Source organism: Choloepus didactylus, chromosome 12 (assembly GCF_015220235.1).
Source record: "Choloepus didactylus isolate mChoDid1 chromosome 12, mChoDid1.pri, whole genome shotgun sequence".
NCBI lineage: Eukaryota > Metazoa > Chordata > Mammalia > Pilosa > Megalonychidae > Choloepus > Choloepus didactylus.
Genome location: NC_051318.1, coordinates 85,499,809 through 85,571,897, shown reverse-complemented (window position 1 = coordinate 85,571,897; position 72,089 = coordinate 85,499,809). Strand labels below are relative to the sequence as shown.

General features: G+C 36.0%; 1 long non-coding RNA gene across 1 annotated transcript; it reads right to left on the bottom strand.

The window, feature by feature from the left end:
* Nucleotides 1-14,565: 14,565 nt before the first annotated feature.
* Nucleotides 14,566-33,070, bottom strand: LOC119507095. Its single transcript, XR_005211132.1, has 5 exons — nt 32,906-33,070; nt 26,659-26,872; nt 16,301-16,423; nt 15,902-16,153; nt 14,566-15,805 (listed from the first exon to the last, which is right to left on the bottom strand). It is a non-coding gene; the product is annotated as an uncharacterized LOC119507095 (long non-coding RNA).
* Nucleotides 33,071-72,089: the final 39,019 nt, after the last annotated feature.

Sequence of the window (72,089 nt, the reverse complement as noted above, 5' to 3'; positions counted from 1 at the left end):
GAGTGATGTACCTATTTTCGGTTGATGAGGAGCCAGAATGTTGTAACCTTTCTGGAGGTCACTGTGGTGGCTCCACAAGAAACTAAGTATGTGGGACCGAAGCTCCTACAACCTCATTATGGGATATGTGTTTGGAAGATCTGAGAGCAGAGATATGAATGGACACTTGCACACTGGTGTTCACGGAGGCAGTATTCATGATTTGCAATGGGTGGAGGTGGCCTAAGGGTACACTGACTGAGGAACAGAATGGTGAACTGTGGTATATGCATACAATGGAATATTGAGCAACTATGAGGAGTGAAGCTGTGAGACACACAACCAGGTGAATGGATCCTGTAGACAGCATGTTGAGTGAAGTATGCCAGAAACCAAGGCAAACACTATAATGCCTCACCCATATGGACTAACTACCATGTGTAAACTCAGAATTGAATCTTACAGCACAGCCTAACAGGGAAATGATTATTGTAATGGTCCTTAGATTGTAAGCTCTTACAGCATTCAAATCCATTTCTGAATTGTAATGGCTATCTCAAAACTCTGAGATGATGATTACTTAATGTATAATCTGATTGGTCTCTGGAACATTGGGTATCTGTGTTACACCTGAAACTCAGAGCTAGAGCTCAGCAGATATGAATGTCAGTATTAACACATACAGCAACTGTTAAAAAAAAAAAAAAAAAAAAGCTGAAATAGAGCCCAGACTTCAGTTAGAGATATGAATAAAGCAGGTCTGGTTAAGACTAGAGAAAATTGGGCCAAAAGATAAAGGTTGAAACTGACTGTGTTCAAACTTCAACTTACATGTGAGACTAAGGGAAGAGATGTTTATTTGGTGTAGGATCTATATTTTCTAAACAATATAACTTCTACAGTAAGTTTGGTCAAACACTACAATTACATGGAATTTTAATAGGAAGTGAGCTATGGTAGGTCTGTATAGATTAGATTGAAACAGCAATAAATCCTAAAGTAATTTGGGTGGAGAATAAAAATATATATTTGGGGCCCCCCTGAAGAGCTGGGAGAGGATGCAGAGGTGTTGGACTTCCTCACCTGGACTGTTGCTGATGTTCTCACAAACATTGGCGACTGATGGTTTGATGTATTGAGCCCTCTGTGTTGGGGCTGGCCCCTACAAAGCTTGTTGCTACAAGGAGAGGCTAAACCTGCTTATAATTGTTCCTAAGAGTCTTCCCCTGAGTGCCTCTTTGTTGTTCAGATGTAGCCTTCTCTCTCTAACTAAGCCACTTTTGCAGGTTGATCTTGCTGCCCTCCCTCTTAAGTGGGACCTGACTCCCAGGGGTGTAAATCTCCCTGGCAATGTAGGATATGACTCCCAGGGATGAATCTGGACCTGGCATCGTGGGATTGAGAACATCTTGCTGACCAAAAGGGGGATGCGAAATGAAATGAAATAAAGCTTCAGTGGCTGAGAGATTTCAAATGGAATCAAGAGGTCACTCTAGCGGACATTCTTAGGCACTATATAGATAACACTTTTTAGGTTTTAATATATTGGAATAGCTAGAAGCAAATGCCTAAAACTACCAAACTCCAACCCAGTAACCTTGACTGTTTAAGACAATTATATAACAATGTAGCTTACAAGGGGTGACAGTGTAATTGTAAAAACCCTGTGGATCACACTTCTTTTTATCCAGTGTATGGATATATGAGTAGAAAAATGGGGACAAAGCCTAAATGAAAAATAGGGTGGGATAGGGGGGTGGTGATTTGGGTGTTCTTTTTTTATTTTTATTTTTTATTCTTATTCTGATTCTTTCTGGTGTAAGGAAAATGTTCAAAAATAGATTGGAGTGATGAATACAAAACCATAAGATAATGCTGTGAACAATATTTTACACCATGGATGATTGTATGGTATGTGAATATATCTCAATAAAACTGAATTTAAAAAAAGTAAATTTCTTAATTTGATAAAGGTTATCTACCAAAGCATGACAGCAGACATAATTGCAAATAATTTAGACACATTTCTTCTATGTCAAGAATGTTCAGTATCATACTGCTATTTAAAAGGATAGTGGAATCTCAGGGCAAAAAGAAAAAAAAGAAAAAAATGTAAGGATTAGAAAAGAAGAAAAGAAGTCATTATTTGTATATGATATAAGTTTCTACATAGGACTATTCAGAGATTCTGCCATAAATGATTAGAACTTTGACATATAATTTGGATATAAAACCTACATTAAAAAATAATAGCTTGCAAATGGAGTCGAGAGGTCACTCAGGTGGACATTCATAGGCACTATACAGATAACACTTTATAGGTTTTAATGTATTCAAATAGCTGGAAATAAATACCTGAGACTATCAAACTCCAACCCAGTAGCCTTGACTCTTGAAGACAATTGTATAACAATGTAGGTTACAAGGGGTGACAGTGTGATTGTGAAAACCCTGTGCATCACACTTTATCCAGTGTATGGATGGATGAACAGAAAAATGGGGACAAAAACTAAATGAAAAATAGGGTGGGATGGGGGGGATTATTTGGGTGTTCTTTTTTATTTTTATTTTTTATTCTTATTCTGTTTCTTTCTGGTGTAAGGAAAATGTTCAAAAATAGATTGGGGTGATGAATGCACAATTATATGACGGTACTGTGAACAGTTGATTGTACACCATGGATGACTGTATGGTATGTGAATATATTTCAATAAAACTGAACTAAAAAAAAAAATAGCCTGTTTGGCAGGTAGAATAGTGGTCCCCAAAGATGTTTGCATCCTAATCCCTAGAACCTGTGAATGTGTTCCTTTACATGGATCAAGGAATACTGCAGATGTGATTAAGATTTAGGACCTTAAAATGAGATTTTTCTGGATTATCCCCCCAGGGAGTGTGCTCCACCCTCTTTGAACTCCAGGGCAAAAATCACCCTCTCCACATGCATGGGTAGATCTGCTCTCCTGGCCTGAGGTGTCTTAGCTTCAGACCTTGGTTTTCATAGTTCTGCCTTGGAAGTAATTTTTCCTTCAATCTTCCTCTCTTCTGTCCTTTTTAGTCCAGACTGGCAGTGGTTCTGTTCATACAGATCTTACAAAAAATTGTTGGTTTGACATGCAGCATGAGTCAAAACCATCAGACAATAGAACTTTCCACAAATCCTTTCTGGATAGCTGCATTTCCAATCCTGTCTTGTCCTGCAATGACAAGTTCCATGTTTTATTAAATCCTCACATGGGGCTCCATTCTCTGGGACCTCTTTTCCAGAGGTTCAGAATTTTCCAATTAGTTTCAGGTTTCTTTGAACCCAAGAGTTCAGTTCTCAGCTTATCCCTTTCCTCTTTCATTTTACTATAAGCTGCAAGAGGAAGCCAGGCTGCAATTCCCACATTTAATTTGCAATCTCTTCAGCTAAGTCTCCCAGTTCATTGCTTTCAAATTCTCGCTTCCATCTAACACCAGGACTCAATTTTGTCAAATTCTCTGCCACTTTAAAACAAGGTTGACCTTCTTCCAGTTTGCATCAACACATTCATCATTTCTGTCTAAGTTCTCATTGGAAGTATCTTTAGAGTTCATATTTCTACCAACAGTCTCTTCAAAGCACTCTAGGCCTTTTCTATCAAGCTCCTCACAGTTCCTCTGGAATCTTCCCCCTACCCATTTATAAAGCCATTCCACCATTTTTGGTATTTGCAAGTTGCAGCACCCCACTTCTGGTACCAAAATCTGTTTCAATTTGCTAAAGCTGCCAAAATGCAATATAGCAGAAATGGATTGGCTTTTACAATGGGGGATTATTAGTTCACAAATTTACAGCTCTAAGGCCATAAAAATGTCCCAATTAAGGCATCAACAGGGAAATAACTTCTCTGAAGAAAGGTCAATGGGAAGGCATATGGCTGAAGTCTTCTGGTCCTCTCTTGGGTTTAGCTTCTGATTTCTATGGTTTGCTCCAAAATGTTTCTGGGCTTCTCTCTTAGCTTCTCTCTTAGCTTCTCCTGGCAGCAAACTATGGATTACATATCTTAGCTTCTCGGAGCTCTCTCCAAAATGTCTTTGCCTTTTATCCTCTCATAGAGGGCTCCAGCAAGGGGATTAGTACCTACCTTTAATGGGCAGTATCACATCTCCATGAAAACAACCTAATCAAAAGTTCCCACCCACAATAGGTCTGCCCCTACAAGATTGGATTAAATGAACATTGTCTTTTCTGGGATACATAACAGATTCAAACCAACACATCAACCTAATCATATGACTTGTTAAAAGCAGAGAACCCTACTGGCTTCAGTGAACCAAAAAGACGGTGATGTGAGAAGGGCTCAGTTCACTGCTAATGGCTTTGGAGATGGAAGATGTGGCCATGAACCAAGGAATGTGGGTGGCCTTTAGAGTCTGGAAAGGCAAAGAACCAATTCTCTCCTAGAACCTCCAGGAAGGAATGCTGCCCTGCCCAGATCTTCCTTGAATTTATCCCAATGAGACCTATATAGTACTTCTAAACTATACAGTACTTCAGAACTGTAGCAAAATAAAATTGTATTGTTTTAAGCCTCTTAAGTGTGTGGTAATTTGTTACAACAGTAATGGGAATCTAATACAGTGTTCCTAAACAAAAGTAAATACTAAGTGTTTCAATATATTTTCACCACCACCACCAACAAAAACATGTACACAATTAGAAAATGTAATTTAAAATGAAGCTATCACTTACAATCATGCCAGGAAATGCAAAGTAGAAAGGAATAGATTTGAAAGAAATGTCAAAGTCCTTATAAAAACTATAGATCTTTATTGGAGGACATAAAAAAAATACTAAATAAATAGATATAGCACTTTACAGCATGGAATCAATGTGAAAAATTCTTCTCAAATTAATCTGTAAAAGAAATGCAAATTTCATCAAAATCCAAATGACACTAATTACGGAACTTCAAAAGCTCATCCTAAAATCAATAGAGAGCTAAAAAGCCAAGAATAGCTTTGAAGGTATTGATGAAGTAGAAAAACAAATGTGCCAGGCTCACCTTATAATAAGGTGAAAGATGGCTTATCACTTGAGAGTATCTGAGAAAGGATGGCATTGGGAAAGGAATAAATGACATCAAAAAAAGTTAATGGATTTGAATAGAGAGCTCCAAATTGCAACTACACATACATGAAAATTTGTTTTATGGGAGAGGTGTTATTATAAATCAGAGGGGACATGAGATAGTAGTCAATGAATGGTAAAAGACAAAGTATTCTTTATGTAGCAAAAATAATAACATCCATATATCAAACCTTATTTAATAAACTATATTCCAAGCAGTTTAAAGATATAAATGCAAACAGCAAAAAAATTTACAAAATCTTAAGGAATAGTTAGGATAGTATTTTTCATAATGCAAGGATAGGGAGTATTTCTTTAAAAAAAAAACTCACAAAAAATGATTATTCTTATTAAGTTAAAATTTAAAATTTCTTCATTGAAAAAAAAAAAGGGTAAGCCAAATCCACAGAGAATCTACTTACTGGAAATAGATTTCTCAAAGCATAAGGTCAAAATCAATTCATATTCAGATATAATTTTAAAGAGTCTGCTTCTAACAGCCATCTTCAAAATGTCTCTCATCTGCAGCTCCTGTGCTTTCTTCAAAGTGTCCTTCTTGGCTGTAGCAAGCTTGCTCCTTCTGTCTGAGCTTGTATACTGCTCCAGTAATTTAATCCAGACCCACCCTGAATGGGCGGACCAACACCTCCATGGAAATTATCCAATCAGAGTCATCACCACTGTTGGGTGGGGCACATCTCCATTGAAACACTCAGAGAATTACAATCTAATTAATACTGATAGATCTGCCCACAGAAGATTACATCAAAGATAATGGCATTTGGGGGGACATAATACATTCAAACTGGTACATATTTATTTTTATATTCTCTTATATAAAAAGAGAAACATTAGTTCTCATTCACAGTACCTACTATTACTACTACTCTATTGGTCCCACTAGATTACCAACCCAAAATTTCTGAGGTGGAATCATATTTGTGTAATATAGCCGGGACTTTGAACACAATATGGTGCATAGTTGGGCCTCTATAAATATGGAATATTTGAATGAGTGTATGAAATGAGTTTCTTTTTCTGTTCAGAGCTTCTGGATGAGTAAGTGAGGGATGTCATATAATCCCTAGTCATGCTGCATTGGCATAGTCTGTTTTGTGGCTATATCCATTCTGTGACATGAGTTTTTTAGAGTGCAATCCCTGGGGCATATGTTAATAAATATAATTGTATAATGGACATTAATGAAACCAAAATCAACAAATCAATGTCTACAACAGCTTTTGTTTACTTAAAAACAAACAAAATAATAGATGGCAAATTTTGCCTTAGGTGTTCTATTATTTGTAACCCTATTTTCATCAGTCATGACTCATTTTGTTTTCCTTTATATTATAAAGTTGCTGGTAAGGAGTCTGAGCTGAAATGTCTACTACACGAGGATAGGACTACATTTTAATAAAAACAGCAGAAGTGTGTCTTGGTGCATTTTTTTTTCCATAATTCAGGCCTAGTTGGAGCATTATAAATGATCCTTGTCCTTGATTATTATGCTACTTGAGCAGTGATATGCCATTCATGTCTTCCTATTGTTCCTTTGGAAATGCCATAGGGTAGCAATTGTATAATAAATATACCACTCAATTAAATTTATATTTTCAAAGTCAATGTATTAGAAAAAGAATAAGAATAGCAAACACAGCTGAGAATATCAGAGTAAAAAAAGATTGTATTGACTACCTTAACCTCCACTGCTCATTTTATCATTCAGAAAGAAAAATCCAGAAGTGTTGAATGTTTTTCCCAAGGTGAAAAAACACTTATTATCAGGTCTGTAATAAGAATATGAGAGTTTCATTTATATGTTCATGCCACAAGCATTTATTGAGTGGCTACAATGACCTAAGCATGATGGTAAGTTCATATTAAGACTAAAAAACAAACTGCTCTAAATGTCTTCTGATTTAATGGGGGTGATTGATAGCTTAGTGATAATTACAGAGCAGAATAAATGAGAAGAGCTCCAAGAGAGATTATGTACAAAGTCCAATGGGGACATAGAAGACACAAATTTAAATCATCCTACATTTTCTGTTTAGAAACACATTTCCCAGTGAAGCATGGAGGTGGAATTGGAGCAGGAAGAGACTGAAAACAGAACAGCCATTAAGAAGCTTTTGCAGATACAGAGGCAAGAATTGATGCGGAGCTGGGAATGTAAGGGAGATGATTTATATGGTAAATGTTTAGATAGTGGATAAGTTTAAGCATATGGAAAGTACTGAAAAGGAATGATCAGAATTTGTTCCCTGATTGTTGGCTTTGAAATTGAATGAACAGTGAGGACTTCTGGTTAGAATTCCAGTTTTGTGTTAAACCTATTCTACCAGCTCTTCACTAACCCCAATGTGGATGTCCCCAAGGGACAGAGAAGAAGCACCTTTAGGATAAATACTATGCTTCTGGCTAGACCAGAAGTGTTATTTGGGTTTAAATAGTTTAAAGTATTATTTTTAGGCTCACATAAGCCCATATATGTATGAAATACAACGCCCTATACTTTAAGGCATGAAACTTCAAATAATTTTGTAATTTGAGGTAGTTGACTTAAAGTAATGAATCAATCCAAGTATTTAGAGTTGTTGAAATTTCTCTGCTATTCAGGTTATTTAGTAGAAGAGTATGAGAAAGCTTAAAATGTGCTACTTTCTTCATCCTGATTGCTGAGAAATTTGGTTGACTTGGGGATTTGTTGTGGTTTTTAACACTATTTGCAACTTTAGAGAAAGTTATGTATCTGCTCTGTCTTCTAATGAGAAAAGGCCTTTGTGTAGGGTTGCCAGAAAAAAATATAGGAGATCCAACTGAACAATAATTAGTAGTACTAGTAGTAATGTAATGTATGTCCAAAAAAAACAAATTAAAGTTTAACTGGGCATGCTCTATTTTTATACGCTAAACCTGTCAACACTGTCTTTGCGGGCCACTGGATTAAAACCAATGAATTTGCAACTGGGTCATAACAAAAAATGCAAAGTGAGCTCTCCTGTGTATGAAATCGTGTCTTATTTTTCCAAGTTTGAAAAGATCAGTTGTTCTTGATGGTCATTTCCTATTTCATACTATTACATTTTGTGGTATTTTGAAACATTTTTTGTTGAAACCACAGCTACCATCATTTTTATTTCTCATTTTAATGAACTTCTTTTTGAAATAAGTTTTAAAATTTATTATCTGTTTCATAGTAGTCACTGGTACACCACAGTTTTTTAAACCTGAGAGTTTACATATCTTTTAACCTCCCAAATTATGGTGACTCTGTACCTCCAATTTTGCATGAATTGAGAAAACCCAATTTTCATTTCATTAATGAAATTTTCATTTCATTAATTATTAAACCATATTCTCACTTAGGAATCTCCAAGGAAACCACATGGTCCTCACACTCTACCTTGATGATCTGGGTTCTTGAAACTAATTTCTACTCCACTCCTCTAACAAGCCACTCATTTGCTTCTTGTTAACTCCAGGAGTTCTTAGATCCATAAACATTCTCAAAATCCAAATGCCCTTTCATAATCACTTTATCCCAATGGTAGGCAAAATACTTATACTTTAAAATACTGCCAGATTAAGTTTGTAGTCACTTTCATTGTCTGAAGAGAACTGCATATAGCATCAATAAATATAATAGTGGATTGTCTTAATTCTAAAATATTAGCCATTTTATGTTAACACCTTAGGTTTAAAAGTCCCATCTTAAAAAGAAAACATGCCTACATTACAAACACACACATTATTGTAAGACATACTTTGATTTAGGAATATAAAATCTGAAATAAAATGTGGGTTTTAAAATTGAAAATGTAAAACAACATTTACACAAAATATTCCACTTAATAGTAGTCAATGAATGATTTGTGTTGAACTGATGAATAAACAAAGCAGAATGATTTGGATGAGGAATGTTTTGGGAAGGAGAGAATCCACAGTTTTCACCTTAGTTCTTTAGTCTTCCTCTATCTGGGTATCATCTCCCCTACCTTAATCCCCCTCCCCAGGGATTGGTTGCTAATCTAAATGATCTCATTCAAGGAGGTTCATGCACCATGATTCCTAGTGGATCTCTGTTTTACATTCTTTTCTCTTGTATTTTTTTTCTCTCATAACATAATAAGATAGATATGTTGAGTTGGGGACCCTTAGAGTTCTATTGGTTTTCTCTCCTTATTGTTGATTCCATGTAATAAAAGGGTAAATGAGCTCAAATTCTTTTCTAAAGTATGATTTCCACTCCATTTTGCTTTATAGAAATACCTGAACATATTGGTAAAATTAATAAAATTTGGGACCAGCATAGGGGAGTAGGACAATTTATTTATTACTGAAGCTTGATTGAAATACTTAAACTTAGTCTTTTACAAGAAGTCTCCATCTGAGATCTTCTATAGCTATTAATAAACTTGTAATTTGATTCTAACTGAAGTACTCTCTGAAGAGGCAGCAGTGGCTGGTGGGGTAGGATGCAGGCATACATGGGTTTCTGGCTTAATAACATCCAATAGTACCTAAATCCTCCTCACCCTTAACTTTAACAAGAGCTGGAGCTTCTCGTACTTTTAAGTTCTTGTACCAGAATAATTGTTTTCAATAATTAAAAAGCCATGGAAGCAGAAAGTGAAAATAACAACAATAATAATAACGATAATAACTGAGTGTCTATAATATCCAAATTATGCTGCTAGATACTATGGGGAATACAATGAAAAATAAAATACACTGCCCACGTGAAGTTGATGATTGTGATAAAGAGATAGCATGAGCAAATATGAACTCAAAGTCTTTTACCCTGAGTTAATATATATGAATACTATAATAATTGGTCACTACAGGAATAAATTGGAATTCAAAGATTCAAAATGGTCAATGTGATCTGTGATGGACATGGAAGATTCATAAAGAGGTTGAAGAATATGGAGGTTTTGGTAGGCAGAGGAGAAAAAGGACCGACAAGTTACTGGGCATAGAATAGCATAAAGCCACAAGAATTTGAGTAGACTCAGTTTTTTGTCAAGAACAGGAGAAAGAAGGACCATATCATGGAACCATAAATCCACCAAAAGAATTTAATATTATATTTTGTAGGCTCAAGGACCAGGCAACTGGGGCATTGTAGCAGAGTTTCTCAATTTGGTGACAACAGAGTAGCATGATTGTTTATTATTAGTATTATTCAAGATGGATTGGAAGGGTTTGGATTAGGCATCAGGGAAAGGATGAAGTTCAGAAGCAGAGATCTCTTTGGAAAACTACTGTAACAGTTTAATGATGCAGTAGCAATTATGGTTTTGGCAATGAAAATAGAGAGGAATAAGTGAGACTAAACTCCATGAAATGATGAAATTGTGACAATTGATTGGCTGTAGGAGAGTGTTCTGGTTTGCTAATGCTGCTGGAATGCAAAACACCAGAAATGGACTGGCTTTTATAAAAGGGGGTTTATTTGGTTACACAGTTGCAGTCTTAAGGCCATAAAGTATCCATCAACAAAGGGTACTTTTACTGGAGAAAAGCCATTGGCATCCAGAAAACCTCTGTTAGCTGGGAAGGCACATGGCTGGCATCGGCTTGCTCCCAGGTTGCGTTTCAAAATGGCATTCTGAAAAATGTCTGCATCAGCTTCCAACGGCTGTCTTCAAAATGTCCGTCTCAGCTGCCACAGTGAGCTCCTTATGTCTGAGCTTATGTAAGTCTCTAGTAAATTAATGAAGACACTCACTGAATGGGCATGGTCACACCTCTATGGAAATACTGAACCAATAGGTTCCAACCTAATCCACACTAATACGTCTACTACCACAAGATTGCATTGAAGAATATGGCTTTTTCTGGGGGACATAACATATGTGAAACAGCACAAAGATACACAGAAAGAAAGGTAATTCTGAGGTTTTGTGTATGAGTGACTGAGAGAATGATGATGCATTAACAGACATAGGCAGGCCATGATATAAACTGAATGTAGCTTTAAACAGTCTGTATGGAGGGGCAGGGGCCATGGTAATGTAAAAGTAAGTGGTTTGAAATGTAAGATTGTTTAAAAGAAAAAGTGATGTAAACCTATGCAGAATATACAAGTTTAGAAAATATTTGTAGTGAGGTAGGTGAAAATTAGATGCCTGAGAGTAATTCAGATTCATCTTCTCTTCTCATTGACTTAGGAAAATTTTGACCAGATCCTCTCAAGGTGAAGATTTCATCTTCATTTATATGGGTGAATAATAGGGCAATATCTTAGGAAGCTTCCCTTACTCTAAATGCCATTATACCAAACATCAAGGTGTTTTCCAAAAGACAAGAGAATACTGTGTTATTTTAAAATTTTTCTTTCCCCCAAAATGCCAGTCCCTTCACGGCCATAAATGATCTGTTACAAAAGTATTGTGCTAGAATATCCCTCAGATCCATTTTAGCTATTTCACTATTTCATTATATGGTGATGCTCATATAAACATAGCTGTCCTTATTTCTTTCTGCGATTCTTTATTTCAGAAACTTGTGGTACTTGTAGTTAGTGATGGACTTGAAAAACTAATTTTTCTAGTGACAAAATTTGCTTTAATTTAAAATCCATCACTTCAGTAATGTACTTACTTTGTGTCTATTGAGGATAGCTTTTGCTCTCAATAAAGTTATGTATGTAGGCCCAGTTGTCCTCTAGTCATTATAACATGATTTCCTTAATGAGAAGATTTTACTTTCACTTCAAAATGAAATAAAAGATATTTTACTGGCCTTTCCTTGGCTCCATTCAAATTATGAAAAGCATAATGCTTATTAATGACAAATAAAGGAAGGAATGGTTGATATTCTGTCATACTTCCTGTCTGCTTATTAAAATGGTAATTACAATTTTAATTTGAAGACTAGAGATATTTTTAAAATGCTCACCATCGGATATTTCTAGGTCAAAGGTGCATACTTATTTTTCATTAGGCATCATACAAGAGCTACACTTTGAATTAAATTTTTCAATCTAAAAACATTTATATCATCACTATTGATTTAAACATTAAAAGTTTCAAAATGCGGTCTTTCCCAGCTGGTGGTATTTATGATATACACTTACAGAAGTTTAATGGCACCATTTTGGAGGAGATTACTGTTATTACAAATACTTAAAAGAGTCTGGCTATTTTCCCATAAGCAAATGTTATACCAATGAAGCCCCTGAAGAATCATCTGTTTTCATGGGGAATTTTTGTTCAAGTCAAAGATTAGATTTTATTGACTGGTGTAAATATACCACATAGAAACAAAAACAATGGAAATGGGTAGCCAAAACAATGAAAATAAAGTAGCATTTTATTCATGTAAAGTCTATTTAGCTGTAAATGCCTTCCATTTCATGTTGGCTTTCCAACCATTTTGGTAAAAATATGTGGTTATTAACAAGCTATTTCGATTGGTATATTATCTTTTGGATATTGTTTTCAAAATTCATACATATTCAGTGAAAGAGAGGGCTTGATATAACAAAGTTGCAGCAAAAGCAAACTGTAAAGACTTAATTAAGGCATGGAAGTGTGGTCTATCCATTCACACCAGTGTTCTGCAACCTTTGTATAATTTTACGTGTCTTTCCAAGGCCTTTTTGCTTCCTCCAAGAATTCCTAGTTCACATGTATTTGCTTTGGAATGTCTTACTAGCAGCCTCTTTTACTTATGGTTTCAGAAAACTTCTTATAGAAGGTAGTCTATAAAGACATACCATGTATCCTAAAACTTATATTGAATAGGACATTCACCAGATGATAAAAAAGTTTTCAATTATTTCTAAAGTTTTATCTATTAAAGGAATGGTGCCTCTTCATTAGCTTTCTTTTTGTTTGTTCACTTACATTTGTTTTCATTGGTTTTAAATTGCCTTCATTTATTTTTTTAATTTTCATTTTGAAAAAATATCAAACTTACAAGAAAGTTGCAAAATTAATATATAAAGAATATATAGAATGCCAGTACACCCCTTGTGGTGATTTGGAGCTGTATGTACCCCAGAAAAACATGTTCTTAAACTTAATCCATTCCTGTGGGTATGAACCAATTTTACTAGGAACCTCTGATGAGGTTAATTCCATTAAGGTGTGACCCACCTCAATCAGGATGGGTCTTAACCCAATTATTGGAGTCCTTTATAAAAAGAGAATGAAATTCAGGCAGATAGAAAGCCACAGAGAGAACAGCCAGAAGCTGAACATAAATGGAACCCAGAAGAGAAGGGAGAGAACAGGAGACACCATCATTTGATTTATATGTGACAAGCTAAGGATCAAGGATGACTGACAGCCAGCCCCAGAATTCCAAACTTCAGAAAGAAAGCATTGGCTTGATGACATCTGGGTTTGAACTTTTTCCTAGCTTCAAAACTGTTAGTTAATAAAATCCCATTGTTTAATCCAGCCCATTGTATGGTATTTACTTGAGCAGCCAAAGAAATGAATACAACCCTTCACCCAGATACCCAGATTTACCAACTTTTAGCCTTTTGCAACATTTATTTTTCCTTCCTTTCTTCCTTCCTTCCTTCCTTCCTTCCTTCCTTCCTTCCTTCCTTCCTTCCTCTTTTTCTTTCTTTTGTTCTATCATCTACCTACCTATCAATCAATCATTCCATCATGTATCTATCTAATCAATGTATCTACCTACCTACCTATCTGCCTATTTATCACTAAACATTCAAGAGTAGGTTGCATACATCATGCTTCTCTAATACTTAACACTTCCAGGTATATTTCCTGAGAACAAGGACACTCACTGTGTAACCACCTTAAGTAGAGCCACCGTGTTCAAGAAATTTAACATTGTGATGAAGCATACAGTCCATATTCCCTGTTTTCAGTTGTCCTGATAATGTGCTTTTTTTTTTTTTTTGCCTTTATGCATTTTGTTTCCCTGAGTTGTAGATCCTAGATTTCTAGGTTGACACTGGGTTTTGCCTTATGACTTGTATTGAAATAAAGATCAGTTGTGGAAAGAAAATATTTCTGATGATGATGATATTTCTTACTTTAAAAAAGTCTGTAAATTCATATATCTGGTTTCTGAACATATGCATTAATAGCTGTTGGTCCTCACAAATCCCACTTTTAGAAGTAGAAGTTATTTTCATTTAATGTTTGTGAATCATTGAAATGGAATGATTAGTTACCAAACTAGCTTTCTGGAAAACCAACTCCATGTCTGTCTAGAAAACAGGTCTTCTAAAACCATCTAAGGGGTGTTCTCATCAGTTTAATATTCCTTGGATTTTATGAACAATTTCCCAAATGGAATTCCTATGAACACTATTTATATTTCAGAATATTGAAGGAGGATGTTTGAAGTCATTCTATTTTACCTTGTTCTATTTCCCCTCTCATTTGAGATGACCTTGGAAAAACTTAGTCATTACCTTCTTACTTTAGTACACATGGTCTAACAGTGTCTGAGATTTACACCATGATCCACAGATTGAGGTAATGAGAATATATAGCTGATGTTACAATGCAGGTTTATTTTCAGTTGGGGTGATCCATTAACCTATGACTGATAATTAACAGGAATGAATTTTTTAGATTAATGCAATTAACCTAGCAGAGAAAAGAATGCCCAATTGAGAAATTGGACAAAGAGAGAAGTTCCATTTTGAAGACGGTGCTATCCTAAAAACTAAAACATGTGTTACCTGGTTGAACACAAAGTGAGGCTACTTGTGACACTGTAGTGGTGAAGGGTGGATATGCTAAATGTCTACAGGATATCCTGAGAATTCTGGGTGACCCAGGGTTATGAAAGAGTAAAAATATGTGGAGCACCAAAGAAAAATCCTAGGTTTTCTAGGTTTTATTTAAATCCTAGTTTAGATATAACTGACATAATCAACTTTAAATATCCTCCCATATCATATAAGACTCTGCTATTTATTTGTAAAATTGTGTAACTAAGATCATGCAACAACATCCTACTTTCAATCATTTTGACCATAAGGTTGTGTTTATTTGCTTATTTGAAGATTATACATACACCCAACCTTTGAAATAGGGTTAACAGATTTTGTAAGCTGTAGGAGATTGCTTTTATCCATTGTACCCTGCCATTGTCTAATTTGCTCTCCCATATGTTTATTTACACTGCAATGCACTTTTGCATTTTACCTAAGGGTACTCCAGGAGTGTCTAGAAATGTTAACTAACATCTCTAACGTTTTTTGACATTGTATGATCCCTGAGGAAACTATGGTCATGTACTCTAATTCTTCATTAATTATGACTTCTACTTATGCAAATTTGATAATTCATTGGAGAGTGGAAGTGATGAGTGAGTTGACTGTAAGTCCTCTCTAGTTAATTGATACTTCATTTGTTATCCTGCATTAAGGAGAATTACACTAGCAATATACTTTCCTCAACCAGAGTTTTATGCCTTTGATATTTTGCCTCATGGAATCTGTCTCTTGCTTTCTTTAATGATTCAGTGACTTCTTACCATTTCGCTTTTTCATCCTCTAACCTAAACTAATTAGTTTTTGTCACTAAAATAACTATTTCTACCATTTCTCTTCAGAGTGATACAAGTATAATGAACAGTTCCTTGAATTGTATTTTAACTGTTAAGTACATAGAAATGTGAAATTTTGAGAAGTGAGTCAAACTTATATTATGCATGCAATGTAACATCACTAATCTGTTTCTCATCTTAAAGCTCTTTAGATCTTCGTAGGACAATGACTTCAACCTGTAAAATGATATTTTAAGGAGAGCAGACATTTCAGTGATTCTAAATTTAAAGTTCAAAGATTATCTCTAAGGTTGATCTATTGGAATTACTTACCTGAGCCAAAGTAATTCAAGTAATGCAGGTGCAGTGAAACCCTACTAATTTTAAATTCAGAAGCACTGAGGAGTGAGTTGGATTATTGGAGGTAGCACTCAGTTGATCTTCTTTCCCTCTCTTCCTTGTCTTTTAAAGCTTGGGCTTTTAAAAAGATGCTTCAGAAATCCATTTGCTCACAAGCATTTGATTCATTAATTCTGAAAGACTATTACAAAGGTCTTTAGTGAGAAGTTCAGAGATACCGAAAACCTAAGAGAGAATATACACAATTAAAAGAAAGAACACTATAAAAATGTCAGTGAATTAGAAGCTCCGAAGTGAATCTTGGGCAGAAGGGAGAGCATATTCTAACAGGTGAGTCATAACATTTATTTTTAAAAAAGCCTGAATACTCACTCAGTGGGTCGTTGGAGTTGGAGATAGGCAGAAGAATACATCATTTCGCTTTTGGCCCTGTTATACGTATTCTCAGTGTGTATACTGGAAACCCTTTATATTTATTATTCTTTAGCAAGTGCTCTAAAGGAATAAAGAGAATATAGATGTTGTAAGTATCAAATTATCTCTAATTAGAATAGGTAACTAATTTTTACTTGGAGGCCTAGGGATAAACTAAATTTACCTACATGAGATAAACTAAATTAATTGTCAAGAATATTCTTCTTTCATCATTTTGAAATAAATCATGTCATTTATAAGAGTAGGATGACATTGTTGTCATTATTAAAATATTTTATCCAATACTACCTATGAGGTGTATGTATATGTGTGTGTGTAAAATGTAAGTATAAATAGGTACACACAGATATATATGTATAATATATAATATATAGTTTTATGGTAGGGAAAATACTGCATAAAATACTGTTTCATTGTTTCATATTAAGGGACTGTTTATAAACTGAGCTTTTGATGCTTACTGAATTGTATGCCAGCATCAACGCAAGCTATGTTCAACCATGAAATAATAATGGGTTTTATATTTTTATCTATTATGAAAAAATTTATTTACCTAATGTCATCTTCCATTTATGTGAAGTTTGTAGTTTGCTCATTACTGTACTGATACAGTGAAAGTAAAAAGTTGCATCTTACACTGTTTTGAAATTAAATAATTTACAGTTTAGCTGGGAGAAAGAAGCATGAAGTACTACTGGATCTGTGTGTTGAGGCAGAATTAGAATTATAGAGAAAGGAGATGGGGAAAAGAAAGGGCCTTCAAGATTGGGGAATGTTCGGAAACAGAGAAGGGAAAGGGATGGCTAAGATGTGTTAGCAGGCAGAGAAGGGAGCTCTGCTGTGCGGACATGGGGCTTCAGATATGGTGGGAAATATGCTGGAGCCCTGCCCTGGAGAGCCTGAACAGTCAAGCTAAATGGTAGGTTACTTAGTGAAGAATAAATATGGTTCACAGAAAAAGGAAAAGAATAAATAAAGAGTGAGAGAGGACTAATGTTGAAAAAAAAAAAAAAAAAATAGTTGCCCGCTCTCAGGAAACAAGAAAAGAGACAGACCAAAACAAACAAATAAATGCAAAAAGGTCTCATGAAGGACAGCTCAGGCAAGACTTTGGTCCCAGCAGGTCCTCAGGTCCTCTTCTACCATTTGTTGCACACATGACAGAAGCAATCATGACATTTTTCCCTCCAGAGCACAGACTTGATCAGCACCAGAATTATTCACTAGCTAGTACTCCAAGCACTCTCTCTCAATAGCCATGGGGCCAGGAGTTGGAGCCTATTTGCCATCTTAGAGTGACTCCTTAAGAGTTAAAGAAGCACGTGGTTTGAATTCACTAATGTTATTTTTACTTGCAATGAAGGTATACAAGGCATTTCATTTTTTGGTGGTACAGTAATAGGAGACTGCCTACCTAAACAGAGTTTTAAGGCTATGTTTCATAAACAATGGTCTGAAGACAACCTCCAGCACAATCTCCAGATGTCAGAATCTTCTGGAGACTTCTGCTTAGGCATGTTGAATGAGAATCCTTGGCAGGGGACAAACAGGTAAGGTTTTAAGCAAGCCCCTTGGATGAATCTGTTACACAGTGGAGTTGGAAATAAATGCTTGTATAAGGAGCGCTCAGAAGGGTAAACTTTCTGAGTATCAGCACTGCAACAGCAAAAGCTGATAGAGCCAAGCTGGTTCAGATACTTTTCTTCATAAAACCTGGACAATTTATTTTAATTCTCAACTCTAAAAGATATCATATATATTAGCTAAATTAAGATTAAATTGTGTAACTATCTTTGCTAAATGATAATACAAAAAACACACAAATAAATGCATGTGCATATACACATTATACTGAAAGGATATATTGATATAGCTATATTGTTCCTGATACTGAGTACTGTGATGGCTACTTTTATGTCTCCATTTAGCTAGGCTATCATACCCAGTTATTTAATCAAACATGAGTCTAAATGTTGCTGTGAAGATATTTTATAGATGTGGTTAACATCTGCAATCAGTTGACTTTAGGTAGAGGAGATGACCCTCAATGATGTGGGTGAGCTAGATTCATTCAATCAGTTGAAGGCTGTTAGAGCAAAAACTGAGTTTTTCCAGAGAAGAAATTCTGCCTCAAAACTACAGCATCAACTCTGTCCTAGTTTTCCAGCCTACAGGTTTGCCAGCCTGCTCTACAGATTTCAGATTTGCCAGTCCCAACAACCACATAAGACAATACCTTAAAATAAGTTTCATATGTGTATCCTATTGGTTCTGTTTCTTTGCAGAGCCCTGACTGAAACCCTTACCAATGCTTTAGACTATGTGTTGGCGTGAACTTGGCTAGGAATAAGCAGGCTGTCCCTCCTGACTGAATCCACTTTCTCTTTTAGTCTGCTGGTGCTGTATCATGTGTTATCCTTTCTCCTTCTGCTATGTGTTCTGTAACCCTGATAGAGTGCTGCCAATAGTCAGTTCCTAATAAAGATGTGTTAAATTGAATTGTGCTTGATTTTCCCATCTGGCTCTCTGAAACAAAGTAACATGCCATCCAGAGCTGTGGAGGAAGGAAAGCTTTCTTAGCTTTTCATAGGTGGACAGATTTAAGCCATATCACATTTAGTATGATATTCGGATTCATTACCAGCAATCAAGCAAAGTCTTCTTTGAAATAATAACATTTAAAGCCAGATTCCTTGCTACATTCCTTCACTTTCCCCCATATGTGCTTTTTAACATTTGTGCATTTCCTCATTTTGCCTAAAATATCTTTCTTCCCCATATATTCTATCCCTTCCCTACCTCTGCTCCTGATTCTATCCTTCTTTGATCTCCCCAGTAAGAATGCATATTTTCATCCTGAGACTATTCTTAATATACTTCTCTTATGACTCATGAATGTATCTTATTTTGCTTAGTATTATGGGCAGTATAATCCCTTGCTTATTTATAAATACTTCAAAGGGCAGATTCTGTGTGTTTCCCAAGAACCTAGGTCTCTAGATTAGGTATATACCACGGGTGTTCAATTACGTTTGCTGAAATGAATGAATGAATACATGATTAAGGAAGCTGGCTTTGGGAGGATTGTGTAAAGACAGATTCCTTTTTGTCTCATTGTCACTATAAAGTGCCCTTGCTTAAAAAAAAAAAAAAAAAAAAGTTGCCCTGATCTGTACACAGAGCCACTCTATCACTATTGAAAAATAACTGTCTTATATTTGTAAAACATCAATGGATATTTTTGAGGTCTTCATTTGTGTATAGTACCATATCTCCCAGGTGAAGAAAATACAATGGGTATAGAAGCAATTTAATTATTTATTTATGATGAATTGACATTCCACCTGAGTAAACACTCGTGCATTTATTTTAATTATTATTTCTAGAAGATTTAGAGATAGTTAAGGAAAATGTGCTATAATGCCTGAAAGTCTATAAATTAAAAAAAATTAACAATGGACTCACAGATTTTATGATGAGAGGAAAGTGAGATGGGGAGAACATGCTATATGTTTAAATTTATTTGAATTCATTGTAAGAGGGACAGATCATATGAGGTATGTATAGTCTATTGAAATGCATAAAAATGAGTCTGAGATTGATGTTCAGTGAAGCTCATTCAAGTAATCCAAATGACTTTGAAAATAAATGTTCAGAACTTTAAAAACTCCTTCTGAAAACATAAATTTGGAAAAAGAATACTTTTCTTAGAATATTTCAATCTTAATTTCAATATATTACCACAAAGAGCAGTCTAGTCTTTCATCAAAGTGCCAAAGACTAAATAGTAATTTATTCTTGGAGACAGTGGGTGATAATGGTTTGTAGGATGGGAGTAAAAACCACCAAAGATAAAATAGAGTTGCTTTACTAGATTTTTTAATCAGGATTTTCTGTATTATACATAACTCTATCCTCCTATTTCAGACTATGACACTGAAAAATACCAGAATTATCAAATTTAGCTATGGGTTAATTCATTTCCCTAGGAACGCTAACATTGCAGAAAGTAAAATTATTTTTCACTTTTGGGTTTAGATTATTAAGTTTTTTTAAAAAGGTTATGCAAAATTTTCTGATCAAGTGTCTACAGACGATTCTCATAAAGATATAGTTAAGACACTATAAAAAAAAGTATTTATCAAATGTCTTTGGGCAAATTTTGAAACGAAGGCGATAGACTCATTCTTCCATTCTTCCTCTCCCCAAATAATGGGAAAAGATAACCAAACAAAAATTTTATCTTATATGAATGTAGCCTCAGTTTTTTATTTCAGCACATTTTACTGAAATATGCAAAACATTTGAAACTTTGAAAGCATGTAAAAAATGAATACAGCAAAATGCAAGCTATCCCTCAATGTCATCATTTGGAAAGGAAATTAGGAAGCCATTATACATATTTTCTCTGAATTTGCTTTGAAATATGCATAGATTCACATGACATTTTGGTAAATGTATTTCCCTAAGAAGCAGCCATGCATTCAGGAAGTGTATGATTCGGCAATTACTAAAGAAATTATTCATTTTTTGTGTATAAAAAATAAATAGTTATATTAAATACATATAGCCTGTCAGAATGTGACTCGTGGTTGCCTCCGGCAATAGCAACATATGAGCTCTGCTCATTCAATTTAATAATACATTTTCAATAATAAATAAATTAGGCAATAAATTTGTATTATATAATGAAAACTAGAAATAACTCTCTCTCTCTTTCTCTCTCTCTCCTTCTCTCCCTCATCTCTAACTCTCTTTGTATCTTCTCTCTCTATCTTTTTTTAATGCTCAAACTCCACTGAAGTCAACATCTTTGAAAAATAAAACAAACACTGTGCCATGAGAAAAATAAACCATACAAAAGAAGAAAAGGACAATAATCAGCATGATTAATAAGTCTTAAGAACTATTCCTTATAATTTTATTGCTCTTTTATATTTCAGACTTGTTTACATGTCTAATATTATTTTGTCTTTATAAAACCCTGCTAGGTCTATAATGTTATTATGACAATTAAGCATCAGCAGAAAGCAAGGTCATTTGAAATTGGGTGATTGACAGCTCACATAGGAAGTAGTAATTCAGCAGCATCTTTAGTTTGAGAGTACTGGTTTCTTTTCTTAGGTCCAGATTCTTTCTACAGAACAAAAAAGTTGGCACTATTGGTATATTAATTCTGCCAGTTCCATGGCTTGTCCTTTTTGTTGCTGTTTTTATTAGGGGAGTTGTAGGTTTACAGAAAAGCTGGCTTGTCCTTTATTCATACCTAAGAATGTTAAATTCTCCTTCTTTTCCTATGCCCTAAAACAGAAACATAAGCCATTGCAAGGGATTTTCCTGCTTTGATCTCAATGATGAAGGCACAGTTACCAGTCTATTGGGCTGAACTGGACCTGTTATTAAATACTGAAATGACTTTGAAATACAGAATGATGGGAAATCAGCATTAGGCATTAAGACAAGATAACTGAACTAAAGCAGACAATATATTGGAATTATTACCAGTTTTTAATTCATGAGACTTTCAGCATTAGATATTAAGAAAAGATAGATGAATTACAGCAGACAATATATTGGAATTATTATTAGTTGTTTAATTGATGAGACTGAACAGTCAAAATACATACAAATCCTGAGCCATACAATGTGGCTTTTAGGGTGAAGAGAGCTGAGATTTTTGTAAGTTAGAGCTGAAACCTGACATTTGCTCAAATTCAAAAGGATGGACTGTGGAAGTCTAGTGGTGGTGGTGGTGGGGGGGCGGTATCCTGGTATTTCCAGTGTTTTCCAGTGAGTGTCAATATGTTCTAATGTGAAGTCATCATCGATGAGGTCTGAGGATATGTATGTATCCATTTGTGAAGGAAGTCTCTGGGATTGTGTAAGATACATGATTGCTTACATGGGGCATTGCGCAGTAAAAGCAGGATGGGTGTAGAATTAGACAAGTATGAGTCTTAATCCAAGTTAAAACATTCAGCAACTATGTGTACTTAGAAAGCTGAGGTTCATGTTTTCTACTAGCAAAATGATGAGGAGTTGTAATAGTTAAATATTTAAATAAAATATGGCATGTGGATGCTCTCTAAATATTTATATGGGATTCTCTCATCTTACTCCCTGTAGATCCAATCTTGCCCTCCTCCATCTTGCTCTTTATGGACAGTACCAACAGTTGCAGTCTCTTCTGGCTCCATCTTGGGTTCAGCCAACAGATGGCATCAATAGGATAATGGAGAATGGGGAAAGAAATAAGACTAGGTATTTATTTCCACAGAGAAGTGTGCTGTGTGTTTTCCAACTCGACATGGATTGAATCGTTATTATGATAATCATTCTCATTATTATAATTATTAAAGTTTGCTCTCATTCAATGCCATGTCAGGTGCTATGATAACATTACCATCAGGAGATTCATAGGAGGTGCCTTGAGACTGGGAGAGCTTTCAAGGCGGACATGAAAGAATAGTCAATATTTCAGGCTTTGGAGAATTATCTAAACTGTTGGAGGTCATTAAGAGTCTCAAAAGTGTTAATATCCATCAAAAATGTACTAATTTACTAAGTATTTGTATGTATATGTACATATACATGCACACACATATGTATACTTAATAGGGAATTGTGGAAAATGTGCATCTACGATATTTATATTTGGTTATATAGATATTTGTGAATGTAGAAATAAGGGAAATGACTTTTATCTTTTTCATTTTTGAGAATCATGAAAAAATATGTTATATATGTCTTCCTGGGAGTGGCTAAGACAGGAGTTGTTGGGAGAGGGAGAAAGACGCCTCTGCCTTCAACCCTGAGAAACCAGGCCCTGTGATCCCAGCTGGGAGCAAGCCCATCCTGGCTGAGTCACTGTGGGGACTGGCTCCATGCTTTCAGAGACAAGCAACAGTAAGCAAAGTCTACTCAGCTGCGAGGCAAAAAATGGAAGATGCCGAAAGTTACACTTAATGAATAAAACATTTTGGCAAAATATAAGAAATAGAATGAGACCTAAATATGTTATTTGAGGAGGCTAAAAAGCACATCAGTTAAATAATTTAAGTAGTCTGACTTTTAAACATTACACCCTGGCGGATATTTTCCAATGACTTTCTCTGAAGCAGTTTAATGCATTTCAGAGAAAATCAGCCGATTTACTTTTACAAAGCCAGAGCGAAATAAATTAAGACAAGAGTATCCTCTTAGTAATTGTTGAGAGCATTCCTTTTCTTGACATTGCCTATCAGCGAGATTTCCAATAACTCATAGTTTCAGGCAGTTGCTCCTTCTGCCTCATTTGATTGGCCCAGGCATTGGGATTGATTGCTACAGGTTTAATATAGCTACACCTAACGGCTTGCAGATTGTTTTATAATCAAGGCTTGCTTGAAATGTCTATTAAAGTTTGCCCTGGGATTCAGAATGCCAAAGTTCCTGGGACAAATGACTTTCTCCATCCAAGTCAGGTTTGAAAACACTTCCTAACAAGATAGCATAGTAATTGTTTACTCCTGAACTTATGAAGATTAATAACAACAAATCAAAAATTACAAGTCAAAATAACTTCCAAGTACTTTTAGAGGTAGATAAGATTTTTGCAGGCCTCTAGGAGAAGGAATTTATCATTTCAGCCTATTGGTGACAAAAAGGGTAACAAAATCCTGATGTGTGATGTTATTTTTGCTTGGAGTGTTGGCTGTCAATATACAGAGACGACAGGATAAGATCTGATAGCCATTGGTTTCCTTGAAACTGGGGCATTTTTAGATCATTTGAACTCTGGTTTCCCAAGGATAAGCCTATGTGTATTTAAATATCAGTGGGAAGGACAATAAGTTGACTCATCCCCCAAATCTGGTCTGACTTATTGTGGAACCAGAATCGGTTGTCTCTGATGATGTTTTAAAAGGATTCCCTGTGTGATGTGTCTATAACTGTTTAATTTCTTAGAACCCCTGCAGAGTTAATTAACTTCAAAATGTCTAAAATTTCAGTCATTTTCCAAGATATCAGTGGAATATGTCTTAATATGCATAGTAAAAGCAATGATGTAAATGAAGCCTCTGTACATTTTAAAGTGATACAAGCTAAAAGAAGACCAAAAGGCCTCAAACTGGCTCTTTAAGAATAAGTTGACAGAACAGGAAGATGAAGATAAGTATGAGAAATATAATTGTGAAAAGATTCTACAAATAGAGCTTAATGGATGTGGTTGTTATGGAGGCTGAGGGTGCACTAATCTGGTTTAATTGACATCAGACCAATTTTAACATGCTCACTCTTACCAACAGAAAGTGATGACAGATTTCCATCTTTGTTCACAGAGTCTGAAACAAACTTTTCTTAAGTTTAATTCAGTAAGTATATTTAATATATGCAAGATAATTGAATATTTCTAAATGTATTTGTTTATAAATATAATACATACAAGTTTATCTTCTTGGATTTTGATATATCTGAGAGTATTTGAAAAAATTTCAGGGTGACTATAATTAAAACCTAAGAAATAATGACATCACTAGGGGACTAAGATGAAAATGTTGGACCCTATCTTTCCTGGTTTAACATCTTATATCAAAATATTTCTCCTCAATGATTCTGGTGCTTTGACTAGTGCATTGAAAGTTAGTTTGCATAAATTTTCAAGAGATACAAGGGTGAGAATTTCTTTACTTCTATAAATGTCCTACTTACTCTTATGGGAGGATTAAGTTTCTGTATTAAACTCAAACTAAGAATAGTTCAAAGAAAGAAGGAAAAAAATTCATCAAGTTTTCAAGATAATTTGGAAATGGGATGTGTATGAAGCCATAAAAGGAGGTGAAATCTACCAACTTCCAAGGGGACAGGGAGGTGGTTGTGAAGCTAGTTGCATTAATTATAAATTACAATATAGCCCTATTCCTGTGACTGCAAAATAATATTTTTCCTTAAGATATATAAAATAACGTAATAGAACGTTAAACTAACAGCTTGTCATTCTGCTTCAATCATACCTTTTCTACCCAATTGCATTTGTGCTTTGATTTGACGTTTCAACATGCACAATAATTTGTATCTCTTCATACATATATTTCTTGTCATCTTTTTGACATTTGTTATTTTGGCCATGGTTGGTTGAAGGTAATGTGAGATTAAAATTAGTTTTTGGTGATTTGCCATCTGTGATTATTTGAAATCAATGTGAAAATAAAGGTGTGGAAATTTTTTTTGTTTTGTTTTTATTGTTGGTTTTTATTTAGCCCCTGGTGATGTATCAGTGTCTCTTTTTGGGGGAAATTGGAACTGGAGAGAGTAGAACCAGAAAAAAAATGTAATATGAGCACTATATAATTAACAAATGTCTGCACAGATCAAAATTCACTTGTTTAGTTTAAACAATATAAAATTACATTATTAGTAATGTAATTTCATTTGCTTACAAATTATCATATTTGGTATATTTTTGTATAAGCACATGGTATAATGCTGGAAATAGGTTTTGTATAAATGTTTTGAATTGCTCTTCTGATAGTTGGATAGGAGCAAATTAAAAGCCATTAGAAAAAAAAAATCCTCTTTTCAAATTTTCTGGATCTTCACATTTCTTATTTGAGGTGCCTTTTATTTTCTGAGGACTAAGAAGTCTCTTTGACAGGCTTTACCATTTAAATTTTACCCAAGGTAGGTCTATTCTGAAGAGCATCAAAAATCGATAAATTCATCAGAAAGTCAAAATTCATACCCTTTTTATAAAAAAGTTTTATGCAATATTTTATGGTGGATGTAGATGAGCCATCTTTGAGTAGTTCTCGAAAAGATTCTATACTTTAAAATGTATAAAACTAATTAATGCTTTTTCTATTTAAATATTCATACTAATGTGTAGAAACTTTGGTTTTAGGAAAAACACTTAGCCAGAAATATAATTAAAGAATTTAGAAAAACACTATTATTTATAATCCACTGTAGTTTAAAGGTTAAAAGTTCTGAAACCAATTTTATTAGTTGTTTATATTTAGCATTTAAAGTAAGTAATAAAGAAAATGTAAATAAAATGAAGTTCGTATATCATGCCCTTTATGACAGATACAATATTTGTGGCTGGCTTGCTGCTTGGAATTAAACATTAAAGAAAGGAAAAAGAAGCATAAATCAGTATTTACATTGGCAAATAAATGTATCTTCAGTTGATTAGAGTAACTATGGTGTTTTCAGACAATGTGGATTCTGTGGCAGTGATTTTAAATTCTGTACCCAAAAAACAAAGGGATCCCAATTTAAAACCAAACTGAACCAAATTCAGGTGGTATACATACCTGGATTCTGTTTTGTTTATTTGCCTAATAAATGAGTTGTAATACTCAGTCACTGATTAATAACGAGAAGATGAGGCTGGGAAGAACCAGGCTGTCTGATCTTGGCAAGTCTCCCAGAATCATCATGCATTGGAAGGATAGCTTTGGTTTCAAAAAAATACCTCAATGATGAAGATGAAGAATCGCTTGTTTCATGACGTCCCAAGCAGCAACTCTACAAATAAAAACAACACAGACAGTATAAGGCTTTTTACTTTGGGGAAACATTCGGCAAGCTTACACTTATGGTAACCTATATATATTTTATAGAAATGATGGAATTTATACTGTGGCCTATTTGGCCAATTTTGAATTAGAGCCATCAATACAAATTCTTTACGTTGTAAATTGCGTGAGTAAACTCATGTTTAGTAATGAAGATGATAAATTAAAGAATACATGTGATTTATCACTTCTTCCTGGAGAGCACTTTTAGCCATAGCAAATGTAAATTAAGGTGACACTACAAAACAGATTAGAAAAGGATAGTATGCAAAATTCCAGAGATTAACAGTGAGGAGAGGAGGCATTTTACAAAAGCACTGAAGAAACTTAAGTGCCTGCTAGTATCTGAAAGAATCAGCATTATTTAAATAATCCTTTTCATCCAAGAATCCCAGGACACTTACAATTATTTCAAATTGACTTTCGCATGCTAAAGTGTCCATATTGTAACTGAAATCCTACAGATCAAAACGAAAATCTGAGTGCCTCAACTTTATTAAAAACTTTACAAAACAGAAAGAAAGCTATAACGGATCCCTCTTGGTAAATTATTCACAAATAAGGCACGTGTGTGGGGAAGATGAACAGAAAACTTTGTGCTTTGCTAATACTGTGTGGTGGGATAATTTATTGCAATATTCATTTCTATTTTATTTTCTCTGCCAAGGAAGAATCAGAAAGACTGGGAGTTCACTGTGTTTTGTGCTCTGCATTTTTTCTTCTGTTATGAGAAGGGCTTTGTGTTTCTTTGCTTCAGGGGTCTTGCAGGGTCCAAAGCAGAAGGTGCTTGAAAATAACCTCTTTTTCTGGCTTTTGTGAAAGTACAAACCAGGGGTCACAGATTCAAACACCAAAAGAGCCAGGCAAGCTCCTAAATTCAAAAAGCAGTCTGGATTTAATTTTTCCCACAGAGGCTCAATTTGGTTGCATACATGTCTATGCAGGAAGAGTCTTGACTTTCACCAACAATTGTGCTTTCTCTGATTTTTCTTCAAATATTTAGATTTTTCTGATCTATCTTTCTTTTTCCTTGTTTTGATAGGGACATGGCTATAGAGAAATGTTTCTCTTGTACAAGGAAGACAGTAGTGCAAATGTGACGGCAAGCTGTGATGACCATTGGGTTAGTGTCCATGGAGACTCCAGTGATGATGGTTAAGGAGTGTGAAGGGAGTAGACATGCTCTGCTCCAGTCCCTGTCCTCAAGACGGATTGCAGGCCCAGTTTTGCCAGATTTTAAATCTAGGCAATTAATTTAAAATTTCTCGTCATTTTAATACTAGTAAAAGACTTATCTGGCCAGCAAAACACTCATCCCCTTCTTTCTTCAAGTATGCTAGGGTGCAGAGAAATTTATGTGAGGGCAACAGCCTCATAAGTGTCCACTAAAATGTGATTTTCTGGTCCTGTATCTTGGGAATCAAAATTAGAGGCAGTATTGAGTTTAGGTTAAAACCATAGATACTGGGATAATGTTGTGGAGTTCATAGTTCAGTTTTGTCACTTAATAAATGTGTGACACTGGAAAACATATTTAAACTTTCTGAGTCTTGATTTTCATCTGTAAAAGGGATAATAATGGTACCTAACCTATAGTTGCAAGAGGATTCAATGATTTAATACAAGTCATGGTATACGGCAAGCTCTACACAAATATCTATTTCTACTTTCTAGGACTTAAGCTGTCTGAGTGGTGGTTGGTCCCATTGAACTGATATCCCTCAGGTTGTTGCCATTGCCTCTGGTAAGGGAGATCCCCCAACACAGTGCCCTCTTCACCCAAACCTAGAGCTATCCTGGTCAATATCTTCTTAACTCTATCAGAAGTTCTTACCTACATTCTCCTTGCCATTGTTGCCAGTGAGTTTCACATGTGTGCCAGTTTGAATGTATTATGTCCCCCCAAACGCCATTATCTTTGATGTAATCTTGTGTGGGCAGATGTTATCAGTGTTGATTAGATTGTAATTCTTTGAGTGTTTCTTTGGAATGCACCCCACCCAGCTATGGGTGATGACTCTGATTGGATAATTTCCCTAGAGGTGTTGCGCTGCCCATTTGGGGTGGGTCTAAGTTGAGTCACTGGATAATAAATGAGCTGATGGGCAGAGGGAACTCAGTGCAGCTGTGAGTCACATTTTGAAGAGGAGCTACAGCCAAGAGGGACACTTCGAAGAAAGCACAGGAGCTGCAGATGAGAGACAGTTTGAAGACGGCCGTTGAAAGCAGACTCTTGCTCCAGAGAAGCTGAGAGAGGACAAATATCCCAAGTGCAACCAAGAGGGACATTTTTGAGGAACTGAAGCCTAGAGAGGAACATCCTGGGAGAAAGCCATTTTGAAACCAGAACTTTGGAGCAGATGCCAGCCACATTCCTTCGCAGCTAACAGAGGTTTTCCGGACACCATTGGCCATTCTCCAAAGGTACTCGATTGCTGATGTGTTACCTTGGACACTTTATGGCCTTAAGACTATAACTGTGTAACCAAATAAACCCCCCTTTTTTAAAAGCCAATCCATCTCTGGTGTTTTGCATTCCGGCAGCATTTAGCAAACTAGAACAACATGTAAAAGATCCTCTAGGTTTGATTAATTCTATATTCAGGAAGAAATGAATATAGGCAATGGGAACTTGCAATCTATAGGTCAGAAACAATTGCTAAGAGAATTCTGCAAATGTATTCAATCTTTTGTCATTTCATCTCAACCAATATTCATTGAGCACTTAGTATATGCATGGCAGCAGATTACTCAGGCTGGGTATGTGGGGAGGCTAACAAATTACAAAAGCATAGTTCCCATATTTTAAGAGTTGGATTTATAATCCAGTAGCAGAACAAATATGTTCAATTGCATAGTACAGGACACAAGGCAAATACATTTTGGCTCACAAGAGCATATAAATACATCCTGTATAGCAACACAAAATATGAAGTTATGACTTCACACTGAGTAATGCTTCTAAGAAGAGGCAGAAGTATTTGATCTTAAAGAATCTGTAGAGATTCAATTGGGAGAAAGAGAAAAAGCACAATTAAAATAGGGGAAACATTAGGGAAGATTTGAGGATACTTTTCCCTTCCTCAGAATTCTGAATTTGAGATGTGTAAGGGGGATGGAACTATAGACAAAGATTGGATGGTCAGAGCCATGAGTCCCAGAAGATAAAATCCTGATTTTGCTCTCTAAGCAATAAAGAACCTTCTGAGGTGCATAAAAAGAACATGAAAAGACCCAGATTTGTGCTTAAAAAAAATATTCTGGTAATAACATGTAGGGTAAATATGAGAGAAGAACAGTCAGGTACATGTGGACTAAATACTCTCACTTTCACATTTCTTCCTTATGAGTTTTTTTTTGTTTTGTTTTGTTTTTTGAGAGGTGGGGTAGATTCAATATCTATTTCTTTATTATGATTTGTAGGAGATTTGTGGGAAGAAAAAGGTGCATGGGTACTAACCTGGTAGCTTTGGCCAAGTGTTAAATCTTTTCATGTCCACAACTTGCCTAAAGCAACATAAGTGAATTGAACTAAATTAAAAAGGTAAAGGAAGACTAAAGGAAATGAAGACAATTATCTCCATTATTTAGATATAAAAGAGGCACAAATGACAAGGCCTTAGCTAATTGTCACAAAACAAGCAAACCTGAGTTTTGATAAAGAGCACTAGGCTCATGTGTGCAGTTGGACAGAACGTCAATAACATGAATTAGAAGAACATAAACACTCATTTGTCAAGAGTCCATCTTTGCAGAAGGTCATGGTGGTCATTCTGTTTAATATTGTTTTAGTAAAAGATAATCTGTTGGTTCTAGAAAATTTTTTTATTGTAAAAGAGTTTCATAGGTACAAATTCAACTCTGCAGGAAATTCTCTTCCTTTATTAATATTTTAGTGCGGAGGGTTGAGTTGAGTATATTATTCAGTTCTGGTCTGTGCTCATTTTATTTTATTTTTTTCCTTTTATAATTGACTGCCCACCCCTTCCCTACCTACTGGCAAGTTTTCTATGTGTTCTCGTAAAATGTGTATTGCTGTTTTGTGTACATAATTTTTAATGTGCATAAATTGATTATGCCATAGATCTCTTTTTCTTGCTGTTTTCCACTAAGCATTACACTTTTAAAGTCTCTCCGTGTTTCTATATGTAGCTCTATTCCATTGTTTCTCACTTCCACATTGAATTCCATAATGTACATTGACTGCATGTTACTTATCTACCTGACAGTGGTCACCTTGATCAAGTCATTTCAACACTCACAATAATGCTTGTGATGAATACTCTTATTTATTTCCACTAGAAATCTCCATGATAATCTCCTAGGAATGGCATTGCTAGGTCACAAGTAGTACTTTTTCATACAGTTATAAACAACTGGTTCTCCAAAATGGATGCACCAGCCTCTATTCTCACCAGTAGTACATGGACATTCCTACACCCCCACACTCTAATTTATACTTGCGATAATCTGGCTTCCTAAGGTTTTGCCAAACTGATGCATGCAAAATGATACCTTATTAGAGTAAAGAATTTTCAAGTCTTTTATTACTAGTGGGTTTGATTATGTCTGCAATATGCATGCTTGCCTTTTTGTTTTCATCTTCTGTCAATTACATGTTCAGATCTTTTAACCATTTTTCCCAATATGATTTACATCTTTTCCTTGTTGAAATAGAGATTCATGATTTATTCTGCATATAAGTTATAGAGACCTTGCAGAACTAGCTTTTCAATCTGTAATCTGTTATCTTTGTCCCTAGTAATTTTTCACTGAGCATAAATGTTTAATTTCATTGTAATCAAATGTGTCCTTGTTTTAACATTATTTATTATGATGATGATTTTGTTTCGCTGATTTTGGTATCAGAAGTCCTTCCCTACCTAAGGTAACAATGGTCACTACATTACCTCAAATTAATTTTAAAATTTACCATTCACATTTTAATTATTTCTAAGTTTCAGGTTGAAGCAGCTGTCTCCATGTTATCTCACAGATCTAATCTTATTTGCCCTTTAAAACAGAGGAATGTCAAGATAAGAAGAAGAAAGGATAAAGATATATCATAAACCAAAAAATAAAGAAATTGAGTCCTATGGTAGGGGAGAATACAAAGAGGAGTATATCTGCAGGATTAAATCACATAAAAGTTGCCAAATAGTGCATTATCATGGATGAGGAACTTTAGATTGAGTCTTCAGAAAACATTCTTGCCACTAAATACTTAAGGATTACAAAACAATTACCCCAGATAAATGACGACAATCACATGCCCTGGAAAGATTTATAGCTTCTAAATTGTAAATGCTAAAATATCGTGTACACAAACTGGTGCTTAACAGATGTGGGAGTGGATTTTTAGCTCATTTCTAGTTATAATTTGCATATTAGATTAACTATTATTCATTGTTTACCTGGCTATGCTGGCTTAAGAAGAAATGTTGTGCAGGCTCAGAACATATAATGGAGCAGAAACAAAATGCAGTCGTACATAAACAAAAGTAGCTATTAGCTTAATTTACCTTAAATAACAATTTTAAACAAGTGCGGGTCCACTCTGCTTAAAGGAAGTGTTTGTTTATTCTTTAAGCAAACATAAATTGAACAATGACTCCTGTTTTCCAGTTCCCTCGATTCTCTATTTTCCACCTAAAATAAGTAGCTTCTTTTTATTGGAATAACGGTGACGGCCATCATTACGCATATAAAGGTAAGGCATATTCCCACTTGTTACCAAATACTTTGACAGCGGAAACTTAAAGTTCAAAGCTGGTATCGCTCAAGTGAGCTCTCGCTCTACGCTCTATGCGCACAAAAGCCAGTAATTCCGTGTCACCAAGATTTCAAGAAAGGAAAGAGTGTTAGCAAAGGCTAGCCCAGCGGAGACAGGACAAAAATCCTCAGATCTGTCTGCCCCAGCTGGAGAGGTGGTGGATTTTTAAAGCTTGATTTAGGATACGAGTCCGCAGCACCGCATATTTACCTAAGGCGTGTCTGGCGCTGATCGGTTCCTGATTTGCAGGAGTGAGTTGTGTTGCCGGAACTCGCCCTTTTCTTTAAGGTCCGATGCTTCTCCTTCCTGTTGTTTCTGCTTAACTTTGGTTCCGCCGGGAGGTACTTTATGTTCTGGAGTAATTTTAAGTTCAGATTTCTCCACTCTGCCCATACTGGCATGGTTAGGACTGGTTTTAACCGGTTCTGTGAGGGGGATAGGAAAACAGGAACTTACCCTGCAGTGAGAAAAGTCCCTCATAATATGCATGAGGAGGTGGGTTTAACAAAAAGCGGAAGTAAGTGGAAACTTGAACAGTTAGTAAGGAAGAGCCTACTTTAGGACAGAGTTAGTGAAACGTGGTTTAAAAACTATGTTTTGTTGTGTGTGTGTGTCTGTGTGTTTTTCCCCTCTTAAACAGACCTCTTTCAACCTTTAGAAATCCTGTTGGTCTGAGATAGGTTTCTTAAGGTATTCAGTGCTTTGATGCTCACCAGAGTAAGGGCTATATGCAACTGTCAATAAATACACATGAGGAGAAAAAGCATTATGAAATCACTCAAGATAAAATTTATTGGTGAGAACTGGGGCCATTATCATCAGTCAAATGTCTCCTTCCATTTCACCTGGGTATATTGCTTTTAATTTTGTTTTTAACTCTCCAGGGAGCATATTGCAGAAGCTAGAGGACTGGTAAGGATTCACTCACTGATTTATAGAATGCACAAGCCTCCTGGCCTTAAGGGGACTGACGTTTACCTGAGTAATTCTTCTGCATGTAGATGATGACACCTTCTTAGAACGGTGATAAAACACCAAGTCTGTCCAACGTTAAACCAGCCAGGCAGAGAGGACAGCTACCTTCTCTCATCCTCATTCCTACTGATAAGATTATATATCACTGGGATAATGGCATGTCTAATTTGAGATATGAAATGCCTCTTTGTTCTCTCACCTAGAGTGAGGAAAAAGCATTCTGAAGTTTGTCAGCTCTCTAGGACTGATGGCACCAAGTTGATTCTCAGTGGTGGCTGCCATTTTACTCAACCCTAGGAGAATGTGTGCCCTGTAAACCAATTTGAAATTCATTCAGATGATTTCGCCTTGAGTATCTTCACAGAATAGGGTCAACAGCTGGGAGCAAGGATTATGACAAAGTATATGAAGGTAGTCCCTCTCTCTTCTTCTCTTTCTCTCTTTTTCTCTCCCTTTCCCTCTTCTCCATCCTCACTTTCATTCTTGCTCTCACTCTTACTCTCTCATAGTGGAAGGAGCCAAGCACTTGTGTTTTGTTGACCTGGATTCCATTCCTGATTTGGCGTTTAATACATCTGTGCAAATGTTGGTAAGATATTTAACTTTTCTGAACTTTAATATCTTCATCTGTAAAATGAAGGTCATAACACTTACCCCACAGTATTGTTGTAGGGATTAGTTAGAATTCTGTATTTAAAATGCTCAGATGCTTAGCATAGTGCCTGGCAAATATTTGCCTCTTAATAACTGTTAGTATGATTAAACCCCATACCTCTGTCAGATTTTGAAAAAGACATTTTATAGCTCATGAGGACTACTAATGCAAATTGCAAGAACACCTAAGAAGGGAGCTTAATTTTATTTGAGGTGAAGTACAAACAATGAGAATTAGATTTTTAGACCTCAGAAAGTAATAGTAGCCACTCATTTGAGATGGATCTTGGTATTTGAATGAAATATCATAATGAACAACAAATTAATTCCTACTATATCATTATGGAAGACATTGCACTCATTTATCCTGAATTTTTTTGCCATAAAGTCTGTAATTTGCTTAGTTAACATCATTCTAAACACTCTAATAAGCACTAATGTAATCCTGTACCACTGCAAAAACTGCTTTAGGCATTTGTCAATTTGAACAGTAGAGAATGGGGTCTGAGGTTGCTAGGAAGGAGCTTAAGAGCTGACTGGCTACTGCAACAAAAGAGCCTTGCAGTGCTAAACTGGCATCTGACCCTATTCCATATACTTGGTTGTACATGTTCTGTGAGCCAATATCCCAGGGTTCTGGCTTCCTTTAGGATTCCAGTGCTTTTAGTTTGGCCTTGAAATAGCTTTCCCAACTCCTGTGCCATAACCCAACATTTTTGTTTGTGTGGTTTGATTTGTTTGGGTTTTTGTACCAACTTGCCCTAGACTTGCTACTGATAGCAATGATGACTTTCTTATAAATAGATCACCTGACCAGTGGGCTTTGGATCTTTTCTTCTTTCATGGAAAGTTTTAGAGTTGGGAAGCCCTTTGGAATCAGTGTGAAAGAAACAGCTCTGTTACTCTTTGCAGGCTGGCGGTGTCAAGGAAACAGTTACTTAGATGCTTCTCAAAGTATCTGTGTTGAAGAGCTATTTGTTTGATTGTTTTTGTTTTTGTTTTTTGTCTATTAGTTTCCAATCTGTTGCAGATAGATAGCCATTTCCTAGGGAAATGAATAAATTAAAATAATCATAGAGAATACAAGACTCAGTTTTATTTTTATTATTACTAAATTAAAAAGTAGTTAATTTACCCTGTCAAACTATTATAAAAGTTTGTAAACGCTCTCTCTCAGTTTCTGTTCTTACCTTATTGTGGACCCTTAAAGAATACTTCATTGACACACACAGGTACATGGACTAAACTTTGGGCATCACTGTTCTAATGTATTTCAGTAAGTCACTAACGGCACGTAAGTTATATGTGTGTGTGTGTGTGTGTAAATATATATATGTATTTATATGTTTCTTTGTAACTGGGTGAGAGAAGGTTGTAAAGAGGAAGTAAATAAATGGACTTAGATTCTTTACAAAATTAAGTGTGGTTTGAATATATCCAACATTCACCTTTCAGTACTGTTAGGCACATGGAGTCATATGACATCAGAAAAAATGAAAAGATTTCCTTTTGAAAATGAATTAGTCCTGCATTCAAAGGGAATCACCTTTATGGAACATTTAAGCAAAAATTCATGAACAGTATATATGGAGGTGTCAAGATAAGTGATTTTTTCATTTAGAAAAGTTAGAAATCAATACACTTTGAAATGCTGAACTTATCCCCTTAGACTGTGCAGTCTTCTTGTGGGATAAAATGGATCATGTAGAATGAGTAAGTTTTGGATACATGGAGATAAGGAATAGCATCATTCCATGAAGGAGAAAGAATTGAGCAGAAGCACAGGATTGGGCAAGAGCACAGTATTTCCATGGATGAGTGAAGAGATGTTTGGCCAAGGATTTAGAGAGAAGTATTGGGGGAAATGTAAATTGAGGCCAGGTACTGGACAGTCTTGAAAAATACAATGAGAAGATTGATGTAACTTAGAGCAATAGGATTTCTCTGAGGGATTTTGAATTGCCAAATGAGTAATAAATGCCATATATTTGCATTGAGGGGTCCCTACACTGTTATCAGCAAAGAAATTTGTAAATTAGTGAAAAATAATATGAAGGTAATACATTTATCTTAGATGGTTCAGATAGATAGTAATGACATTCTCAATTAATACTGGGTTCCTTTGTTATCAAAATAGACTTGGGAATCAGTGAATACTCATCTTTTTATTTTTCAGGAGGGACCAAAAATAAAACTGGGCTTTGTATTCTATCTTGTTTAATTTTTATTTTAGTTGACTTATAATTATTTTATCATTATAAAAGGAAGAATGTACATTCTTTGTATGAAGTAGGCTCTGAGATCTTTCAGAGTTAATACTCTTGGTGATGTATGTTTTTATTTATGTAAATCAGAAGATACCTAGCCACGGCCATTTCCAGTGAAAAGAGAGTGAACTGAAACCAACTTCCCAGTGCTTCCCATGCACAATAAGACCAGAACTCACTCCTTTTTAGGAGCCTCCCTGTAAGAAAGGGTTAAGTTTAACTTTCACATAAAGGCAACATGGAGTAGGGAAAACGGAGACGCCGCGGCAGAACTGTCTTAAACTGGCCCCGCGGTAAAGGGAAGGAGGGAAAGAAAGCCATGACCTAAGCCTAGAACCAGCGCCAGTTCCTTATATGGGAAAAGTTATCCAGGGTTACTGGAATGTAAAGGGATGTCGGGGTATAATCAAAGATGGGAACTCTCGGCAAGAAATTTAAACTAGTTAACTGTCTCTGGTAGGCTATACAATGCAGAATCCCAAAGGTGGGCTAGTTAGCTCTCTCGGATGGATTATACCTTCTGGAGTATCCAGGCAACAGAGAAACGGGAGGGACTTGCGTGTTAGGCCTAGCATATAAAATTTTGCTGTGTTTGATTGTTTGGCACGCCTGCGACGTTTCTGGTTGTGCGTCTGTTCTTGCAAGATAGTGAATAAATTCTTTCTCCTCCACAACTGTGTGAGCATTTATTACAGCATTATTTCCAACACTCCCAAAGCCCAGCCAGAAAGAGGGCAAAGCCTTTAGCATTCTGGGTGAAACCTGATGTGTTTGTACAATATAAAAACAAAGGTAGGACTGGGTCTCCATTATCATGTGAGCAGCTGTGAAGAAGGGACAAAAGAAGGGGAAAAGGCAAGCCTGCCAGGAGTCTAAGATAAGAACTAGAAAGGTAAAGGAAACTCTAAACCAAGAATTAAGAAAATAGGATGAGGACTGCAAGGGAGGATTTATGGAGAAGCACTCTCAAGTCCCAAGAGTAAAGCCTTGGCTTTCCTTTTTTTTTTTTTTTTTTTTTTTCTCTTATCTTTCGCCTCTCATCCCTGGTTTTGTTCCTTACAGGTGATGAATTATTGTTTTCAACCCCTTTATCCCCAGTGCTTTCCTGCTTTGTAATACTTACTGGAATTCTGAAGAAAGCATCTTTATTACAGGTCACTGTGTTTAATCCAGGGAAGAGGTCAGAACCCAAGATCTATTCTTGTGATCTGGTGGAGCACAGACTTTTCTCTTGGGCTGATCACTAGGCAGCAGGGTGTCCTCCAACCTAAGAGACCACAAGGATTTTCACCCCAACAGCAATTATGTAGGGATTCCTCCAGAATGAAAGAGGGTTCTGGTCACAAGTTTTATCAGAAAGACCGTTCTAGTGTACAATGCAAGGACATGAAGACATCAAAATCCTAAGGAATTTATAATGTCAATCAATTTCGTTAGCAAGTGTTTACTGAACATCTGCTAGGTTCATAGCACTGGTTCAGTCATCACAACTGAGATGTGGTGAGACAGAAATGACAAAGACAAGGTCAAGTACAGTGTATCATGATGTAGAACTGGGTGCAAAATTCTGTGGTGCAAGTATTATGGGTCCTTAAATGAAGGACAGGAGAAGGCATCAGTTGTGGGGTGGAGAAGGGAGCAAGGAATTCTCTGAAGAGGTATAAGCCAGATGTTAGTCATAAGTCACCAGTAATGTCTGGATAGGAGCACATTGTGGGGGACATAAGGGGCCCAGTTACGTAGTGATTATATTCTGAACCCCAGCCAATCAGCATATCATCCTTTTCTTGGAAATAAGCTCTAGTGAATTGAGGAAATTCACCCTCTCCTCCCAAAAAGCCATATCATGGCCTCAAAGTACTCATTTTATCACCACAATTTGTATTAGTGTATTTAAAATGTCACATGTGTATTTTAAAAATGTATCCATGTGATTTATATTTCAGATTTCCGTGCGTTTCTTTGTTGTTTTTGTTTTTTTGTTTTATATTTTGATATCTAAAATCTCATCTTTCCTATTCATACCCCCTTACTATTTCCCAGTCACAGACTACTGTGATGAAATCTGCTTCCTTGCCCCATTTTCTTGCCTTTTCCCTGATTGATAAATATAGGTGAACAGGACCAATATAATTTACCTACAGATAAGATGCTTAGTGTATATGATCAATAGTATTATAACTCATGAATTCAGCAGCTCAGTTAGAACCCTGATAATTGCAGTTTATTACTAGTAAATCAATAATGATATTCCTCCACCATGCATGTCTTTCAGAATCTGTATAGTGTAAGGATTATCATTATCTGATAAAGTCCATTCTCTTCTAGCCATCTACAAGGTTTTGGATATTGTAAACCAGGAATTGATTTTTCACAGAAGAATGTATGCTATGTTTCCACTCAGTGGCAAGCACCAGGGCTGGTCTCAGAGTAGTCTGAAGAGTGGGCATGTGTGCTGATACATTTCAAGGACAGTAGCTCAAAGCTAAAATGTCAATAGCTCAAAGCCATGTCGTGGGTGCAAATAAGGAGCTTTCCATGCACAAACTGATGCTCTTTTCCCCTCAATTTGTGTCCTGGGGGATTTTATTGTCAGGATGATGGAGCTCTGCTTTCAATCCCAGATTTCCTAGGAGGTGAAACTCTCCAGCACATCACAGGAAGTACGGCGTAGTAGGCGAACTGAGAAACAGCCTTTGCCTTAAAAAAGTTTCTATATGACTTTGCTTTGATTGTAAGGGATCACACAGCAGGCTCTGTGAGCTTTAAACAGCTTCACTTTCAGGGATCCTTGTTAACAGCTGTAGTTACTTACCCTGACTGGTCCAAAGAATGGATATAATGAAACACTTTCTTTTGCCTGGGTAATAAAAGACTATACAACTTCTAGAAGAGCCATGGCATCTGATAGCATACTTGATGGTTTTCCAGCTCAGCAGGGTCTCATCAGTATCTAAATCTGCCATAATGTATGTTTAACAAAAAAGAAAACACTTGGAGAATGGACGTGTTTTCATTGTAACAGCTACATTCTCATAATCAGATAGGAGATTCTATCATTGTTATCTTAGCAACAAGAAGCTGGCTTGCTTTTAACACCACCTTGGTGGGAATGATTTTAAACAACTCTGTTCTCAGCCCGCCTGCCTCCCAAACCAATATACTCTCAGCAGCTTGTATAAGCATCAGACACGAGTTTGCATTTTCCTTGATGCCTCTGGAAATGTGACTCAAAGGGGATTTTCTGAGAGCAAAATGGGAATGGGATGAGTTGATAGACTTATCTGAATCATTTAGAAATTATTTATAGGTCTTTGGTGTCATCTTAACAGTGAGGAATAAATAGGGATGTGAGCTGTGGAGGTAATAGCTGCTTTTAGAATTGGAAGGGCTACCTCGTGATGACAAGTAATTTACTGTCATATGTTTGGGCATATGCATAGACTTCTATACGGAGAATTTTGCCACATGGGATGATTTTATTATTGAAGATTACAGGAAACTTGAGCTGCACAGTTGATCCAAAAAAACTAAAGTTACTTGAAAATGAAACTAAAAGCACACACAAGACAACATTGAGGCAAAGTCCCTTAACCAAAATACTTTGGATGAGAATGAACCAAATTGTCCAACCCCATTTTGTACATTTAAAATGATATTTGTTATATCTTCTATTTTTCAAAAACACCCATTGTTCTTTCTTAGACTAAAATATATACTGATGACTTAAATTTTGTAGTGAAATGCTTTTCTAATACCCTTTATTAGGTTAATTCTGTGCTTTTAGTTATTATGTTCTATAGTGTAGAAAGTTCCTTTTTGAGTAGATGTACACAAGTTTTCAATCTCAACCTGCAGCCCTTCCCTTCAATTAATCTTTAAAAATTCAGGACACTAATGTTCTTTCTGTAGTATATTATAGTTTTTAAGACGATGGATGGGCTTTGTTTTAAGGCAGATCAGAGTTTCAATACCATGTTTTCTGTTTGCTTGCTGAGAAATTTGAATTCCTTCATTGACAAAATACATAATTATGGTACTTATTTTAGCAGAGTTTTGTGAGGTTCAATTGATTTTAAAAACAGTTCACTGAATAATATCTGGTTTAAAATAAGCACTCAATATTTATTATGAATTATGGATAAAATTATAATATTCTTAGATATCTAAGCTATATTTCCCATATAACTTCTTTAGATTCATTAAATCTTCCTTCTCAGAATCCCATCCAGGAATATGGATGAAAAGCTGGAATATTTGACATATTTAATTTTACTACTCTGGTATTTATTGTGGTGATCTGGGCTCAATTAAATATTAGGGATAATATTGTTTTCTTCATCGAAAATCTATGAAGAGAACTGTTAGGTCATGCATTTCATGATTATACTTCCCTCCTAAAACTTTAGATTATCTTTTTCTACAGTATTTACTTATGCTCTCACATTTTATGAATTTATTAATGCGGTTGACTAATTAAAAGAGGTGAAGTTGCATCACCTTCAAATTAGATTCAACTCAAGGGAGAGCCATGAATAGAACTCGTGTCCACTGGATTGTCAAGAATTAGTCATTTCTGTTTTACATGATTAGCTAAAACAACTGACTGGTGACTTTGTGGAAACACTCTCCCTCCAGGGCCACCCACGTGTCCCTTGGCACCCTAGATGGAAAGCAATGCTCTACATAAGTGACAAATAATTCTCAGTCATGAATAAATAACTGTGCTGACCTCCAGGCTACTGCCTGTAGAACCCAGTACAAATGCCTTCTGGTTTTTATGTTTTAATCTTTCCTAAAATAATTTACTACTTTTCCTTTCTGTCAAAACATATCAATGTCACATTGAAAAACTTTGATCCATAATGCCACTGTTCCACCTTTTCTTTCTTTTCTGTATAAATACCCATCACTGTTGACATTTAATATTCACGAATGATTGTGGCAGATTTCACTTACGCATGATTGGCTATGATAGTCTATATTTAGACACGTGTTTGGTTCTTCCAGAAATTTTATCAAATTCATTAGAATCATAGATTGATATGTTAAATCAATCCCATTATTCGTCACAGAATAAATTTGGCTAGCTAGAATATTTGAAATATTTTCTTTCTCAGATTAAAAAATGTAAATAAATGCTTTCCTGCCAATTAAAATAAGATACTAGTCATTACAGTAGAAATATCACAAAATCATATATAAGCCACATTGAGATAATTAGAAGACCTGTGCAATGACTTTTGATACAGTATAATCATACTTCAGCCTGGCATTTCATATGTGCCAAATTCTCTATTCTTTTAATGTTTCATCCAGTATAAGAATAACCTTGATAGATTAGAGGAGATTCCATGTATGTGCTTGTGCAAATGTGACCACCAATCTAAAGCTTTGGCTTAAGTGTTAGCTTTTTTTCTTGTCTACTGTAATAACCCGTAGTTAATTCCCACAGAAGGTGAAGGCTCAGTCTTCTTTAGTATACATATTATAGTTTGTTTTAGACCACATTTTCTCTCTTTGACTGAGATATTTATCTGTCAGTCCTGAAACATCTTCTAGTAGAAACGTCTTGGTCACATGTGCATATATACCCCAATTCTGGACTTGTTTTATGATTTTTCATTAATTTTAGATCCTGGGAGAACTCTTACTGAAGCATCAAAAGGACATTACTATAGATAGCATCGTTTCTTTTAAAGTCAGTCTCACTGTTTGGACCAACAAGAGATCTTAATAGAGAGAACTTCTAGTTTAGGTTTTACTTGTTTGTGTGTACACATATGTATGTATGCACGCATATGATGTATATTTGTACCATGAACATTCATAAGCATAAAAACATATATGCATTATGCATAATGGTTGAAAATATTCATTTTAACTATGAATGACCAGGAAATTGCAAAACAAGTCTGGGACATTGCAGTTTAAAGCAAGCCTACAGGTTGAGGAAGGGGTAATGGATATGGACCCAGGCAGTAAGGGTGGCCAGTCTAGAGGACAGTGCAGTGGAGTCAGCATGGGGCCGGAGGGAGAGCAGCTTGTTCATTCCCACACAGGTGGCCTAGTTTTGTCATGAGTCCTTTTAATGTGACTTAACCACACATATATTCCCACCCCACCCAGTCTTTCTCCCAAGACCCTCTCTCAGCCACTGCCACTGCTAACTTTTACGGAGCCTACATTTTCCCACAGCAAACTGAAGCCAAATTCCAGATATCTTTGTAGCCCAATTGGCTATTCCTCCTCTGTCTTTGATCCTTATTTATTGTCATCTTCCTCAGAAGTAAAGCAGGGACCACTGCTAGCATATACACAGCTTTTACGGTTATTGCCAAAAGGCATCCCCTCTGAGTAGATCAAAAAAATAACAAAGAAAAAATAAAGTCACCCAGCCAAGCTGAATAAGCTGAGAGAGGGAGACTTCTGCTCCTACCTTCAGGCTCTCGGCCGGGCATCTTGTGCAGGGCACAACTGGCATAGCCCTTGGTGTCACTTGGTCACATTACTTATGCTGTAATAACTTGTAATGAATGGCTTAAGCTAGCTCAATTTTCTTAGCCCCCTGCTGTAATTCTTACACAGCTATTCTATGTTGTTTTAAGATCTTGCCAAAATCAGGGAGGGCTTTTTTCTCTCTACCAAGAATCTCTCTATTAATTAATTGCTTTTTTTTTTTTCAAAGTGATGAGATGAAGCTTTGAGAACACTAAGAAACAGAGAGAATTTGAAGACTTTTTTTTTTTTTTTTTTTTTTTTTAAGCACATTTTTTGGGGAATACTTTCCAGCACAAATAAGATTTTAGAGAGGTTTGGCAAAGTCAAGCTTACTGGTCAATATGTGATAACTGCTTCAGGCAAGGATTTTTCCTGCTTCCTCTTTGTAATCTTTCCAGAGAGAGACAGGCTTGACAGTGATGACATCCAATTATTACTTTTGTTCCTGTCTTGAAAGACAGGAAGAATGACTTCCTATAGTCTGTAAAACAAACATTTAAAAGTCACAGTTAAACAGAATTTTAGTTCACTCACATTTCCTTCTATTTTTATTTTTCCCCCCACATGGATCAAAAATTCCTTGGACTGGAACACTCAAATTGGAGACAGTTTGCCAACCCCTTGTCCCCACAAGAAGGAAGGATTGCGGCCTGGCTAATGTCCAGAAAGTTCTCTTGCTGAATCCAGTGCCATTCCCAAGTTATTAAATAATGGTGCCTTTGAATATAATGTAATCCATAATTTAACTGACCACAGTATCTTTTATGGAATCAAATGGTTTTCTCTTTGCCAGGGTCTGTTCACATATTTGACATATGAAATACAGCTTTGTGCGGTGAGCCTTCTGAGTGACTATTTTCTTTTAAAACAAACAAAATCCTCTGTTCACTTTGGCAGGACATATACCGGAATCGAATGATCTCGAGGAGATCGTGGCCACTGGGAAAAGGTGAGCTTGCCCCTTCTGATGGGAAAACTCAGTGTAGAATTGCATAGAGTAACTTACTGGGGACCTACCTTATCAAAATTCCTTCTAGTTTTTCTGAGGTAGATAGCCACAATTAAGTAACCTGTGAACCACACAGAGCAAGGGTTAAATTATGGGAGTATCATGTTCCCTGGGAGTACTTGTATAAATGCCTCTACTGGCTTGTTCAAGAAATAATTATCTTTTGACTCACCTGAAAAGAGTGGCTCATGCACTTGTCCAAAGAACCCTGATACTTGAAACTTCAAGCTGCACAGGCAGCGCTCCTGGAGGTGACAGAATGCTGATTGTCTGTCGGTAGCTATTCCACTGCTTTCTACCTAGGCGTTATTTTTCAGTTAGTGTTGACAAAATGCTTGTAGTCAGCAAGTTCTCATTTAGAAAAATACCTGTGGATGTTGTTTCCAGAAACACAGACTTGAGAAGCATCATGTCAATTTACTTATGCAAAATTAGCAAATTGTGTGTATAGAAACAGCTCGGGATACAGTCATAGGGGAACTATCACTAATATGCTATAAAATCCATATAATGATGCTTATAAAGATTTTAGAATAATAATAAGTGTCCCCCATATAGTATAAATTGGAACTATTTATTATAACTCAAGAGAGGACCACAGACACTGTGTGTACTTTCTGGAGCACCAGTTAGTTAATTGTAAAATTTAAATATCTTACTTAAATCAAGTTTATATTTCACTCTGAATTTCATTATTACATTAATGACTATTATAATGAACTCATTAAATCTGAAAGTCAATATTAATTTATTATCAGAAGACTCTCAGTGAATTACATTGGCAGGTGAGAAGGAATGGTTTAATATTATCTATTTGATTATTCCATAACCTATGTGCACATTATAAAACCACTTCTGGTTGCTAAATTCTGATTTTAGCTATAATACTTGATATTGAAGTATACTATATTATAGTGGCTTTTCAATAGAAAATGAATGCTATGACTATCTATGATTATCTTCACTTTGTCTCTTTTGGAGAGTACTTTTTATGTGCAAAGTTACAGAATAACAAAATCCAAATATCCTAATGGACTTAGGGTCTTAGGTCTCCCATCGTAGCCCTGCCTCCTGGGCCCCAGTCAAAATTAAGTTCCATTTTTTGGTTATTTTTATTTCTAAAATTGACTTGTATATTTCTAAGTAGCGAACTTATTCTGCTGTGTGTTCCTTTTTGAAATATATTATCGACAAAGTTCCTACCCTGAAAGGTATGGGTTTAGATCTCACATCCACCAGCCACACCACACAGTAAGCATGTGGTACATGGACGGCGACACACACTCACTCACACTCCCCTCCTTCTGGCTCCTCCTGGTATAATTATGTCACCATGTTTGGTTAAAGCGACATTTAGTATTTGTGTTATTAGCACAATGTCAATATTATTCAGAGGTAAGTCATGCAGTGTGCTATGATTATATTTGCCTTTTCAAACAATTTATATATTTATATATATCATTACCTTGTTCATCCTTTGCTTCATTTTCTTTTGCCACTATCAGTATTTGGCCCCAAATTCTACAAGGGAAGTATAAATCGCCCTTCACTACATTAAAAAAAGCAGCACATTGTCTATCAGTTTTATTATTTTCTGAGCTATATACATTCTAGAGCTCTTTGCCTCCTTTTCTATCTGGACCACTTTCTTTCTAGGCCTGCTACACAGCTGTCATCCCAGGATGTCTTTTGCCTTCCCCTATACTGGTTTTCTCCATCCATTAATTTTATAGAACAGTATCTTCTTAAGAAAGGTTGCAACAACAACAACAAAAATGAAATCATGTATCCCTGAAAGTGTTTTTATTTTATTCTCGCACTTGTTTGAAAGTTTAGCTTGGAAAAAACATGCTAGTTTGGAAATCAAATAAGCTCCAAATTTTGAGGCAGTGTTCTGTTATCTTCTAGCTTTAATATTGATTTTGATAAATTCAATGCTATATGTGTGAACTTGTGTATGAGATTTTTGTTCCATATCAATGCCTTTAAAATCTCCTTTTTATTCCCAATTGTTTGGAAATTTCCTGAAGGAGTGCTTTGGTGTGTACACGTGTTCATTTATTTTGTTGGGACCTTGATAGGACTTATCAGTCTAGAAATTCATGTTCTGTTCTTTTTTATCTAATATTTCTTTGATAATTTTTTTTCTCTTTGTTTTCATTAATACTCTTTCTGTAGCTTCTCTTGCAAAGTAGGATAATGGACAGGTGGCAAACGGTGCTCCTGGATCAGTCTTCTTATTTTTGTTTCTATTTTCCATTTCTTGGTCTGTTTTTCTGCCTTCTGGGAGATTTCTTCAACTTCATCTTAAATATATATGTATATTTGTATATATATATGCATTTTTGTGTCTATACATATATGTATGTATGCATATATATATATATTTATATACATACTTCCCAATTCTCAGCTATCAATTTCATGAGCTCTTTTGTTGATTTCTGAATGTAACTTTTATTTTATTTAAACATTCCATTCTTGTAATATGGATGCAAATCTTCTCCCACACCTACCTAAGTGCATTAATTACAGTTTTGCTTTACTGCCTGCAATGTTTCTGTTTCCTCTGCTTGCTCATTTTGCTTTCTGTCTTTTGTGTCAGAGGCTTTCCTTAAATGCCTGGCAATCCAGGACTCTGTTCACATTTCAGAGTGTGGAACTAAAAGCTGACCAATATCCTGGGACATGGGGAGGGCTAGTTGAGTGATGGGTTTTAATGAAGGATGATGTACTAGTTTTGCATTGCTACCATAACAAATTGTCACCAAGCAAGGGCTCACTGCCCGATAGGCACTGAGGCCAAGATCATGATATCGGGATGTTGAGAAAAGAGCTTTTTTATGAGGTCAACCAGCAAGGAGACAGGAGAGAAGTCTCAAAATCTATCTTCCTGATCTGAGAATTAAGGTAGTTTTATGGGCTGGGAACGGGGAAGTGGGGACAGTGATGGGGATTTGGGTTGGCATATTCCAATTGGTTGTTGATAGAATTGTCCCTGTATGGCAGTCATATGCCTGTGGACCGGATTTTCCTTGTTGAGGAACCCCTAGCATTTTGTTTGCTTCTGATGTCTCCTCATCCTCATAATCTTGGTTCCTAGGAGGGTGATTTTTATTCCCAGTGTCTCTAGGGTCATTCAAGGGGCAAGATCTGCATTTCTGTTCATGCTCCGTTTTACAACTTGTGGCTAAGTTAGACTGCCTATAAAACAAGCTCAGGAAAGATTTTAGTTTTGGGAGAGGAAGAGATCTTGATAAACAGGTTTGGCTTGAATCCTGATTTTTTAGTTATGACAACAATTCAATACTCTTGGCTATCTTGCCTATGGTTTCAATATTACCTCAAGTTTATTGGTTTGAACAATACAAATTTATTATCTTACAATTCTGTAGGTTAGAAATCCAACACAAATTTGCTGAGTTAAAATGAAGGTGTGGGCAGGGCTCTTGGGAGACACTATTTCCTTTCCTTTTCTAGCTTCTAGAGGATGCAAATATTTCTTGGCTTTTGGCCCCTTCCTCTACCTTCAAAGCCAGAAACAGGAGGTTGAGTTCCCACATTACATCATTCTTGTCATTCTTCAGTAGTCACATTTCCCTCTGGAAATGATATCTGCTTTTAAGGACCCATGTGATTAGTCTAGGCCTACTTGTATAATCCAGGATAATATCCTCATGTAAGACCTTTAACTTTATCAAATCTGCAAAGTTCCTTTTGCCCTGTAAGGTTACATAGCCACAGAATCCAGGGACAAGGACCTCGACAGCTTTGGGGATTCCATTATTTTGTCTAACACTAGGGATTAAGCAGAGACACCCATCCGTTCTGTGGTGAACAACACATTTTTACGCCAGCTGCATTTCTTTGCTTTTTGAGACAAAATTTTTGTTTCTCCTTCTTTAAGTATGTAAGCCTGTCTTCCAGCTCTCTGAATCAAATATGGGAAAGTGACTGGGAGTCCAACTGAATAGGATGTGGTTTCCTAACATCGGTCCCTTGTTCTCTTGAGTTCAGAAAACCCCTGATTCAACCTCTGTAGAGAGCAAACCTGCATGCATTTTCAGAGTTTGGGGTGGGCAGTCAGTTTTCCACACAAAGTGAATACGGACTTGCAACCCTGCTTGCTTGACAATTCCAAACCTGCTCCTTGATGCCTACCAGCCTGCAGGCACTTAGCTTTCAGCTTTTCCACTTCTGCTGAGTTAGTTACACTGGAAATCTGCTTTTTGTCTTCTGAAATTTGGTTGAGTTTCTCATCTGTTTTTATCCTCTCTCCTATTCTCTTTGGCCTTGTTAGTTTATCCATTTTTGAAATCTTAGATATTATTTCATGAATTTATGGTAGACAATGGAGATCCAGAGGTATGCTCATACAGCCACATTAAAGTAGAATTCCTTACATGCAGAGAATAACGAAAACATAGACCTTTCCTATTTCTCTCTATCCATAATTTGTAAATTTTTTCAGTGTTGTCTGTCCTATGCTGAGTTATTTTGACATTGCATTATGCATGGTATAACGAATTTATAAGTTAGATCTAAAAGGCAGAATGTTAGGCAACACTCTTTTATTTGAATGCATATATGTAAGGCATATATTTTGAAGGAGGAATGGAATATTAAACTCTTGGAAAAAAGAGAGGAATGGTCATCATAAGATAAAGCTATTATATGCTGAATTAAATGTGCATGTTTTATGGTACAGCATCATTACAATGTAAACATCAACATCATCCTTACTGAAACACATTAATTTATAATGATAATTCTGGTTTTCCTATTTACTGTATGTTTTATATTAGAAGGAAGCCTATTGCTTGTTACTAGAAAAAGCACAGACAAATATTAAAATAGCAACCCATAAAAAATCTTTAAGCACTTATTTTAACATTGTTGTGAGAACAAGTGAACTTGTAATGTATCAAAACAATGTATTTCTTAAAATTAAGAACCAGAATCACATACTAGTATTCATTTCTCTCTCTCTCTCTCTTTTTTTTTTTTTTTTTAGCTTACCCTGAATTTCCTTTTAGAGCCCAAAGAAATAAATATTAAATAATTGGATCTAGTATATAATTTGGAAGCAAAATATTTTGCAAGTTCAATTAAGTTTAAACTGGGTAAAAAGAAATTGCTGGAAGGCATCTGGAATGCCCCAGGCTCAAACATAATGACTAAACCCTTTCTGATCCCCACGGTGTTGGCGTTGCCAGGCTTTTTCTTTTGTTTGGAAACTTTCACTTTTCTTAAGATTCTAAAATTGCAGGTTGTCAACACATGTGATACATCTTACAGTCTACAGCAAGTACACAGTAGACAAATAAATACACCCATAGTTTTGTAAATAGAAGTGAAAATAAGAAAAAAATAAAAGAAAGGCTAAATACTAGTCCTGAAAATCAACATTATAGAACTTAAGATTGATAAAAAAGGAGAATATAAGGTAAGATGGGAGGTCAGCAAAATGAAGCAGTATGAGAAGCAAGAAAGCCAAGATAGTAAATCATAGGCTCAGAAAAAATAACTCTGCTAAGAAAGACATCTGGAAAGTTCAAGTTAAATGTCCCAGTGGCATGTGCGGCTTAGGTGTCCTTCAGACCTCTGGGGACCAGGTACAGACCATGACAGCAGGAGTTGGTGAAGCAGGAAATACCCAGAGGCAGGACGGCTCGGTGATGTCATCTCTGGGTGACCTGTCCATTACCAAAGCACTAGTGGGCAAGAGATCATCGAAATGAGATAAAAAGCCAACTTAGATGTGGGGAAGGGCATTAGAGTGTTAAGTAGGGAAAGGGATATTATAATGGAGGTAAAGGAAAATTGAAGATTAGAGGCTCTCTCTCTCTACACACACACATACACCAGGTTTCATATAGGAGGGTTGGTGGAGGTAGGGTCAGGCAAAAAAAAGGATTTGCCAATCTCCAAGACCCAAAGCTTATTTTCTGAGGTTTTCTTAATTGTGTCTTTGGATTGAAGATAATTTAGCCCCAATATGACTGCAGGAGCTTTTGGTTGAAGTTCATTAACTGGAAATAAGAAAAAAGTCTTCCGAGATACGGACTAGCTCTCATGGTTCTTAATCCTGGCTGTGTATTAGAATCATCTAGGGAGCTTTCAAAAATACTGATCCCTGGGCCTTCTAAATCAGATTCCTTGTAGGTGGGGCTTAAGAAGTACTAATTTTAAAGACTCCCCAAGTGATTCTAATTTTCAGCTAGGGCTGAGAGTCACTGAACTAAATAAACCATTTAGAGATCATTATTTTCCCAGAGATTGTGTTTCAAATGATCCTTGGAAATAAAGGTGACCTGGGAAATTCTGGAAAAATTGCTTAATTCTATAAATATATTTACAGCAAAGATATGGGTTGCAAAATGCATCAATGAATAAAACTCTGAAAATCACTTTTCAAGTTTCAGTTACTTTTTACAGTTGCTATGCATTTCTGTAAAACACCCAGAAGCTACTCTGATGTTTCTTTTGCAAGCTCACTGAGGAAAAACAATACTTTTTTTTTTTTTTGCAAATTGTATCTGTTTCTACACAGTAAACAAATAGTAAGATGGAAGCTATTATGTTGATATTTTAAGAAAAAAATTCTTCCAATAACACTTTAAATATCTTGCTAATTGAAGCAAGAGTAGTGTGTTTTGCTTTTCTCTCCTTCCTAAATTATCTAGAAAAGTACTTTTATTATGGACTCTGCAGGCCTAGCAGCAGCCTTCATCTAGAGATGAATTTATTCACATCTGTAATGATAATGAGTCATCAGTCCATGAGGAAAATTCGGGTCTATCAGCTATTCCAAGGGTACTGAAAGCTTTCTTTACATCTAGCTGTTCATCTCTGTGACATTCCTGGAGGGTGTCTTTTCATAGTTGATTATTATTTGAAGTGGCAGGAGGCAGGCAACTTCAAATGAAGCAGCTTCTTCAGCTAGAACTAATAGTTTTGGAAAGATGTTTCCTAGTCAAAATGTATCTAAGTTTGTTGATTGTGACCAGAGGAATTTGGGGGATATTATCGGGGAATGTATATTAGGAAAAAGAGTAAAGTAATACAATTTTGAGAGTAGGTTAATATGAAGAATTGGTGCTATTTCCAATCAAGGAGAGAGGTGCTAAAAAATACACAAAATGCTTGTGAAAAAAAGGACTAATTCTTTTCTTGAACAGAATCAAAATGTATTCTCTTTTGAAAATGTAAATCAGTAATATTCCAAAATAGACATCTCTCCCAAGGAGTGGCGGTTGAACTGGGTAAGAAGGCGAATAACCCACTCCTGCTTCAACACAAACAGTTCCACTTTCATTTATTTCCATATTGGTATTCTATATAATCTTTCCTTTGACAGAGTATTTTGCTGCTAAAACAAACCATAACAACAACAATAGAAGTAATATTAATACAGTTATGAAACTTACTATTGGAATGGATCCAGTTTGGGTTGCCACACCTAACCCTAAAACATGTACTGCCACCAAGCAAACCAAATTTGTCAGTCTACCACCACCAGACACTTTATTAGATTGGATGTATCACCTCAAGCCATTCCTTACATTTTCTTCTGCCCTTTTCTGGACTCTGCTTTTCCAGTGCTCTATTATGTTCCCTTTTCTCTCTTCTTGGCTGTTGGCTTTGAGGTGTGGTGTTAACTTTGCCATGACATTGACTCTTCCCAGACACTCTTCTGCTTTTCTAAACCTACTCTGTGAGGTAAGATTGGGTAATTACCCTTCCCCTTCATTCTAGTTCTTTGGGATCCTTGCAGCTTAGTTTCATTTGGTTTGTGTAGACTCAACAAAATATTGAATAGGTCAAGAGTGTAGATAAATAAGGCTTAGAGCTCAAAGTAAAACTATTTTTCATGTTACAGATAGCTATTAAAAAGCTACTATTTACTCTTGTCTTTGAGTGATTCTGTTTTCCATGTTACAGATACCTATTAAAAAGCTATTATTTATTCTTGTCTTTGAGTACCTGTAGAACCAGAAAATGCAAAATATGTGTAGATAGTTTTCAGTTGAAATGGAAGCAAATCATATTATATCCAGAATGAAATCATTTTGTGAGAAGTCACAAATCTGTGAACCATTTTCATAATTACATTTGGGTATACATCTCTTTTAGCTCACTCACAAAATCTGTTTTTCTAATAACCTAGCACTTCTAAAATGTAAACCCTTATAAACACATTAAAGGACTACAAAAGGAATCACAGAGCACTAATCCACTGTAAGTAGTCATTTGATCAAGCTCCATCTCATAAAGATCCAAAGCAGAACATCTGAAGTATAGGAAATAATCTATTTCAAGAGCTGAAAATCAAAATTTTTCCATGGGTTTCAGCTATGATGAATTTCTCCTTCCACATCCTCTTACTCCATAATTTCATTTTGCTAATTTTCCTTAGCCCATGTCATAAACAACCATCTCTTATATGTTCTTATTCTGCTTTTCTTCTGCCATGTCTTCACAACCATAATTATACACTTCCAAATATCTAGTAAGTAATAATTTAGCCTCTTTCACAGACTAAATTGCTCATTATCTTTAAAAGAACTAATCCATTTTATTATATTGTATAACTTGATAAATTGGTTCGTTGACAGATTAAGTTGTTCCTACCTGGTTTCTGAGAGTCTTTGGCATGGTCATTCTGCCTATCTTATTTACGTCTCCTACTGTAACAATCTCCAGAGTTTCAAATCTTTTACAGTGCGTAAGTCAAAATTGAATGCATTTTCAAGATCGTTGCAGATGTACAATGACATAATTAATCCTGACCTCTGCATTTCAATTTTCCTAAGTTATACTGGCATTTTTAGTGAAAACCCAAGTCACGGTTAGCGTGCTGGACTGTATGACTTTGCCACATTTTTAGTTTATTGATTTTTCTGCCACTTTCATCAATGTGGTTTGATGTGCATCCCTAAATACACTAACTTGAAAACGTGTCTGCTAAACTTCATTTAGGATTGGGTAGGTAGTTCATGACATTGTTTTATGACTGCTAGTAATAATTGTATTTTAACTCAATAAAGCAAGGTACATTCCTATGAGCTTAAGCTGCATATAACAGACAAAACATCATACTTGACCTGGAGGATTTTATAATCTTCTGTTGGAGATTATAGGCAACATAATGGTAACATTAAGTGGAATGAAGTAACTACTTTAGACATGGTATAAAATCATGATGACTTTTCATAAACTTTAAAATTCTGGATAAAATTAATTTGCTTTAGAGAATTTGATGAAGATATTAAGACTAACCCAGTCCCTCTCAGACACTATTGTGTAGATCATTCTAGTTTAGTTCTGAACCATTAATATACATTTTGGAGGACGTCTCTGAGATATAGCATAAAATGATAGCTACCATCTATATGAGCACTATACAGTGTGCTAGGTGTTTTGCTTACACTTATCCTACTCTGCGATTATTTTCTTCATTTTACAGAAGAGAAAACATAAGCTCAGAAAACACTACCTATAGTCACAATGAAGTTTGAGGCTGTGGTAGGTATGGAGACCATTTAATGATAATCCATATAGTTTTCCCGTTCAGGGTACATAGAAAGATTACTCTAACCCACTCCATGCAGTTAGGAGGATCAAGCAGAAGTAACACATGTCACTTCCTCTTTTTCTCTGCTGGAGCATCCAGGGATATTTCAGATGGTTTGGCCTCCATCAATTCCAGTCTAATATGAAACGGATACCACTACCACCCCACCTCCCACTCCTATTACTAATCCATATTGGAAAAGAAGCATTAGCAAGAGATAATTGCATTTTGCTTAGGTCCTGAGAATTTTAGAGCTCTGTTACTGAAGATGAACTTAACTTTGAGCTATCTGATTCCAACAATCCAACAATCCAATTGTAAAATATTTCAGATATGGCTTTTGTACTCCATACTGTTACCTTAGGATTCCATTCAGTAACACGTGCATCTTTCTACCATTCAGAATGCTTTCCTGTTCCTTCCTCTCCTGTACCTCACAAGAGCTATCCTGTCTTCTTTATTACTCTTTATCTGAACTGTCTATCATAGTAGCCACTAGTCATGTGTGAGTGTTGAGCACTTGATATGGGGTTTGTCCAAATTGAGATACTCTCTAAGTATAAATTACTTATGGGTTTTGAAGAGTTAGAACAAAATATATATATAATATACTGCATTTTAAATATAGTTACATGTTGAAATAATATTTTGGATATATTTGGTTAAATAAAATACATTATTAAAATTTCCTGTTTCTTGTTTATTTTTAATGTGGCCATTAGAAAAATTTTAATTACATATGTGTTTATATTTGTGGTTTGTATTATATTTTTGTTGGACAAAAAATATATTCTCCATAAAACTGCCTCTGATGATCTAAATCAGACATAACTAGTGTCTTTGTCCACACCTCCTTTCTCCATAACCTTACTTTGTTAATTTTCCTTAGAGTCTGTAAGACCATATTTATGTCCTATCTGCTTGTAACAATTGTCTTGTCTCCACAATTGTAAAGGTTTCAAAATCAAAGAACGTCTTGCAATGTGCTTTTCACAGACTGCACATTCTGTGAACTATTTTAACTGATTTTGGCCAGGGATATTTCTGAGGAAGACAGCACTGGGGTGGCAGGTTGGTTTGGTCTGAGTTTGTTTGCTCTCTTCCAGACTCTGGCCAGCTGCACATTTAGACTAGACATTTCAGACTGTGAATAATGAACCAGAAGGCACTTAAAGCAACCAGGATTTGAAATCATCAACTTGGACTTTTTCAAACTCTTGATGAGAAATGCCTACAGTGTATCATCAAAGCTTAACCAAAGGTCATGTAGAAAAACATAACGAAACAAGACAAACCTAATCTTTCATTCTTAGATACATTAATAGCTGCCTCACATAGAAATGAAGTTAACTTCAAAATCAATGCCCACATTTTGGTTTGAACAAATTCGGTATTTTTCTAATGCAAGTTCTTGGACCATTCTCCAGGAAGACTGAAGAACAGATATGTTTCCCACATAAGTTAATATTTTGCCAAGAAAATTGGTGCAGGAGGGAGAGTGGGCTGCAAATGATCATCTGCTCTTCTGACAGAGGGTGATGGGGAGAGTATGTTTAAAGAGTAATATCATACTAAAGAGGCCATGAGAAAAGGCATTGAAGAATGTGTGCCAAGCAGAAGCAATGTTTCCTCAGACAAAGAGGAAGACCTGAATATATGGTATGGAGGGTAGTTAAGGACCCTGGGGACAGCAGTATATTCCCACCCTGACTCTAAGTTTGTAGGGGAGGCAATTCAGAAACCTGGAACCTTGCTGGATTATTATTGTCCAAACACAATCTGCTTATCTAATCTCCCCAAAGCCATTTCTTAAATATAAATAAACTATGTCTGTAACTGCGTAAGGAAAATCCTTCCTAGCATGCATGATTCTTCTCTTCAAAAAGATTAATTAATGCATTTTTAAAAAACTCTCCTGTATCTCAATGATATGTATATCCCTGATGAAATGGTTATGCATCCCACATAGAAAAATATATATAACCCAACAAAATATCAGCATCTCTTAAAGAAGCATGGTGTAAATCCTATGCATGTCTACCAGTTGTCAAACTTTCCCTGAACTCTTCATAGCAGCAACGCTCCCTCCCTTCTTCTGTCCCTAGGGAAATCAGTCATTCCTTCAGTTCTCCTTCAGTTTGAAACCAAAGTGGTCTTATCTCTTCCCAGGAGTATTGATACTCACATATCTTATCATAGGTGCCTTTCGTCTAATTGCTGATCCTCTCGGGTTACATACAGTGAGTACATTTTTATTTCTTGATGGAGCAGTATAAGGATGAACATCATGTGTTAGAATTTTTGTATCCTTAGAACCCAGTGCTATAAATGGAAGGCAATGACACTTTGACACTGGAATTATTTGGAACCAACTTTCATTTATGTAATTTGCCTGGTTCTTGTATTATTTTTAACAGATTGCTGCAAATCAGCATTGGCTGGTGGTTTCCCAACACCAGCTAAGCAAATGAGAAGTGTATTGATAACTAAAATGGATTCAGGGAATTAAGCTGTGCCCAAAGACACTGAGTATTCATCATGAGAGAATGACAGAGTGAAGTCCTATGATAACCTATTAACTGAAATGGCAACAGAAAGGATTTAAGGCAATGCCTTAAATGTGTGCAGAATTCCGACAGTTTGGAACAATCTACTATCATGGGGACAGAAACCTAGTCCCAGTTAGAGTCACTTTGCAATCTTCATCCTTATTTTTAACTACTACAATACATAGTTCCTCTTTTTTAAAGAGAACTGGCAAAGGTTGAGTGCCCACGCCTTCTTGTGAGCCTATTCCTATGTAAATGAGAGCATTTGTTTTATTCACGCTCAGAACAACCATGTCCTCCAGTAAACATCAGAAACAGCAAAGCTGCAAACTCTGAATCACTAGATGCCACAACAGGTACTAAAAAAAGACAGAAAAAAAATGTATAAGCTGAATCCTTTAAAATTAGACAGCACTGAAGCATTTGAGAAAATGCTATAGGGAACAATTTTGTATTGCATTCAGTGGCAGGATAGATACCTGGGTATCCTAATTTTATGAAGTTCTGCAATGATAATGACATTCTGAAAATAGGGTACTGCTTTCTTGGGAGTAGGAACCTACTGCATCTGCTGACCTACAGAAAATCTGCAAAGCATGAAAAGCCTAGGGCAAATTCAGTGCCAGGTATTGGTGAATATTTCCTGTTACTACTCCTCCTGAAAGCTTGTCACTGCCAGTGAAGCCTGCAGCCTCTCTCAGGGATCAAGCGAGCAGATCCTTTGTGGACAGTGGAAGTTGCCAGCATCCTTTTGAAAATCTGCCCTGACTTTTGAATGTATAATTATAGTTGCAGACATGGGCTACTAAAAAGAATGGTGTGCTGGTTTGAAGCTGTTATGTACCCCAGAAAATGCCATGTTCTTTTAATCCATCCCTGTGGGGGCAGACCCATTGTTGGTGGGACCTTTTGATTGGGTTGTTTCAATTGAGATGTGACCCAGCCCATTCAAGATGGATCTTAATCCTTTACTGGAGCCCTTTATGAGAGGATAAAAGGCAGAGAGACATTCGGAGAGAGTTTGGAGAGAGAAATGCCCTGGAGATGCTAAGAGAGAACCCACAGACAGAGAGAAAGCAACTGGAATCAGAAGCTGAAAGTGACAAAATTTGAGAGCAAAGGACCTGCAGACACTGGCTATGTGCCTTGCTTGTCTGACAGAGGAACCCCGGATGTCAGCAGCCTTTCTTCAGAGAAGGTATCCTTTTGTTGATGCCTTAATTTGGACATTTTCACGGCCTTAGAATTTTAACTTGTAACTTAATAAAACCCCATTGTTAAAAGCCAACCCATTTCTGGTATATTTGCATTTCAACAGCTTTAGCAAACTGAAACAAACAGCTACTATAATTTGTTGTTGTTTCTTCAAGTTGTAATCTTAAACTGCCCTTGTCCCAATGACACTGCTTCGTTGGCTTTTCGTAGCCAAAAAGATTTATGCTCAGCTGCCCTGTTTCTAATGCTGAGGTTTTGTGCAGGAGGCACAAAAGTACTTTCTCTCAATGGGCTTGCAGTGAAGTCTTTTCTTCATCATCTTTTTACTGGGTTAGATTACCTTTTGTTTCTTTTCCTTCTGTTAACAGTTGGGCACATTAAAGACAATTCTCCTCAATTTTAGGTATACATGATTCTACAAAAAATTGCCAAAACCATGCTGTTTATTTAAAAAAGAAAAAAAGAAACAAAATTCTCTACCTCCCAATAATAAACATTTATTTTTCTCTCTCAGCTGAGGCTCAGCTGGGCTTGGCTCAAGGTTTCATGTTGGTTCTGTTTGTACTCACATGTTTCTTTCATTTGCCAGAGACCAGTGCGTATCCGGGGCAAATTCTTCTCACTGAAGATTCACAGGAGTTCAACAGTAAAAATAGAAATGCACACTGTTTATTATGAACTACATTAGTACATCTTTACTTCTGCCAAAATTCTTTAACCAAAAAGAAATTTTACTATAATATATATAAGTATAATTTACATATGGCAAATCTAACATCAGTAGGAGAAGGAAAGATAACTCACCCATTCTCTTGGTTATCCAAACAGTTTACATCTTCAAGTTTGTCCTCATGTTATACAGCTGGCAGTCAGGAGTGGGAGAATAGAAAACAGTGAGGAAAACACTCAGAATATTAACCACCTCCACTTGGAGGCTCACATTCGGAACTGGTCCCTTGACTTCACATACATGCAAGGGTTAACATGGGAAAATGTAGGAAGGAAGGCAGGAAGGGAGAGGGGGAGAGAGGGAGGGAGGGAGGAAGGAAGGAAGGAAGGAAGAAAAAGGAAAGATGAGAAAAGAAAAAAATTAAAGATAAGGCATTAAATTAACGCTTTACTTTGAGTAACTAGTACATTGATCTGTCTGTGTAAATGATATACTTGCTCAGCAAATTAAAGTCACCTACTGGCTGGGCTTGATGTATCATGGAGAGCCAGGGACTGGTTCCTGTACTGCAACTTGGTATAGAATTTCAAGAGCCATGAGAGGGAATTGAGTCAACATTATATATATCCAGAAAATAGGAATGAGTAGGGGGGGCACTGTATCTCTGTCTATTGAATTGATCATCTTTTTAGTGTGAGAAGATGGGAGATTTTTGTTTTTAACAGTCGACTTACTGGGACAAAAGAGACAGTGGGTATCCTTGCCATTTAAAATATATGAATGTGTATGTATACTAAGCATCTGAAAATTAACTTGCAGACCATGACAAGTTTAATTCTAAATGCTTCTTGTGAATTGCTGTATGATACTAATTATTTTCTGTGTTAGATCAAAAGCTAAATGGCTAAAAATAAACCCCCAAAACCTCCAAAACTTCAAATACAGTGGCTTAAATATGATGGAAGTTTATTTTTTTCTCATATTGTAATAGGTCCAGATTAAGCTATTGGGGCAGCTAGGCTGAACAAGATCAGTCAAGGACTTGGATCCTTTCTAACTTGTTGCTTTGCTAATCTGGAGCATTGTCCTCATTTACCTAAACAAATCTGGATCACTGGCACATTATATATATGTGTATACATATATTCTCTCTCTACATATAAAAAAATTACATATGGAATGATAGACCATATAATAAGTATATATGTCTGTTTGTGTCTGTGTGTTGTTTGTGTATATATATATATATTTTTTCATAAATGTGTCAAAAATCCAGATGTCTGTTATTGATATGTAGGTTTTTAGGTGTTGATTTGTAAGAGTTCTTGTATATTTGGTATACTTGTACCTAAAATATATTTTAAAAATCCCAAAACATAATAATAAAAAGACATCTGCCCAATTTAATATGTGGACAAAATTCAAACAGTTATTTCACAAAAGAGGTTATCCAATTGTCCAATAATCATATGAAAATCTGTTGAACATTGTTACTCATCAGATGAAAACCATAGTGCTATACAACTACACAAGCCCCAGAAGAGCTAAAAAAAAAATGACAATGCCAAATTTAACAAAGATATGGAGCAACTGTAACACTCATAGACTGGTAGTGGAAGTGCAAATTCATACAACTCCTTCATAATTCCCTTTTGCATATACTCTATGACCCAGCTATTTAACCCCCAGGTGTATCTCCAATAGTACTGGGCACTTGCAAGAATGTACAAAAATGTTTATAGAAGTTTTATCAGTAATAGCCAAAACTCAAAATCCAAACATTCCAAATAGGATAACCAATGAATAAATTGTGGTTTATACATATAAAGGAAAAATACATTGTAATGAAACAGATAACAACAAAAAATAATAAAATGACTTACTTGGCTTTGAATTTTGAGTTTTTGAATTTTATCAAATATCTTTTCTCTATGCATTGAAATAGTCATGTTTTTTCCCTCCATTATCTTAATGTGGTGAAACAAACTTTTTTTAAAAATTTTGAATGTGAAACCAACTTTGTGTTCCTGAAATATATATTGTTACCATATACTATATTATTTATTGCTGTGTTCTGTTGTTAATATTTCATATGCAATAACATGGATGTATCTCACACAGATTATGCTGAGCAGAGGAAGCCAGACAAAAGAGCACATAATGTGTAATTCAATTCAGCCATCGTATATGAGCAAGTCAAACTAATCAATAGTGCAGGAGATAGGGATAATGTTTACCTTTGGGAGAGGATTAAAAGGAATCTTCACTCTCTCTAGCTGAGCCAACTTGGCAGGTGAAATCACTGCCCTCCCCACTACGTGTGATCAGACACCCAGGGTAGTGAATTTCCCTGGCAACGTGGAATATGACTCCTGGGGAGGAATCTAGACCCGGCATTGTAGGATGGAGAACATCTTCTTGACCAAAAGGGGGATGTGAAAGGAAATGAAATAAGCTTCAGTGGCAGAGAGATTCCAAAAGGAGCCGAGAGGTCACTCTGGTGGGCACTCTTATGAACAATATAGACAACCCATTTTAGGTTCTAAAGAATTGGAATAGCTAGCAGTAAATACCTGAAACTATAAAACTACAACCCAGAACCCCTGAATCTTGAAGATGATTGTATAAAAATGTAGCTTATGAGGGGTGACAATGGGATTGGGAAAGCCATATGGACCACACTTCCCTTTGTCTAGTTCATGGATGGATGAATAGAAAAATGGGGGAAGGAAAAAACAAACAAAACAAAACAAAAAAAAGGCACCCAGTGTTCATTTTTACTTTAATTGCTCTTTTTCACATTAATTTTTATTCTTATTATTTTTGTGTGTGTGTGGTAATGAAAATGTCAAAAATTAATTTTGGTGATGAATGCACAATTATATAATGGTACTGTAAACAATTGAGTGTACGCTTTGTTTTGTATGACTGCATAGTATGTGAATATATCTCTGTAAAAGGAATAAAAAAAGGGTCTTCAGAAAGTTGTTTGAAATAAACTATATCTTCATCTGGGTGGTGATGGCACAGCTGTACAATATGTAAAAAAATATTGAGCTCTTCATTTAAAATTAGTGCATTTTATGTATTTTGTTCTATGCCACATCTCAATAAAAAACATGAAGGAAAGAAAAAAGCTATAGAAGGGAGGGAGGGAGGGAGGAAATAGGAAGGAAAAAAAGGAGGGGGTGAAGAAAAGGTAGATAGGGTAAATAGATTGATAGAGAGTTTATCTGCTAATAAGCCATTTATTTATGCAAAGCCTGCTTTGTTCTTACCAGGAACAGATTTAAATTCTCCTTAGTTTTTAAAAATTTATTTGCCATCTCATCCATCACTGTCTCTGATTTATAAGAATAATTAATTCACAAAGCATTCGTTAAGCATCATCTCTGTTGTTATTTCATCATGCCACCTATGTGTTAGCAACTGAAGAATGTAATGAGAAATAAGATATGGTGCCTGGCTTCAAGACTGACTGCCTATTTGGGGAATAGACAAGTAAATACATAGGTCTACAGTGGACGTATGAGGGACTTTTGTGACTTAAGCGTCTATACCTAACAGGAAAGCAGAAGGGAGGTTACGAGAAAAACAGATAATGATTCATGTGCATTGGTTCTGTTTGTCTCTTGATAATTTATGGGTGGGCTATGAGGAATCCCAAGAGTAAGATCTTTTGGTTACCAATGATAGGACTGTCACTAAGAAAAGCATACCAAACATAGCTGTCTCATACAGCATCTTTTGGCAGAAACATATGGTGATGACAATTCAGATAATAAAAGAGGAGACAGAATTAGTAGAGAGAAGTGTACTTAAATTTCCTTACCAAAGTGCAGCAAAGTGGACATTTCAATAGCCTGCTCCCTTCATTTAGGGTTAAAAGAAGGCACAAAATTATTACTCCACAAAGCAATCCCAGATTCTAATACACTTATTTACTAAACTGGATGGGGATGTATGAAGTCATAGTGAACCAAAACATCTTTTTAAAAAAAAGCAAAAATAATTTCCCAATATCATCACATTACTTTTCAGCACATTCCACAACCATATCAAGTAGAGGGGACAGAAAGGTTAACAAAACAGACATGACCCCTCCCTTCACAAAGCTTACAAACAATAGGGAATTAAGAAAACTTAAAGAGTAAATATAATACAGTCAAGTGGTATTGCATCAGAAGTTCCCTGACCTCTGTAGACTTGCGATAATTACAACTACTATCAAAATATCTAGCTGTAAAAGAAAGTGGTTATCAAAATCAACATAAATAGAACATCATAAGTCCCTTGGAAATTCTTCAGAAGACTAAACGCTGAAAGCAGGGCTCTCATACTATGATTATCCTCAATTTTTTTTCAGTTCTTCCATATGCTTTATATATATTTTAAAGCAGGAAGGTCAGTGAGCCCTCCCTTGAGAGTTCTGGCTAAGCTCTGAGAGAGAGGCAATGCTGTCATGCAGATGGCCCCTGGGTCTGGGCAGCTTGATGAAAATGCCTTTGTGTTTCTAATTAACTAGCCAACAACTGTGCCAATTGCTTTGATACATTCAGAACCTTCTGTTCTCAGACTTTTGATGAGCTGTTTATTCAGGAGCAATACCTGCCTGCTTTATTGGCCCTGGCACACAACTCCTAGAGGGCAGAGCTATAGTGAGATTGACAAGGATTCCTCTTTACCAAGGAGGAAGATCATCAGGAAGCATTAACTACATTCACGTAGTCCACTTTAGAGCTCACTGACAGGGAATATAGTCTGATCGTAGAGTGCAAATATTGCCTGGCAGTAACTCAATAGATCTTGTTCTCAGAGCTCGGTAATGAGCTGCCACACCAACTCCTTTGATTCTGGGAGTTCCCAAATTTGTAGCAGTGTTTAAAGAAGCAGATTTTCCAGGATCATGACTCATCCCTTAGAAAAGATTAGTGGTAAATTAGATGCTCACAAAGAGAGTAAATTAGAACATCAAATGATACTAGAATAATAAATGTTAAATAATATGCCTAATTATATTCAGCATGCAAGAGGCAAGATATGTTAATGAAGCCCAAATTCCTAGACCACTTTTGTGAACATAATTGTATGCAATGTAAGGGGATGGGCAAATGTTAGTAGCTTTTGCAAAATTTCCTTGACTGAGTATAATGTAGACAATTTCAATGCCATGTGATATCCTTTTAATTTATACATGTATCAAATTAAAAAAAATGACATTTTTCAAAATTAAAAATTACAAATCCTCAGAAGCATATTTGGAAATGCACTTGGCATGTTAGAGAGCTAAGGTTCTACATTAGAATTAGTGGTTAAAATGAAGAAGGAAAAAAGTGACAGCGTTGTCAATCCTAAAACAGATTTGAAAAGTAGCCAGTTTGTTTCATCTAAATAAAGAGTGTTGACATCCAACATATCCCAATCTTGGCACCAGTGACATTTGGACTAAATATTTCTTTGTTGTGTGGGGTTGTCCTGTGTGTTGTAAGACATTTAGCAGCATCCCTGGCCTTTACCCTCTAGATATCAGAAACATTCTCCCAGTTGTGACAATGAAGAATGTCTGCAGACATTGCTAAATATCCTCTGGGGCGAAATTGTTCCCAGTTGAGAACCACTGGTTTAAATTAGAGGTAAAGGACTTTCAGTCTGAATGAGATGGTGCAGAATTGTCTCTGCTTGCACCTCCTCACTAAGCAAAATGATAAACACTGGAAATAGCATAACACACAGCCAAAGGAGAACTCAAGAATATAGCAACAAGAAGACAAATTGGTTAGAAACCCTAGGACTGGAGGAACAACATAGCTTCATGGTATCTTATAAATCCAACAGAAGGTGACCCAAGTCTGAAGTTTCCCAAGCCACAACCTAGCAACAAAATGTGAACCAAGTAAACTCATTAGTCCCTGAATTAAACAAGATTCCTTCTGAAAGGATAATGAGAACCCAATAGAATTGGAAAGGGGGATCATCAATTGAAAACACTGCTGAAAATAAGAGGCCAGGGGATGAGTTCTCCTTTCCTAGTGGGACTGAAATTCTCCAACCCATTCAGAGGCACCACAGTAACAAGGTATATCATGCCACAAAAAGCACCTGACTCAATTGTAGAGTGGAAATGACAGAGTCAATGAACTTGAGGACAGATGAAAAGAATTTATCCAAAGAGAAAATAGATAGGGTAGGGTGTGGGGAGAAGAACAGAACCTGGGGGGCCTGCTGAGACAATAACAAAAGATCCAACATTTGAATTATCAGAGTCACAGAAGGAGAGGAGAAGGAAGACAGGGATAAAAGAATATTCAAAGAAATATGATTGAAAATTTCCCAAATTTGGCAAAGGACATAAACACACACATTCAAGAAGTTGTGCAAAGCCCAAATAGGAATAAACCAAAAATAAGTTTATACCAAGACACATCATAACTAAACCTCCAAAACTAAAAACAAGGGAAAAAAATCAACTTGAAAGAAACCAGAGAGAAATGACATATTAGTTATAGGAATGCACTTATTTGAGTAATGGCAGATTCCACATTTGAAACCAAGAAGGCCATAGAGGAATACCATAATAGTTTGCAAGAGCCGAAAGAACTGTCAACCATGATTTCTATATCTGGAGAGACAATCTTTCAGAGAGGAATGGAAAATAAACACATTCATAGATAAAGGCAAACTAAAATATTTTGTCAATTGCAGACTTAACCTTAAAGAAAGGCTGAAGGAAGTTCTTCCCACAGAAAGAAAATGACAAAGGAATCTTGAAGCATCAGGAGGTAAGAAAGAAAAATAGAGCAGAAATATGGGCAAATGCAATAAACCAGAGTTAGATTATGATGTGAAATAGAAGAGATTTAAAAGCATAGCACAGTCCAACTCAGGAGAATGAGATTGTATCTGAGAATTAAAAATATCTTTTTATCAATGCTATGAGAAATATTCCAAAATTTTGAGAACAGAAATTATGTATTATTTATTTGCATGACATTGGCTTTCCAAAAGAGAGATCAATGGATTTCTCATTTCCAGGAATAAATCAGAGGTTAGCCAGCAGAAGGCTCCACTGACATGGCAAAGCATTAGCCATTAATTGACAGAAGGAAAGAAAATATCTATGGATAACACTATCAGACACAATAAGAAAAATGAGGTGAACAAGTCAAAGATTATTGGGACAAGCATAACATAAAACTAATGTTAATGATATCTGCATTTTCACCTTTGGGCTACAGAAACTTTATGATTGCTATCTCTTTTCTCAAAAACTACTTTCTTTCTGAGCCAATTATGGCCCCTAGACCTTATTACCACATTCTGTTCTGTTATCGTGGGAGAAATGACACTCTAGTAAGCTCTGTGCCATGTCAAATTTGGCTTATTTCAGTCAATGTAAAGCACTGAAATAGGAGTTTAGGGGAAAGAGGGAAGGGAACTAGGGAATGCCTTCTTCCGTCTTTACTTTGGGTGATTTCTGCAGCAGGCTATGCAGACTTATCATGCTACTGTCTTACTTTTGGTGATCTCAGACACTAGTTTCCTTCTTTCCTTCTTTTTCTTTTTTTTCTTTTCCTTTTTTTCTTGAGCCTCAGGTAGTAAGTAGTGCTTTCCTGCTATTGCTGCTACTCTCTGGATTATCACCCTGCCCCCTCTTTGGCTCTCAGATTCTCCTTCACCTATAAAACTAATTATCTGAATTAAATTCCCACTGCTGTAAATACTAAGATTGATTTCGGTTTTCCTAGTTCGTTCCTGATAGAGACATCTTACAATCATGAATCAGAAAACTGAATGAATTCTTAGGGGTCATCTAGTTTAATTCAACTTCATTAGCAGGAAATATTTATTCTTTTGGGGGTGTCCTTTTTAAATACATGCTTGTAAAACCAAAATGAGTAAGCATAGTTTTACAAAGTAAGAAGATAATAGTGACAGATTGGGAAGGCAGAAATAAAACTGTCATGATCACAGATGATATAATTATCTATGTAGAAAATTCCAACATATTGATTTTAAAAATTCCTGGAGCTAATAAACAATTATGAAAAGGTTGTAGGATACAAAGCTAATATGCAAAAGTCAATTACTTTCCTATATACCACCAATGGACAACTGGAATTTGAAATAAAGAACACAACATTTACAACACAAATTCATTCAACCCCAAAAATGAAATACTCAGGGAAAAATCTGAAGAAAGAAATCAAAGAAGTTGTAAATAAATGGAGATATATTCTATGTTCATGGATAGGAAGACTTGATGTTATTAAAAGTACAGTCCATCCAAGCTTGGTCTATAGATTCAATGCAACCACAGCCAAAATTCTATCAACAAGATCCAGAATAACCAACACAATAATGAAAATGAACAAAATCAGAGGACTGACCCTACCCAACTTCGAGACTTACTATAAAGCTAGTGATCAAGTTGGTGAGATACAAGTAAAAGAATAGACAAGTAGATCAATGGAACAGAATAGAGAGCCCAGAAATAGATCTTCACAAATATCTTCAACTCATCTTTGACATGGGAACAAAGCCAATTCAATAAAGGATGGTCTTTTCAACAAATGATGCTGGAACAACTGGACATCCATTAAAAAAAATGAACTTAGACAAGGATCTTTTTTTAAAAAAAAAACAAAACTAGTATTTATAGAGTTCCTGCTACATGTCACACATTGTGCTGGGGATGTACAGTGGGGAGTAAATCATCGAGGCATCTGCCAGCCTGGAAGGGGAGTGTGGTAGCCAGCTTCCAGGGTCCTCACCTCCTGGTGTTTGCACCCTTGTGTAGCCCCTCACACACTGGGCACAGCTGACCTGTGAAACCACTAGGATATGGCAGGAATGAAGATCAGAAACCATAATGTGGCTTCCACCTTGTTCTCTCTTGCTTTGGGGGAGCTGGCTGCAAGGTTGGAAGGACACTCAAGCAATCCTCTGGAGAGGTCCATGTGGTGAGGGGCTGAGGCCACCTGCCAAAAGCCAGCACTAACTGCCCAGCCCAAGGAGGGAGCCTCCTCCAGCCTCGGGCAAGCCTTCAGATGACAGCAGCCTTGGCTGAAATCTTCACTGCAGTCTTGCCACAGACCCTGAGCAAGAAAAGACAAGGATCTTACACCTTTCAAAAAGCTAACTCAAAATAGATCATAGACCTAATTGTAAAATGCAAAACTGTAGAACTTTCAGGAGAAAACATTGTTGGTCTACGTTTGTCAATGAATTTTTAGATACAGCACCAAAAGCATAATATATGAAAGAAAATTTTGATAAGTTGGACATCATTAAAATAAAAATCTTCAGCTCTATGAAAGACACTGTTAAGAGAAAGAAAAGCTGTGCTGCAGACTAAGAGAAAATATTTGCAAAAAGCAGATCTGATAAAGGATCCACATCCAAAATATAATAAGAATTCCTAAAATTTGTCAGTAAGAAAACAAACAAACAAAAACCAAAAGCAACTAAAATGTGAGCAAAAGCAAAAGGCACTTGATCAAAGAAGATATACACATGGTAAATAAGCATATGAAAAGATGCTCAAAATTGTATATCCAGTAGTTACAAATTAAAACAATAATGATACACCATTACACAGGTATTAGAGTAACCAAAATCCAAAACACTCTCATCACCAAATACTGGTGAAGATGTGGAGCAACAGGAAATCTCATTAGTTGCTGGTAGGAATGCAAAATGATATAGCCGCTTTGGAATACAGTTTGACAGTTTCTTAGAAAGTTAAATATAAGCTTGCCATACAATCCAGTAATTGTATTCCTAGGTACTAATCCATATTAGTTGAAAGCATACGTTCATACAGATATCTGCACCTGAAAGTTTGTAGCAGCTTTATTCATACTTGCTGAAATTTGGAAGCAATCAAGATGTCCTTCAATAGCTGAATAGATAAACTTTGGTATATTCATACAATGGAATATTATTCAGGGATAAAAAGAAATGGACTATCAAGCCACAAGACGTGGGGGAAACTTAAATGCATATTGCTAATGTGAATAAAAGTCACTGCACGCAGGCTACATCCTGTATGATTCCACAATATGACATTCTGGATTAGGCAAACCAATATTGACAGTAAAAACATCATTGATTGCCAGGAGTTAAGGGGCGAGAGAGTAGGATGAACAAATGGAGCACAAGACATTTTTAGGGCGGTGACTCTATTCTGTATGATACTGTAATGGGAGATAAATAACATTATGCACTTGTCAAAACCCTTAGAACTGTACAACAAAAAGAGTGAACCCTAATGTAACTATAAACTTTAGTTAATAATATATCAATATAGGTTCATCATTTTAACAAATGTACCACATTAAAGGCAAGATGTTAATAATAGAGGAAACTGTGCAGGGGTGGGGGAGGAGTGTGTATGGGAAATCTCTGTACTTCCTATGCAGTTTTTATATAATCCTAAAACTGCTCTAAAAAGTGAAGAGTAGTTTTTAAAAGTAAAAAAGCATGACTGTACCAGTTTGTATATATTATGTGCCCCAGAAAAAGCCATGTTCTGTGATGCAATCTTGTGGGGGCAGACATATTAGTGTTGATTAAGTTGGAACGTTTGGATTAGGTTGTTTCCATGGAGATGTGATCCACCCAACTGTGGGCAATAACTCTGGTTGGATAATTTCCATGGAGGTGTGGCCCTGCCCATTCAGCATGTGCCTTGATTAGTTTAGGGAGCACTATATAAGCTCAGACAGAAGGAGCAAGCTTGCTACAGCCAAGAGGAACACTTCGAAGAACACACAGGAGCCAAGAGAGAGCAACATTTTGGAGATGGCCTTTGAAAGCAGACCTTTGTTCCAGAGAAGCTAAGAGAGGAGCATCCTGGAAGAAAGCCATTTTGAAACCAAAACTCTGGAGCAGATGCCAGCCATGTGCCTTCCCAGCTAACAGAGGTTTTCTGGACACCAATGGCCATCCTCCAGTGAAGGTTCCCGATTGTTGATGCCTTACCTTGGACACTTTATAGCTTTAAGACTGTAACTTTGTAACCAAATAAACCCCCTTTATAAAAGCTGATCCGTTTCTGGTGTTTTGCATTCCAGCAGCATTAGCAAACTAGAACAATGACCTACTGTTTTTCTATGCTGGAATGAAGTTGGCTACTGAAGCCCAAAAGTAAATACCTTGAGGAACTCATTTTGTGCCAGGGTCCAGGGATTCTGATGTCTGGAATGTCTGCATCAAACCAACCGTAAGGACTTTAGGTCTTGAATTTGTGACTCCCAGACCACCCCATGCCAACATTTCAGATTATCAGACTTCTTCGAAGACAATAGAGAGCCTTTGCTATTATGAATTAACTGATTAGTAACTAAAAGGAATAACTGCTACATTTTATAATATTGATTGCTCAATTGACAAATTAAAATTTTAATTTTTTAAAAATGTATTTTAAATCAACTAATTTGAAAAATATGACAAAATTAAACCAAATAAATGTATGAAAACAGAGAATGTGAGCTCATAAACTAACATAAGCCAAACCATACAATCTGGATACTCCACATTATACTGGAACAGGAAAGAACTGACAAAAGATCAAACTTTTGGTTGACTCTTATGAATGGGCTATTTACAGGCATAGATTTATGAAAAGTTATTAGTGAACAAATTAAATTTATTTAAAAAATAAGAAAAAAATATAAAATAAACTCACAAAGACAAGAAAAATAAAAGCATTTAAACTGATCCCAAAATGACTCTGATATATCACAAATAAAAGAATAGCTTTTGATATCTTTGTAAGACTGTCTCTGTGCCCTGGACCTTTGGAGAAGGAAGGAAGGGAGGGAGGGAGGAAGTGAGGAAAAAAAAGAGAGCAACTGTCACAGGAGAAGAGATATAATTCCTTTGGTGAATTCCCTGAGAGCTGTATTTTCCCTCTCCTCCCATCTTCTTAGGGGTTTCTAGTTAACCCTCATTGCTTTCTCTCATCCTTTCTGTCCTATGTTGCTGTCTCAACCAATTCTTCAAGCCCCTTTTTGTTAGCATTTACCTGTGCTTTAGCCTCTCTTGTCTTGACAAACCTCAAATATCCTCCTTATACATCTATTCCACACAGCTCCTGCCTTAGTTCTGTCCATCTACTATTGAAGATGTCCCTAGTTCCTCACCTCCTATTCACTCTGCAGTCTACTGATTTTGTTTCTTTCCCTGCCTCTTCAATGAAACTGTATTGTGAAGATTACCAATTATCTTTTTGTTAATAAATTTAATGAACACTTGATGTGCTTACCTTATGAAACTTTCACAAGCATTTGGTGTTGTCGACCCATCTTTACTTCCTGAAATGCTTTGTCTTTGGTTTCCATGGCAAGATACTCTCTTGATATTTATTTTTTCTCTCTGGTCATTTCTTCTTAGACTCCTTTGAGAGGTCATTTAGGTCTGTCTATCTTGCGATTCTTAACATTACTCCAGAGTTGGTGTGAGGTTTTATTCCTCTTTTCTTTTTGGGTAATTTACCCAGTTATTATCTGCTGACTTCCAATTTGTTAATTGCAAACTAATTCATTTTCTCCATGAATCTTCTCCCAAACAAAATGTTTCATATTCTGCGTTCTTTATCTTCTATTACCTTTTTTATGCCACTGACAAAACACACACGCACACATCAAATTGCCTAAATGAGAAACCCATACAGAATATTTAACTCCTATTACCTTCTCTCTTCAATTTCCAAATCCCTTGTTTCAATTTGGATTTAGTAGAAATCATATCATAATCACTAAAAAAATTCCTATATGACTCTTAGAGTAGAATTTTCTGAAAATACACTTTGGTTATAAAATTACATATTTTAATGACAATATAAATACTGCACACAGTATAAATGATAAATTTGTTTAGCATTTTATTTTCATGGTCTACAAAGCATTATTGTGTTAGGTAATTGATGTACATTTTATAGATGGGAAACTGAAACCCAGAAAAATTAAGTTATCTTAAAAAAAGAAGAAAGCATCCTAAACTCTTTTCCAATAAAATGGAAGTTATTAGAAAGATTAAGTCAAGATATTACAAAAATGAAATGATCCAGTTGTGTAAGGCTTGACTTTCAACCTGAAGACAGGTCAATGAGATATAACAGAGACATTTTTTATGATACATTTCAAACACACAGAAAAGTACAGAAAATAATATACAAAGAGAACTTTCTTTTTAGGTAGCTAAAAAAACTGGCTTCTTATCCTAGTAATATAGCTTGAGCATGTGAGCAGCATAAAGGCCATTTAATCCATCCACTCCTCTGATAACTTGAAACTTTCCTACATCAAAGAAATTAGGTTTATGCTTAAAAACCTCTGAAGAAAAGAGGGTTTCTCTTTCAGTCTCAGAACATCTTTATAATTTTTTTTCTCATAATGAACTAATATCTGCCTCTTTTAAACATGTATCTATTCTGGACAATCTTTTAAACCATATAACAAGGGTTAAACCCTAGTCTTCCAAAAGAAGACTCTCTCTCCTCCGTTGCAGTCCTCCCTTCTCTCCACCCAGGCAATCACATCACACCAGTAATTCTCCCTTTCCAGAGTAGGTTTTAAGCTCCTTTTCCCACCCAGGGGAATCACTCAGTGCTCCCTCTCCTGCTAGCAAGCTACTAAGAGGGAGCATGTTGATGGCAAGAGTGCAATCTCACCAGAGTCTCTCCCAGACTCAATGGGCCCGGGAGCTCAGCAAGTGGCATCTCTTGCCCATGACAGGAGCTCTGCAGATGTGCACAGCCTGCATCCAAAGCCAATCCTCCAAAGTGGTAGATGGCTAGAAAGGTTAGCATGGTCTCCAGTGAGCTCAGTCAGCAGTATCTCTGATTTTGACCATGACTTTGTAGCTCTGACTGTAGATGTAGTCTGAGTCTGAGCAAGAATTTCTTGATGGATTAGGATGTCTACCCTGTCACCTGTAGGCAGCAGTCCTTCCCTTGCCACCTGTCAGGTCCTC